The sequence below is a fragment of the Carcharhinus amblyrhynchos genome, chromosome 16 (genome assembly GCF_965287045.1).
Source record: "Carcharhinus amblyrhynchos chromosome 16, sCarAmb.v2.hapA, whole genome shotgun sequence".
In the NCBI taxonomy this organism is placed as follows: Eukaryota; Metazoa; Chordata; class Chondrichthyes; order Carcharhiniformes; family Carcharhinidae; genus Carcharhinus; species Carcharhinus amblyrhynchos.
The window spans coordinates 42,761,822-42,833,910 of NC_137339.1; the positions used below are offsets into that span (position 1 = coordinate 42,761,822).

Below are 72,089 nucleotides of genomic sequence, written 5' to 3' on the forward strand. Positions count from 1 at the left end.
GCCTTGGTGATTATTTTCCAAACGTCGCTGGATTCCGGGGAAGTGCCGGAAGATTGGAAAACGGCTAATGTTACGCCGTTGTTTAAGAAGGGTGGCAGGCAAAAGGCAGGGAATTACAGGCCGGTTAGTTTAACGTCTGTTGTAGGAAAAATGTTAGAATCCATGATCAAGGAGAAAATAGCGAGGCATCTTGAGGAGAATTGTTTGATAGAGCAGACGCAGCATGGTTTCGTTAAGGGGAAGTCGTGTCTGACGAATTTATTGGAGCTCTATGAGGACATGTCTAGGGCGGTGGATAGAGGAGAGCCGGCGGATGTGGTGTTTCTTGATTTTCAGAAGGCGTTTGATAAGGTGCCTCACAAGAGGTTATTACAGAAGGTCAGGTGGCATGGAGTTGGGGGTAGGGTGTTAGCGTGGATAGGGGATTGGCTGTCAAATAGGAGGCAGAGAGTGGGGGTCAATGGGTGATATTTGGATTGGCGGTTGGTGACTAGTGGAGTGCCTCAGGGGTCAGTGCTGGGGCCTGAACTATTTACCATTTATATAGATGATCTGGAGGAGGGAACCGAGTGTACGGTGTCGAAATTTGCTGATGACACCAAGATTGGTGGAACGGCAAATTGTGCGGAGAGGGTGTGGAGAGTCTGCAGAAGGATCTAGATAGGCTGGGCGAATGGGCCAGGAACTGGCAAATGGAATTTAATGTTGACAAGTGTGAAGCTGTCCACTTTGGTAGGAATAATGGTAGGAAGGACTATTACTTACATGGCGAAAAACTGCAGCAGGCAACGGTGCAGAGGGACCTCGGGGTCCTTGTGCATGAGTCGCAAAAACCCAGCCTGCAGGTGCAGCAGGTGATCAGGATGGCGAATGGGATGCTGGCCTTCATAGCGAGGGGGATTGAATATAAGAATAGAGAGGTCTTGCTGCAACTGTGCAGGGCACTGGTGAGGCCGCAGCTGGAGTACTGTGTGCAGTTTTGGTCGCCGTACTTACGCAAGGATATTTTGGCCTTGGAGGGAGTGCAGAGGAGGTTTACTAGGCTGATACCGGAGTTGAGGGGGTTGAACTATGAGGAGAGGCTGAATAAGCTAGGCTTGTACTCATTAGAGTTCAGAAGAATGAGGGGAGATCTCATTGAGACATATAAGATGATGAATGGGATGGATAGGATAGAGGTGGAGAGGCTCTTCCCGCTCAGAAAAGACAGTAGGACTAGAGGGCACAGCCTCAAGATAAAGGGGGGAGCGGTTTAGAACGGAGTTGAGGAGGAACTTCTTCACTCAAAGGGTGGTGAATCTCTGGAATTCTCTGCCCGTTGAGGTGGTGGAGGCTGCCTCGCTAAATATTTTTAAGACGTGGGTTGATGGGTTTTTGATTGGCAAGGGGATTAAGGGTTATGGGGAGAGGGCGGGAATGTGGAACTGAGCCACGACAGATCAGCCATGATCTTATTGAATGGCGGGGCAGGCTCGAAGTGCTAGATGGCCTACTCCTGCTCCTATTTCTTATGTTCTTATTATTCAGTAGCCACATGGCAGCAGTTAATTCCCCACACGTCTTCTGCCTCGAAAGACTGTACCCAATGGAGTGTTTCCCTACTCTGAATCCCCATTTGCCCCAGAGGCCTGCTGACTCTTAATCTGTTGTGTTGCCCTTAAAAGGACAAACATCACAGAAACGCACGCATAGGTGCAGCTGATAGTGACCAGAAAAGTGACAGCTTCCATGTAACCAACTGAAAACATTACTAGGTCTGTATCATTGCAAGTATTGACCTGAATTGAATGTATTTTGATGTGGATGATTAAAGGACAGCTTTTACCACTGTTTTGTTTGCTTTAAAAAATGATTTTGAGGAGTTAACATTCATTTTTTAAAGGAGCATAGGAACAGAATCACAGAATCTTTACAGTTCTAAAAGAGGCCATTTGGCCCATCTAGACTGCACTGGTTCTCTGAACGAACATTCTAACTAGTCCCACTCCCCTTACTCATCGCCATAACCTTGTACATTATTTATTTGAGATACAATCCAGCAACCTTTGGAAAACCTTGATTAAACTTTCCTTCACCACTCTCTAAAGAAGTTTGATCCAGACTCCAACCATCCTCCAGCTGAATTTTTTCCCTTACATCACTTCTACTTACTTTGGCCATTATTTTGAATCTGTGTCTTCTAATTCCTAAGTGGGAACAGTTTCTCAATTTTTACCCTGTCCATACCCCTCAGGATCTTGATTACCTCTGCCAAGCCTCCTCTCAGCCTTCTTTTCACCAAGGTAAATAGTCTTCTTTTCCCCAACCTCTCCAATCTGTCCTCATAATTACAGTTGTTTATCCCTGGAATTATTTTTGTGAATTTCCTCTGAATTCTCTTGAATGTCTACACATCCTTCCTCAAGTATGGAGCCCAGGATGGGATGCAGGATTCCAGACCTAATGAGTGTCTAATGGAAGTTCAACATGACCTCCTTACTCTTGCATTTGAACAAGATTAGGCTATTTATCCTTTTGAACCTCCTTCCCCATTCAATGTGATTATGGCTGACCTGTGTTCTAACTCTATACACCCACTTTTTCCCCTTTCCCTTTAAACCTTTGTTCAACAAAAATGTATTGATTTCATTTTTAAAATTAACTATTGATCATCGCCAATTACGGAAGAGAGTTTCAAACTTCTACCAATGTTTGTAGAAGAGCTTTCTAATTTCACTCCTGAAAGATCTGTCCCTATTCAGATTATGTCCCTATTCTCGACTTGCCAACCTGTAGAAATAGGTTAGGATGCAGTGGGTTTCACAGGGTCTCTAGTCCATTGGTTAGAGAATTTGTGGGGAACACACTTAACTGGCCACCATCAGGTCTTGCTTGAGACTGAGGCTGCCGAAAACCCACCCATTGAGAGCTGGCTGGCCAATCAAAGGCCAACAGCTTCTCTTTGCTATTAGTGTCACTGAGAGTGGTGGCAGCTTCTGGTAATGTGCCTACCAGAAGCCTAGGATCTACAAGGGAGCCTCAGCCAAAGGTGAGTGATGGCAGAATGGAGTGGGCTGGGTGGGGAGGTCAGGAGCAAGGACAGAGTGCTGGCCTTCAGCACCCCTCCCTTTCTGATGCTGAATCCTGGGATCAAAAGATATTTTCTGGACAACATTTTGGGGGTCACTGGAGAACAGTGCAGCTCCTACTTAATTCCTGATCTCCATTAAATTGCAGTGGGCTCAGAGACAATTGGATCATTACTGAGCCTAACTAAGATACAACTGCTGGCAGGTATTATTCCCACATCAGTCCCTTTCTTGTTTTTGATGCTCAGAATCTGATGAGGGTACTTTTGTCCAATTCTCCCTGCAACCCCTACCATAATCCCACCATGCACCACCACCCCCTCCAACTCCACACCATTGTCATGTCCGTTCCAGTGGGCTCATTTAAAATTGACCATAAGTTTCTCTTGATCCACTCTGTCCATTCACCTTATTGTTATTTATTGTCATTTTCTGATTGATTTGTTTAAGCTATTGGCCACTCATGACATCAGTATGGTTTGATTTGGCAATGTTCCTAAGCCCTCATACAAAACTGGACTTGATGACTTTTCCCCACTTGATGAGAATTCTGCTCCCAGCCGTTTCACAGGATTAACTAGATATTGAGCTCAGCTGATGATGTCCAAAAAAAAATCAAAAATCAAACCAATTCAGTTGAGGCTGCAATTGACTTGAATGGAAACAGATAAGGAGCATTTCAATTTCAGTCATTGTGATAACCCCATGAGTTTCATGAGGAATCTAATTGATCTCTCTGTGGGGCTCATTGCATACAAGCTCCCTTGGCAACAGGTGATGGCCAGAATTCATCACCTGAGCCCTTTAAGAGGCTGACACTGGGAAGGATTTGCAATATTGTTGTCCTAATTGAGACTTGTGGGCTTCTGGAGTGATTCCTTTGTTGATTCACATTTTTTTTTGGAGGAAAGAAGAGAACAACTACTGTAGGGACGAGTCCATATTGCCTGCATGCAGGTCGCACTGTAGAGCGCAGTACATAATGAATTAGACCTGGAGTAGGGGGCCCAGTGCGCAGCGAATTAGACCTGGAGCAGGGGGCCCAGTGCGCAGCGAATTAGACCTGGAGCAGGGGGCCCAGTGCGCAGCGAATTAGACCTGGAGCAGGGGGCCCAGTGCGCAGCGAATTAGACCTGGAGCAGGGGGCCCAGTGCGCAGCGAATTAGACCTGGAGCAGGGGGCCCAGTGCGCAGCGAATTAGACCTGGAGCAGGGGGCCCAGTGCGCAGCGAATTAGACCTGGTACTGGCTTGTCACTTTGATCCCTCTGCCTAATTTTGTCCTAAACATCCAGTGAACGCTCATACAGTTCTTTTGGGACAAAAGACTGCACTGTTGCTGCTGAGGTTCTGAATCTCCCAGGTTGTAATGCCTTCCACCTTCAGACCCTACATTTTTACATTTAGCCCCCTCCTCCATGATGTGCCCTGGAGACATATTTCTTCTGCCAGAAGCAAGGCCTGAATTATGGTGTGCAATTCCTGTTCATCAATCCTGGAGGATCTTTGAAGCTCCTTGCAGGCATTGTCCATCTTTTACCAACACCACCTTAAAGCCTGGGTCTGGGTCATGGTCACTTTGCATCGCAGGTCTCTCCTGTCTGAAGGAGTGGCTTCATCTGGGGTCTGCTGTTCAGTTTTTGCTCCTCCACCAGTTCCAGTTCCATTTCCAGTGACTGGCAGAGAGGCGGGCTGGGGCTACAAGGGTGACCAGGGTTGGTGAATGTGGTGGAGAAGTGGGCTGAATGACACTGCACTTGTTGGCTGAGTGTGCAGTAATGGGCATTCAGTTTGCAACCAATACCATCCGTGACCTCAAGGTCATGTGCTGACCTGACATCACGTGCAGACTCGAGGAGGCACAGCTATGCAGTGGAATCCTGACTTTGCGTATCTCTGATCTGATGGAATTTCACATTGGCCCCAAGCCCAGACCCCTTCCCCTGTGGATGGAGTGCCACAGTTTGAACTCTCGTAGAAATGCTTTCCATGCCCTTTACCACTGCACAGAAGGAATTTCCTGTATGGGCTGCTGTACATCTTCCACTACGGTGCCCTAGATTGTTGCCCAGACATGGTTTGGCATACATTGTTGCATCCGGTGATGGCGATCCCTCTATGGAGGGATGCTCCCCTCCTACATCCGGGACCTGGGGTACAGGGTAGTGCATGTAGTAGTACCATACAGTAGTAAATTGCACCGATTCACATGCTCCCAAGAAACGTGTCCCTTTTACAATATTGTGGAGTCCATGGACTATGTCTGTGTTGAATGCTAGAGGATGCACTCCCTCTTTAGTTATCTCAAAAAACTTTTATTGATGTTCAATCCCATAATCCTGACAGTCTGTCCCTCTACCACAGCTATATTTGCAGCCAGGTCTCCCTAGAGAGGGAGAATTGAATGTCTACGGGCACTGTTGAGGCCTTCTGTGCCCATTGGGCACTGCAGGGACTGAGGTGTATAATCCACCACACCCTTCCCCCGCCAACCCTGCACCCCACCACACCACCCCATCAATCCCATTCACATTTTGATTTAATGTTTTAAGTTTCCTTTCTGTCTTTTTTTTGTTTGGGGGGGGTTCCTTTTTTTTGGAAGCTGCCCCTTTTGCTTTGTCCTTGAGTTTGTTTAATTTAGTTCATTTAATTTGCCAAAATAAAGTTGGGACTTGTGTATGTATGCCAAGGGGTAATGACTTTTCTTGGTGTTTAACAATAAATACCATTCCTTTTCAGCTGGGCTTCTTGAGTTATTACTATTACACTGCAAGAGGGTACCTAATTTTCCATTTCTGACAGGTCAGGGCGCAGGTGCACAAAGCTCTTCCTTAGAGCAAGTGGAAAGCTTTATAACATTTCCAGTCCTAGGAATGATGTCATATCACCTTCTAAATAATTTTACAACTATGACGCTGTTCCAATGCAAATCCACATGGAATGTGTCCTCTGTTGCTCAGGGACATTAGCTTCAAGTGAAATTCTGTTTAAAGAATATGAAGACTAAAGGTATGCACTTATTTAATAATATAAAACCAAGTTACTGCGGATGCTGGAATCTGAAACAAAAACAGAAAATGCTGGAAAATCTCAGAGATCTGACAGCATCTGTGGAGAGGACAGAGCTAATGTCGAGTCTGGGCTAGTCTTTGTCGCTGTGAATTTCCTCGGCACATTAGTGTTGTGAAAATGACTTTGGGCTTTTTTTTACATGGAACTAAGGTGTAAATGATTAACACCATTTGTACAACCCAGCTGTTCTTATGCATAAAATAAAGGATTATAAGACCGAAAATCAAGGCCTTAATGTGTTGTCGATAATTGGAGGTGTGTATAATAATACAAGTCTGCCATGTGAAAGTTGATTGCTAGCTCAACAATACAAACATTGTTTCATGACCAGTTGATGTCCAGGTTGAGTTGAATTACATGTGTGAGAGTCACAGTTTTTGGATGGAAGGCATCTGCACTTGGATTCAGGGAGAAGAAAACCAATTGGGTAAAGGGGAGTCATTTTGATGGTGTTTATAGAGTTCTTAATCAGTGATTTGCACTTCGCATAAGAATAATCCCTATTAAAGATTTACCTATTTATACTCTTTATACTATTCATATTGCATCATATTTATATTCATAAAATAAATTGATGGGATATGGCCATCACTTGCCCATCATTTATTGCCCATCCCTAATTGTCCTTGCAAAAGAGGTTGCAGCGAGCTGTATCCCTGAACTGTCTCACATGCCCTGGAAGGGAGAGAGTTCCACGATCTTGATCCAACAACAATGAAGGAATGGTGATATATTTTCAAATCAGAATAGTGTGTGATTTGGAGCATAACTTCCAGGTGGTGGTGTTTCCATTCACCTGCTGCCTTGTCCTTCCAGATGGTAGAGGTTACAGGTTGGGAAGGTTCTTTTGAAGATGCCTTGGAGAACTGCTGCAATGCATCTTATAGATGGTACGTATTATAGTTGTATTGCATCAGTGGTGAAGGGATTGAAAAGTTATGACAGGGGATGGGGGTGCTGATCAAGCAGGCTGCTTTGTCTTTGATAGTGTCGAGCTTCCTGAGTATTTTTGGAGGTTTTTTCCAATCATTTCAAAGATGTTGCCACTGAACACAAAAACAACATTTTTTTCCCATATTGCCTGTAAGAGTACTAGCTAACTTCAGGAATTACTGTAGTCTTTATAGTGAATGTTCTCATATAATGAGTTAAGGACTTTGAGGATTTGACCCAAGGATGATGTAGGAATGTCAATATATTTCCACGAGCTGCATAACTTGGAGGGTTAATTGCAGGTGGTAGTGTTCCAAAGCACTTGGTGCCCTTTCGTTCTAGGAGGTAGAGATCATATGTTTGAGAGGTGCTGTTAAAGAAGTCTTGGTGCCTGTTGTAGTGCATCTTATAAATGGTGAGCAGTGTTTCCACAGTGCACCACTCATAAATAGTTAAGATGGTGAATGTTGATTCATTTTGGATATTATTGAGCTTGATGTTGTGCTCATTCAAGCGATTGGAGAGTAACTACTGACTTTGACAGGCTTTGGGATGGGGATAGTGGGAAAGTTAATGATAATAATGTCAAGGGAAGATCGTTAGATTCTCCATTGTTGGAGACATTCATTGCCTGGAACTTAAATGGGGTTGGGGAGCAGGTCGGGAAGGTGGGAGAAATGGTCTAATGGTATTGTCACTGGATTGGCAACCCAGAAACACAGGGTAATACTTTTATTGAATTCAAATTTTACATTGTCATTGTTTTAAAATTCATCTGGCCTACATGTGACTACATATCCAAAGCAATGTGGTTGACTCATAATTAAAATAATCCAGCAAGCCACTCAGTTGTATCAAACCCCTAAAGGAATGAAACAATATGGACCACCTGGCCTTGACCGAGGCACTGGTAATGCAGTGGCAATTTCAGCCCTGCAAAGCCCTCCATACTAAAATCTGGGGGCTAGTGCCAAAATTTGGAGAACTGTCTCAACATGCAGGACTTTCCATGCTCCTCGTGGCATGATTTAATGATGACTGGAAATGGCCTGTCATTGGTCAGTGATGGGCTTTCACATTGCTTGCATCTTCCCTTCCAGGTATATCCATGGATTTATACCTAACTGATGATGTCCCAGACACCACCATCACCATGTCTGGGTAGGTCCTGTCCCAGCCACAGGAGCTAAGATATAGCTGAGCCCAGAGACACATCACTTGACTGTGGCTCAACAGGATCCTGGGCTCCAGTAGTCTTCTGAATGCTGGATCCCTGGGACATCCATGCCACTGCCTGCTGTGGATCATCAGGAATGAGATGTTCACCAGTGATTGACCCAGAAGCCTGTCTACTTAGTGATCCCACTGAGATGTGAGTATCTGCTGGTGGAGAGTACAGGTAACAGTTATGAGGCCTCTTGTTGGGAACGTTTGAGAATGCATCGGAGCTGCTCTCCTGGCTGTTGAACAATGCAATATTGTTGGGCAGATGGGGCTTTTCCTGCAATGGAAGGGGATTGGCATTACTGCATGGCAGGGGTATAAAGATGGGAGAGAGAAAACTCACATTAGATTGTTGAGTTGCATAAATGTGTTGTGGGTCTCACTCTTTCCTCTTGTGTCCACCTTGCTTTCAGCGCATGAGTGGTCCTCTGCTTCCCCGGCAAGATAAAGTATTCTGCCCTTGAATGGCGAGAGGATTTTTAGCTCGGGCATTCTTTCACCCATCTGTACATTTTTGTTTTTAATGAGAGCCAGCAAGGAGACAGAATGGGACGTTGTAAATAGGATGCATACTGGGTCAGATGGTGAGGATGCCTGCTGTGTGTGGTCGGTAATTGCAAGCTGAGATGTCACGAGGACAGAAGCCACAGGGGAGAAGAGGAAGTGTGTGGGAGGGTGAGTGGTGGAGTTGGCGATGAGTGAGTTCCTTGTGGGTATGTGGAGGCTCTATCAGTGGGTGAGGTACCCTTGCTGCACAAAGGGAGTCCGTCATCTTCCCACACTGGATGCACATCAGAATCAGTCCCCCACAGACACGGCATGAAACCTGGCAATTTTTTTTCGAAGTATCTAAAAATACAGCATGAAAACTTGCCAATGCCGCCAGTAAATTATTCACCATTTTTCCTGTTCAGAATGACATTTAACCAAAAAAAGGGGAAATTCTGCTCAAGACATAAGTGGAACTGTAAGCAGAATTCTGCCAAGGCCATATCAGCAGTTCTGATGGCAGGCATTGGGGGAGAATATGGCATGATGCTCAGAAATTGGTTTCACAGCAGCATAATTTGCAGTGAGATGTTCCGCTATGGTGGCTCAGTAAACCTGCCAGAGGCTGGTATGAATCTCATTCCCATTCCATTAATGGATTGGAGATGAAGGCCCACCACGCTTCACACCAGATTCTCCACAATGCCAACAGGAAAACACACTGGCGTGTAACATGTTTAGAACAATGTGGCATGCAGATGCCAGGACTCACCACAGCAATGCCTGGCACTGCCTCTGGAGTTCAAAATAGGACCCTGCAACACCACAGCAGTGCGAGCATTTACAGGTCGATGTTCCAGATTTAATGTCCTGGAGGTGGTCCATCTTCTAGCCTCAGAGTGGGAGATCCATCTTCTTCCTCAGAAGGTCTATGATCCGGTTGCAGAGTGCTCCCAGAGATGTCTCTTCATTTTCAGGAGGTCTGGCTTCTTTCTTCAATAGTGGGTCAGTGATGTGGGACACTTCTTTAATATGGCACTAATAAGGCACAGTGGTAGTACATGTGCCATCCAGGCCTGTCCCACCACTGAATGGGGTTTAAATCACCCAGTTGCATAGTTAATGAGGTCAGGGCCAGAGGATTTGGTGTGCTTTCCTGACGGCCTCCACAGAGGGAAAGAGTCCATAATCTCACCCCTCCATGGGACTTAGTCCCAGGTGGGAGAATTCTGTTCTGTGTCTTTAAATCATGTTAAAATGAAGGGGGTCATGTGATACTTCTGCAATCTGCCTGACGGAAAGCCTGTGTGGTTTGATTCTTTGAGATGTTAAAAAAAGCACTTCCTCAAAAGTAGTCTGGGCTGAAATTTTTTCTATGCTTTTATGTAGTCTCCTTTTTAATTTGTGAGTGGTTAAATTAAAAATAATCCAGCAACAACCTTTATTAATGAACAAGATTAGTTTATTACAAAACTTGCTAGAACTAAAGAAAAACATTGACGTTATTCACAGTAACACGGAGACAAAATTTAAAATGCAGACAATGGATTGACAATGAGATGTTGTTTCTGTGAGGTACCATGGCTGGCCCATTGCTTATAGCCCTTATTTCCAAGGTGACAGGATAGAAACCTGATGTTTGGTTAGTGGCTGTGATGGCTTGTGAATTCAAATAGTAAAAGGTTTACTTTGCAGGTGGACTCAATACGTAGAGCAGACAATGAGAGTATAAATCCCTTTGTTTACTGAAAACTGCAGATACTCGCAGTTAAACATTATCTATTTACTTCTCAGCAGACCTGAGATGAATTTTCTGGATGTTTTATTCTGTTACTCCTGTTGGCAGAGAACCCCAGCTATCAAATGTGGCCAAGGCTTATTCAGCTGCCAGTGGTAAGCTAATATTGTCTGTCACACTGCCAAATGAAATGGAGTCTTACAGCCTCCTTTATTCAGATCAAAAGTACAAAAATATGGCTGCCATCCCAAACGGCCGAACCATGCTTCCAAAGTAGGTTTTGGATTACCCTAGGTCTGGACGTTATGCTATCCACCGTCTTTTAAATTTAAGGCAATTAAGTTTTTCAACGTCTCAGCCATTAATGTGAATGTTGCCCATTCTTCCAGGTTTGGTGAGATAGGGAAAAAACAATGCACATTTCCAGGGAAACCACAATCAGCGTCTTTCTGTTTACTCCTATTGGAATGTGCATTGAATTTCAAACACATACATACATCTGGTAAGTCGACATGCAAACCACCTGTAATCTTGTAGAAACTTGCCAAACAAGCTTTGGGTGACTTTGGCAGCCATTTTAATGGCTCCAGCTGTCCATTTTAAAGAACAGATCAGCCTTTGTTTACAAAATCTATAATATCATAATTACATGTTCACGACAGGGACCTTGATGTGTGGGGAGTAACCTTTAAATTCCCCACATGATAAATCTGCTACGCTTCAAAAATACCTTGTTAGTTATAATTTTGGGAAAGTTTGGTTTGGGAAAGCTTGAGGTTGTGAAGGGATGTCTATTGTTTTTCCTTTGTTATTAGTTTTTATCGGTTGCTGCCAGCAGTAAGACAGGCAAACTGTATTTAAAGATAGGCTTATGCCTGTCAGAAGGCAAAGCTGCAATCCAATTTAGCTTAGAGTAACGCTATTGTAGTTGGAGGCGGCAGTTTAGTTTGTCAACAAATTCAAATGGCAGCAGGACATATCACAAAGCACATCATCCAGCTTTATAAAGAGCAGTCCCTAGAGGAAGAAGTACTCTTACAGCACATATATTTGTCAACAGTGGGAGGAACAGTGTATAATGACAGAAATATTGTGCAATGGAACTCCCATAAAGAACTTACACAACTGGATGACAGTCAATCAAATAAAAAAATTGCATTTTTAAACAAGACCATGCCCTTTTGATGCTGACAATTACTACAGAGGTGTGGTGACTGGCAACTACTGAGGCTACAAATAGACACCGACGCTTCCTGTGAATCAATGCTCTGCGTTTCTGAGCCGAAGCTGCAGTCTGCTCTCTCAGGATATTAGAGAAGTGGGGCTGAGAAAGGTTGAGAAAAATCATCTCACTGAAACAACTTGAACAACATGGCAACACGTAAGTTCTTCTAATTTCAAAGAATCCTTTTCTTTGATTTTCCCTTTCTATCAATCTGTTTGTTATTTCAAATAAGTTTTCCTTTCTTCCCTCTATGTGCTATTTGAGGTTTTGTGGAACAGTTGAAGGAAGGTGTTTTGGAGGGGTTAAGGGTAGAGTCCGCCAGTGTTAGTTTTTGATTGTACAATGTTGGTTTTCATCCTGAGGACTCTTTCCTCTCTCCCTCTCTCTCTCTCTCTCGTATCATTTAGATTATGGATAATCATTTAGATTATGGATAAGGCTCTGTTTTAAGCCTTGTTTTTGTGAGTGAATATTCAGATTCTGCTGTGATAGTTAACACACATGTTTAAACATGGACTTGTAGGAAAACCCCAGCAAAATATGCCAATCTGATTTTATTAAATGTTAGCAGGAAGTGAGCAAAGGTATTACTTCTTTTTGGTACTCAATAATCTCAGAGATGGCAGCAGAAACATTTTTATAGTCCAGATTCTCCATACAATCAGATTATGTATTCCATAGGGCATATAGGTCAAGTGGTCTTTAAAAGTTTTACTGGAACGGGTTTTGCACTGTTTGCTCTAAAGTCATATTTTGGGGTCCTGCTAACATTTCTGCATTGATGCACATCTGAAATTTATTGTACGAAACAAAGTAAAGGGAGCCATGAATGTTTTCAACATCAGCCTCAACTTAGTTGCCGCATTTGTATGTGGCTGCAACAAGTTTTGCATATGCCAGAAATTTTCAATCTTGTCCATGGCTGGAATTCTCCAGTGCTGCTGCAGTGAATGGAGTTTTGGCTGAGCATCAAATTCTCTATTCCCGTTGGTAGTAAGGTGGAAATGAACGAGATTGGAGAATCCCGCCATATTCTCTTGGTATACAAACACGAAACATGCTGTGGTTCTATCTGACCCCATGTTGCTTAGGATGGGTCTGATCACATCACCACAGAATGCTCCCATCTGTTGGACAGTGATGTACCACCTGTCTGTCCAAAAAAGTGCCTTTGATCTGACATCCATCAGGTCTGCCCCTAATATCTCTGAGACCCAATTGCAAAAGACGATGGTAGGTCCTATTGGATGGCTCCTAAGCAGATTGTCAAAATCATTTGGCTGCACACCTCATCGCCAGAACTTTCAAACAAGCAGTAAGATGTTTCTGATGCTGGTGGTGAGAAGGGCACTACCCTCCAGATCCTTCATGAACAATCTAAGTCACAGCATCACCGGAGAGGTGGCAGCAGCAGGGAACAGACGGTCCTCCACCTCCTTCTGGAATGTGCCTTTGCAAAACAGGTTTAGAAAGGATTGGTATTTTTTTTGCCAAGGTATAACTTTACTAGCTCTGTAAAGTAAGACTCTTTGCTGCTCCAACGCTGTAACATTTAAAAAATTAATACTTCCTTCAATTCCCAATTACACACTTGGCACCATTGTTCAATCGTATTAACTTGGCGAGATTCCCTATATGCAGCAACTAGGGAATTTTCACAGTAGTTTCATTGCAACGTTAATGTAAGCCTACTTGTGACTAATAAACTTTTGTCATCTTGACCTGCAGTAACCACTTTGTCAGTGTTTTTGCAATAAATTCTAGTCACGTTGCAGACTGCAGTTAATTTCTAAAGCCCAAGGGCTTTTTACAGATGCGGCAAAGGGTAAGTCGAAGCTTAGGTATATTTTCCACACTCTTTGATACTCACCCTGACAGAAGGCTGCACCAACAACCAATTGCAAACAGAACTATTGTTGCATAGTCACCACCCCCAAATAAAGGCAAGACTTGCATTTATATAGTGGGTGCAATCTTTCCTGCCTCTCTCCTCATGAGATCATAGAATTTGGCACCCAGCCAAATTGCCGTTCACTGTGGCAGGATTGAAAAATCTCGCCAGTGTGGACAATGGTAAGATTCCAGCCAGTGTCTTTAACAACATCATATGTTCCAACCCTTTGCAGACACTGAACTGTTTCTGAAGTGCTGATGTTCAGTTGTTTAGATTGCTAACCAATGTTGACAAGCTAAGGTGGACAAACTTTGGTGTTAAGGACAAAGAAAAGCTCTGAAACGAGTCACACAGACTGTTAATTCCTTTTCTCTCTCCGTTGATTCTACCAGACTGCTGGGTTATCCAGCATTTTCCTGTTTTCACTTCATATTTCCAGCATCTGAAATATTTTTCTTTTATTATTACGGACAAGCAGTCTATTCTAATAAACTGTTAAAGAGCATTGCAAATGATGAGGATTAAATAGCCAATTAGTATTGAATCCATCATCAGGTTCTTTGTACTGTGGGAGAACTTGTGACAAATAGGAAGCTCCCAGGATTGATTTTTTTTTGCTGAATTTGATAATCATGGCCAAAGGAATGAGTGAGGACATCATTACTGACTTTAGTGTTGAGAAAGGGGAAAGAGGAAGAAATCATACAATTCATACTGTGGATTGCCATTCAGAGGCCTCTGTTGGAAGAGCCTGTTTTTTTTTTAGGTATCATGGGTAGAAGGTTTGAAGCTGATTAGGGAATATGGAATTCTCAACTGTAGTGTAAACCATGGGTTAATAAAGGACAAAGAAAAGTACAGTACAGAAACAGGCCCTAAGGCCCTCCAAGTCTGGATCAATCGTGATGCATGCCTAAACTAAAACCGTGTGTATTTACTGAGTCCATATCCTTCCATTCCCATGTATTCATATAGTTGCCCCTTAAATGTCATGACCGTACCTATTCCCACCAGTTCCCTGGGCAGCACTTTCCAGAGATAAGGGTTAATAGCCTACTTCATGGGTTAAAAAACGTCACTCTCAGATCAAATTGCACTTCAGGTTGCGTTTACAACTTCAGAAAGGGAGGGGTGAGGAGTGATTTTAAAAAACTAGAATAACTGGAATGTTTAGGAAACTATCGAAAGGGATTTAATCTGAACAGATACTTCTTGTAAATTTTAGAATTTGATGGCCTGTAAGTTGCTGGCTCCCCAGCATTGGATTTCATGGTTACTCCAGTAATACAAAGAGGAATGATTCTCAGATGTTCCCAGGTACAGGTTTACCTGGCAATTGTCCAAATGGACTAACTTCCCCGGGGCAATTGCACAGGGCTGGGAACCATCTGGCAAAGCGGTTTAAAAATCGTTAAATTCAAATGGCTTCCCTGACCTGACCCCACCCAGCCCCCAAATATCTCCTCACCTGACACACAACCTGTCCCCACCCATCACCTCCCAATCCAACCCAGTCTCCTGATCTGACCCAACCCCCACTTCCCTTACCAAACCTCCCCCCGACCTAACCTCCAGATTCCTGATATCCAACCCATCCCCAATATCCAACTTTTTTCTCCCTCCCGATGCCCAATGCCTGTCCGACTGCTACCTGCCTGCCCCTTGTCTGAATCCCCTTGACAATTGACCCAATGTTTTGATGTCCAACAGCCTGTCCCTGTCTGAACCTCCACCCCATCCAAATTCAATCCACCTATCTTAGACATTTACCTTCTCCCTGGTCTGTTATTTTCAATGGGACATCTAAACTCAACTGCTTCACATCAGATAGAACATAGAACATTACAGCGCAGAACAGGCCCTTCGGCCCACGATGTTGCACCGACCAATTAAAAAAGCAATGACCCCCTAACCTAAACCAATCCCTTTCCATCCATAAACCTATCCACGGATCTCTTAAATGCCCCCAAACTAGGCGCATCTACAACTGCAGCAGGCAGGGCATTCCAATCCCTCACCACCCTCTGGGTAAAGAACCTACCTCTGACAACCTCCTTCTTCACTCCACTTATTTTACACTTGCCTGCTGGAGCCAGGAGCTCACTGTGCTGTCTGAATCTCACTCTGTCTGAGTCAGGAAGGGCAAGTAAGACAGACGCTTAATAATTTTATCGCAGTTCAGTTGGTACGGAGTGGCAATCCAATGCTGAATACCATTCCGAGAAATTATGGCCCAATGTTTCATTAGGGCGTATAACATAGAAACATTTCATTTGAGCCTCATCTTATTTTTTTCTCATCTCAATCTACCATTATAACCCTCTATTCTCTTCCTCCTCCGATACTTGTCTAACTTCCCCTAAAATGTACCTATAATTGACCAAAGAAAAGTACATCACACGAACAGACCCTTCGGTCCTCCAGACATGTGCTGATCATGATGCCCTAAAAAAAACTTTCTCCTCTTACTTTGTCTGTATCCCTCTATTCCCTCCCTATTCATATACCCATCCAAATGCCTCCGAAATGTTACTAATGTGCATGCTTATACTAGATCCACTGACAGACTGTTCCAGGCACTCATGATTCTCTGTGAAAAACCTTCCCCGTTCATCTCCCTTAAACTTTCCCCCTCTCACTGTGACCCTGTGCTCCTTGTAATTGACATTTCCACCCTGGGAAAAAGCCTCTGACTATCCACCCTGTCTATGCCTCTCATAATTTTTTAGCCCTCTATCAGGTCTCCCCTCAGCCTCCGTCTTTCTAGTGAAAACAATGCTATTTATTCAACCTCTCCTCATAGCAACTTGATTTGATTTGTTAGTGTCACTTGTACTGGGATTCAGTGAAAAGTATTTTTTCTTCTGTGCTATACAGACAAAACATACCATTCATAAAGTACATAAGTGAGAAAGAAAGGAGAGGGTGCAGAATCAAATTTTTCACTTGTCCCTGTTCTTTTCATTGTAACTACTCCCCATGGTATTGATTCCAACACTCCTGTTACTGTAACTATTGCCCATGGTAATGATTCCAACACTCTTACAGCTCTTTCTCTGAATTCCCTACTGGATTTCTTGGTGACTATTTTATATCAATTGTCTCTTTTTATGGTCTGACCCCTCAGGCACTGAGGCAACCAGTAGGGGGAACTCAGCAACATCAGTGAAATTTAACTGCTATTGGTAATAATGGTGTAAAAGTTTCAGACTTTATAAATGTCCTTTTTTTTAAACAGCTGAGGATTTTATTCCGCCTGTTGCACAGTGCCCAGTTGACTTTCAATTTGAGAAGAATAACAAGGAACACAAGACTGATAAGATCAGCATTAAGCGACTGATTGTCAGAAGGGGCCAAAGTTTTACCGTTAAGGTGAACTTCAATGATGGATTCAATCCAGCTGAAGCCAAATTGAAAATGGTCTTTGAGACAGGTAACAAGTCAGAATATGTAAAAAAATTACTTTTTAACATGATGTAAAAGTGATATACGTGCAAATGTTCTTTTGGAGCTTTTTCATACTCTTGCACTGTCAGAACTGCTGTTACCACACACTCTGCAACAAATTGTACCTTCGCCACTAACTCCATTCCTCTCCCCAGTTACTGATTGGCTCAGGCTGTTCATAATATTAGTACCCTGTCAATCCTAGACTGAGTTTGTGACCCACATGTGGTCATCATCACTAACTCTGTCCATTTCAGCTTCATTCCATATCTCAATACAACCGCTAATGAAACACATGTTTGTGACATTGTTACTTTTTGTCTCTATTAACCCAATGCTCTTGTAGCCATGTCCCAAACACCACTCCCTCTGTGAACTTCTGCTATTGTACACCAAGTTCTCCTTAACCATCAAGTGTCACATATCAGACACGTACAATATAAGAGCGTATAGTGTTAGCCGTTACATGTTAGCATGGTTAGTGGATTAGTTATCTAACAGAAACACGAGAGTTGGGATATGCTGCTCATTTTCAAAGGCAGAGTTCATTGCTGCCTCAATTATTTATCATCGATATTAATGACTTATATGGTGGGATTCTATATTGAATTACAGAATAGAATCATAGAATCCATACAGTGCTGAAAGAGGTTTATCAAGCCTGCACCGACTACAATGTCACCCAGGCCCTGTCCCCGTAACCCCATGTATTTGCCCTTCCAGGCCCCCTAACACCCGGCTGGTCTGGGGCATGGCTGGACAGTGCCAGCCTTGCAGTGCCCACCTGGCCCCCTGAAACTGCACACCAGCCACCATGGCACTGCCCACCTGCCATCCTAGTACCGCCAGAAGAGGGTTCTTGGAGGCCAGGGCCTAATGGGGCAGGTCCTTAGAAGAGGTGGACCAAAGATGGAGGAGGTAGGTTGTGGTGGGAAGATCTTTAGGGGTGGAGGAGTTGGGGAGAAGCATAGGGGATGGGAGGGTTGTGGGGAGATGTTCAACTAGGGCAGCGATCGGGGGTCTGGGTTGATGTTTGTGGTGGGTTGGTGGGAGTGGGGGAAGGGGCATTTGGAAAATCAGCGCAGGAAGTAATTGGTGGCAGATCCTTCTGTTGGGAGACAAAGGGGTGATAGGAGATCTCCTGGTATATCCGGAGATTGGGGCAGCTGTGTAATAGCACCCCTAGACCTCACCTCATTGGTGAGATTAGGCTCAGCCATGCCCCTTACTGAAGAAACGCACCCTGGCACATTTTTTGACTAAGTGTTATAAAATGAGTCTGATACTTTCCCATTTTCTCGTTCCTTCAGCACTTAGAATTTTTTCATAAAATTCTAACCCTTGGATTCTGAGGGGGCTTCTGAGAGGATGTTTCACCTCCTGGAGGAATCTAATACTCAAAAGTTCAAAATAAGAAACCTTCCATTTAAAATGGAGATGAGGAGGAATTTCATTTCTCAGAGGATCGTCAATCTTTAGCATTCTCTTTGCCAGAGGACAATGAAGATAGGTCATTGAACGTATAAAAATTAAATTAGACCGATTTATGAATGACCAGTTAGTTAAGGGTCATGGGAGACTGGCAGGAAAGTAAAGTTAAGACCACATCAGATCAGCCTTGATCTAATTGAATAATAGAGCAGGCTTGAGGGACTGAATAACCTACTCTGCTCCAATATGTATGTTTTTATCCCTGCCCTTACTGACTTATTCCATCTACAATTTAAAACGCATCCCTCTATTTAATCCCCTCCATGGCTGTAAATCTTATCTCCATCCTACATTTCCTTTCTCCAGTGATCTGATTGTGGCCTTTCGTATATCTTCCCCACCTTTTCCCCCATCCTTGATAGATGTATTTCAATTCCTTGACCCAGTGCTTTGGAATTCCTTCCTTGAATCGTTCCATCTCCCTTCTTTCATTAATCTCTTTCAAGTTATTTTGTGTCCATAATTTGGTTGACTGCTGAAATGTTGAAAGGCAAAATGTTTTAATTTTCTTCACTGTTGATGCTTTTACACAACAGCTAGCATTCTGAGACTGGTATCTGCACTTGAATCTTGAATAGCCCTATCTCATCTCATTTATTCAAAGCTGTTTGGTGTATAAACCCAAAGCAATATCAAAGCCTCAATCCTCCCAGACACTTCCTACTCACATCATCAACTAGTTTTAAATACTTAGGCAGTGCAGACAAGACATGGACCCTCATATGGTGCAAGCATTTACATGTTAACTGCAGGCAGATTCAGAGATTGTCTAGCAGAGTTATGCATATTTGTGTTTATAGCATTATACAAAGGACCTCTGCCTGCAGTTAACATGTAAATGCTTGCACCATATGAGGGTCCATGTCTTGTCTGCACTGTCTAAATATTTATAACTAGTTGGTGATGTGAGTAGGAAGTGTCTGGGAGTTTTGAGGCTTTGATATTGCTTTGGGTTTATCCACTAAACAGCTCTGAATAAATGAGATGAGATAGGGCTATTCAAGATTCAAGCAAAATGGCTTTAGAAAAGTGTTGAACAACTCATGAAATGTGGCAAATTAGGGATCCAGATTTGCTGATTTCTGATTCGTAAATCAATACTGAATAACACACTGGTTTTGAACACCACTGTTCATACTCAAAAGATGAATGCTTATGAATTTTAATATTCTATTGGTAAAATAAGAAGTGGATGTGTACTTCAATTTCCCAAATGATTTGTTAAGTAAATAAGCACACACAAAATGCATTTGCTTGTATTTTGTTTATATTTTTGGTGCTTCCAAATAAAACGTCACTAACTGCCAAAACTATGCAGAAGTTAATCAATAGTTTACATTGAACAACCTTGGAGTAAGGTCAGAGACATGACTCCGGGCTTATACTGAAGGGTTCATGCAAGCTGGGCAGCTCTTTACATTGATGCTAAAGTTGTATTGTAGTTGCATTGTCCAGTTTATATTAATTAGACATAAGGAGACTATTAACTTGCACTAAGTTGTAGATAAGTAACCATAATGTCCCAACCTCTGAAGCAACATGATTTTACATCTATGAAAGCAAAAAGACCATTTTTATTTATTCCACACATTTCACATAAACATTTCAAGGCACTTCACAAAGCATTATGAGGCAATATTTGACAGTGAGCCACATAAAAGATACTGGAGCAAATGATCAGCGCTTGGTCTGTCAGGTAGCCTTTAAGGAGCACCTTAAAGGATAGAAGTGAGATAAATAGACAGGGGGACTCGGAGGAAATTTCAGAACAAAGGACCAATCTTGGAGGATTGTGGGGCTGGAGAAAACTACAGCGATAAGGAGTGAGGCCATAGAGCTAACTAAAACCAAGGATGAAAATTTAGGTTCATCATCATGAACTATGAAAGCTTAGTAAAACCTTTTCTATTGTTACTCATTTAACTATATCTGCTTTACTTTAGGTCCAGAGCCTAAGAAATCAAATGGAACTAAAACAGAGGTTCCATTCACAAAGTCACTAAATCTAAAAAGATGGAGTGGAATCATCACCTCTTCCACCAGCAGTGAATTGTGCATAGCCATCTCACCATCACCAAAAGCCAAGATTGGTTACCATCGCTTAAGTCTGCAGCATGCTTATGATACAAAAGTGCAGTACTATCTTGGAAATTTTGTCGTGCTTTTCAATCCATGGTGCTCAGGTACAGTTTCTTTTATCTAACATTTCTACAATCAGCAAGTTATTGCATTTGCTTTGTTAATTTGCAGGATTTGAACATTCTTGGAAAAGTGAGCTGTGGTTGCACATTGTTAATTGTCATCATGAAAATGGTGGTGACTCTGCATTTTGAACCACTGCAGTCCTTGTGGTGAAGGTAGACCCACAATGTGGTTACTGAGTCCCAGAATTTTGACTCAATGTCAGTGAAGGAATGGCAATATATTACCAAGACTGGATGGTGTGTGTTCCCATGTACTGCTATGTAGTAGGCATCACGCGTTTGGCAGGAGTGGCCAAAGAAATCTTGTTGACTTGATACAGTATATCTTGCAAATGTCACAAACTGCAGACATGGTGTGCAGGCAATGGAGTGAGAGAATGTTTAAGGTGATGGATAAGTGCCAATTACGCTGATTTATACGTTGTTAATAGTGGACAGAAGTCAGGAGTCAGGAGGTAAATCATTCATTCCAGACCACCCAACTTTGACCTACTTTCTTGCCATGGTATTAATGTGGCTGGTTCAGTTATATTTCTGATGACCCCAAGATTATAGATGGTGGGGATCAAATGATCACAATGAATAGAAAGGCAAATTATTACCTAACTGGAAAGCAGATTCAAAATGTGTCCAGGCAGAGGGATTTGGGAGTCTATGTTCATGAATCACAGAAAGTCAGCCTGCATCTGCAGCATGTAATGAAAAAGGCAAATGGGTTGTTGGCATTTATTGCAAGAGGAAACCACAACAGCTCAGTGACTATCACTGCTGACTGTGCAGATACATGGATTTGGGCCAGTGTCTGTGGGAGTTTGCGCATTCTCCCTGTGGTTGCATGGGTTTCCTCCGGGTGCTCTGGTTTCCTCCCACACCCCAAAGATGTGCTCTTAGGCTGATTGGTGTACCAAATTGACCCTACACTATTCTCCCCTGAATCTGGCTACATTAGGGGTACCATTCACATACACACGGGGCAGGGTAGGTGCAGGAAAAGGCTTTGTTGAAATGGCGGCGCAGGCTCGTTGGGCCGAAGGGCCTGTTTCCCGTGCTGGGGTTGCTCTTTGCTCTTTGTTAGGACTGGAGTATAAGAGCAGAAAAATGCTGTTGCAATTGTATAGAGTGTTGGTGAGACCACATCTGGAATATTTTGTCCAGTTTTGGTCTCCTTATTTGAAGATTGATGTGATGGCGTTAGAGGCAGTTCAGAGGAGGTTCACCAGATTGACTCCAGGGATGAAAGGGTTGACATATGAGGAGAGATTAAACAGTTTTTATACACGCTGGAGTTTAGAAGGATGAGAGGGGATCTATTGAGGAATATAAAATTTTAAAAGGAGTTCATGAAATAAATGTAGACTAAATGTTTCCTCTTATGGGGCAATCTCAAGTAAGAGATCACAGGTATAGGTTGAGAGGCAGTAGATTTAAAACTGAGATGAGGAGGAACTACTTCTCGCAGAGAGTGGTGAGTTTGTGGAACTCATTCCCCATAGTGTGGTGGAGTCTGGTTCATTGAATGGTTTCAAGAAGGAGATAGATATATTTCTAATAAAAAAAAGAGAGAAAAGGAAGCATGTGTCAAGGCTAGGAGGCTGGGAACACACAAAGCAAGTGTGGAATACAACAAAAGTAGGAAAAAACTTAAGCAAGGAGTAAGAAGGGCTAAAAGGGGTCATGATAAAGCATTGGCCAGCAGGATTAAGGAAAATCTGAAGGCTTTTATACATATATAAAGAGCCAAGGAGAGGATTGGCCCAGATTCAAGGACAAGGGAGAGAATCTACGTGTGGAGCCAGAGGAAATGGGTGAGATGGTAAATGAGTACTTTGCATCAGTATTCACCAAAGAAAAGGTCTTGAGGATGATGAGTCTGGGAAAGGATGTGTAGATAGTTTGAGTCATGTTGAGATCAGAAAGGAGGAGATATTGAGGTTCTTGAGAAACATTAAGGTAGACAAGTCTCCAGGGCCTGATGGGATTTACCCCAGAATACTGAGAGAGGCAAGGGAGGAAATTGCTGGGTCTTTCAGAGCAATCTTTGTATCCTCACTGGCTACAGAGGGTTCCCAGAGGATTGGAGAATAGCCAACATTTTTCCTTTGTTTAAGAAGGGTAGCAAGAATAATCCAGGTAATTACAGGCCAGTGAGTCTTACATCAGTGGTAGGGAAATTATTGGAGAGGATTCTTCGAGACAGGATTTATTCCCAGTTGTAAGTGGACGTATTAGAGAGTGGCAACATGATTTTGTGGAAGGGAGATCATTTCTCATGAACTTGATTGAGTTTTTCGAGGAAGTGATGAAGATGATTGCTGCTGGTAGGGCAGTGGATGTTGTCTACATGGACTTCACCAGGAAGGCCTTTGACAAGGTCCCTCATGGCAGATGGTGCAGAGGTGAATTTGCATGGGATCAGAGGTGAATTCGCAAGGAATCAGAGGTGAGCTGGCAAGGTGGATACAAAACTGGGTCAGTCAAAGAAGACAGAGGGTAGCAGTGGAAAGGTGCATTTCTGAATGGAGGGCTATGACGAGTGGTGTTCCTCAGGGATCAGTGCTGGGACCTTTGCTGTTTGTAATATATATAAAAGATTTGGAGGAAAATGTAACTGGATTGATTAGTAAATTTGCGGACGACACAAAGGGTTGGTGGATTTGCAGATGGCAATGAGGAACATCAGAGGATACAGCAGGATATAGATCAGTTGGAGACTTGGACAGAGAGATGGCAGATGGACTTTAATCTGGACAAATGTGAGGTAATGCAGTTTGGAAGATCTAATACAGTTAGGAAATATACAGTAAATGGCAGAACCCTTAAGGGTATTGATAGGCAAAGAGTTCTGGGTGTACAGGTACACAGGCCACTGAAAGTGGCCTTGCAGGTGGAGAAGGTATTCAAGAAGGCATACGACATGCCTGCCTTCATCGGCTGGGGTACTGAGTTTAAAATTGGCAAGTCATGTTGTCGCTTTATAGAACCTTAGTGAGGCCGCACTTGGAATATCGTGTTCAATTCTGATCGCCACACTACCAGAAAGATGTGGTGGCTTTGGAGAGGGTACAGAAAAGATTTACCAGGATGTTGCCTGGAATGGAGGGCATTAGCTATGATAGGTTGGAGAAACTTGGTTTGTTCTCACTGGAGCGACGGAGGTTGAGGGGAGACCTGATAGAAGTCTAAAGGTTATGAGAGGCATGGACAGAATGGATAGTCAGAAGCTTTTTCCCCTAGGATGGAAGAGTCAACTACTAGGGGTATAGGTTTAAGGTGCGAGGGGCAAGTTTTAAAAGAGATGTACGAGGCGGATCTTTTACACAGAAAGTGGTGGATGCCTGGAAATCGTTGCCAGGGAAGGTAGTGGAAGCTGATACGGTAGTGACTTTTAACGGGCATCCTGAGAAGTACATGAATAAGATGGAAATAGAGGGATATGGCCCCCGGAAGCAGAGGGGGTTTTAATTAAGTCAGGCACCATGGTCAGTGCAGGCTTGGAGGGTCGAAGGGCTTGTTCCTGTGCTGTAATTTTCTTTGTTCTTTGATATGGGGAACAGGTGGGGAGGTGGATTTGAGACTAAGGAGAGATCAGCCTGATCTGACTGAGTGGCAGAGAAAGCTCAAAGGGCTGAATTTGCCTACTTCTCCTAATTCCTATGTTCCTAATGCCATTGAGTGTCAAGACAGGGAAGTTAAATCTTCTCTTGTTGGAGACAGTCATTGCTTGGCATTTGTGTGGCACAGTTATTACTTTATCAGTCCAAGACATTGAATGCTTCGTTATCTGAGAAGTTGCAAATGGCACTGAACATTACAATCATCAGCAAACATCTCCACTTCTGACTTTATGATGGAAGGTAGATAATTGAAGAGGCAGTTGAAGATTGTTGGGCCAAAGTTACTATTTCAATCCCAAGCCAATTACACTAAATAGGTAATAGGATTATTCACAGAATACAGTATTATTTTTATCTCCTCCTTATCTCCCAACTCCAGAGTCCTAGAAATCTCTCTTTATACTCATTTAAGTATACCAATAACCAAGTAAAAGATGACATATTTTAAAAATTAGCAAATTGTCAAATAAGCTAATAAAAGTAGATACTGCTTAAAGAGATACCATAACCAAAGATCACAAACAGAAAGGCCAATCTCTCTTTATAAGTGCTCTAAGTACTTAAGTAAACAATCTTTCAACAGTGTGTCTTAACAATATATGCAATGTTCCATCAAAGTAAAATGTTCCTGAGGAACTCTTCCAGTGATGTCCCAGGGCTGAGACGATTGCCAACACCAGCCTCCTTTGTGTTCAGTATGACTCCAACCAATGAAGATTTTTCTCCTTTCATTCTCATTGACTTCCACTTTTCTAGAGTTCTTTGAGGCTATACAATGTCAGTAAAGGCAGTTACTGTTTCTTCACCTCTGGAATACAATTCTTTTCTCCATGGTTGCACTAAGGCAATAATAAGGTCCAGAAATTGGGATCCTGGTGGAACCCAAACTGAGCACTGGTGAGCAGATTATTGCTGAGTAGGTCTTGCTTGAAAGCTAGGTGCTGACACATTCTGTCTCTTTACTCGTGATTGATTTGCCTGATGGGATAATAATGGTAATGGACTTGTTCTGCTTTGTGGACATGATGCATCTGGGTAATTTTACCGTGGGACGGCATGGTAGCACAGTGGTTAGCACCGCTGCTTCACAGCACCAGGGTCCCAGGTTCAATTCCTGGCTTGGGTCACTGTCAGTGTGAAGTTTGCATGTTCTCTCCATGTCTATGTGGGTTCTGCCCAGGTGCTCCAGTTTCCTCCCACATTCTGAAAGATGTGCTGGTTAGGTGCATTGACCCAAACAGGTGCCAGACTGTGGGGACTAGGGGAATTTCACAGTAACTTCATTGCCTTACTTGTGACTAATAAATAGATATAACTTAATTTTCCTCTTTTCAGGGTAGATCCCAGCGATGTAGCTATACTGAAACAATTTTGTGGAGGTCCAATTTGTTCCTGAGAGCAAGTCTTCAGCATGAAAACCAGATTGTTGTCAGGGCTCATGGCTTTTGCTCTATCCAGTATTATCAACCATTTTCACATGGAATGAATCGAATTTGCTAAAGAACGATAGTGATGATGCCTGGGACCTCCAGAGGAGACTGATATGGATCATGCCCTTAGTGCAACAGGCTGAAGAGTGTTGTCTAGACTTTGAGTCATAGAGGTTTATAGCATGGAAACAGGCCCTTCGGCCCAACTTGTCCACGCCATCTTTTTTTTAAAGCCCGAAGCTAGTCCCAATTGCTCTCACTTGGCCCATACCCCTCTTTACCCATCTTACCTATGTAACTGTCGAAATGCTTTTTAAAAGATAAAATTGTACCCGCCTTTACTACTACCTCTGGCAACTTGTTCCAGACATTCACCACCCTCTGTATGAAAGAATTGTCCCTCTTTTGTATCTCTCCCCTCTCATCTTAAACCTATGCTCTCTAGTTTTAAACTCCCCGACCAATGGGAAAAGCTATTGACTACCTAACTGATCTGTGCCCCTCGTTATTTTATAGATCTCTATAAGATCACCTCTCAGCCTTCTACTCTCGAGAGAAAAGGTCCCAGCCTCTCCTTATAACTCAAACCATCAAGTCCTGATAGCGTCCTTTCTTTTCTGCACTCTTTCGACTTTAATAATACCCTTTCTCTAATAGGGTGACCAGAACTGTACACAGTATTCCCAGTGTGGTCTTACCAATGTCTTGTACATCTTCAACAAGACGTCCCAACTCCTTATTCAATATTCTGACCAATGAAACCAAGCATTCTGAATGCCTTCTTCACCACTCTGTCCACCTGTGACTCCACTTTCAAGGAACTATGAACATGTACCCCTAGATCCCTTTGTTCTGTAACTCTCCTCAACTCTCTACCATTGACTGAGGTAAGTCCTGCCCTGGTTCAATCTACCAAAATGCATCACCTCGCATTTGTCTAAATTAAACTCCATCTGCCATTTGTCAGTCCACTGGCCCAATTGATCAAGATCCCGTTGCAATCCGAGATAACTTTCTTCACTGTCCACTTTGCCACCTACCTTGGTGTCATGTAACTGTCTAAATGTTTTTTAAAAAAACAAAACTGTACCCGCCTCTACTATGACCTCTGGCAACTTGTTCCAGACGCTCACCACCCTCAACGTGAAAAAATTGCCCCTCTGGATTTTTTTGTATTTCTCCCCTCTCACCTGAAACCTATGCCCTCTAGTTTTAGATTCCCCTACCTTTGGGAAAATATATTGACTATCTAGCTGATCTGTGCCCCTCATTATTTTATAGATCTCTGTAAGATCACTCCTAAGCCTCCTACGCTCCAGAGAACAAAATCCCAGACTATAGAGCCTCTCCTTATACTCAAAACATCAAGACCCGGTAGCATCCTAGTAAATCTTTTCTGCACTCTTTCTAGTTTAGTAATATTCTTTCTATAATAGGTTGACTAAAACTGTACACAATATTCCAAGTGTGACCTTACCAATGTCTTGTACAACTTCAACAAGGCGTCCCAACTCCTGTATTCAATGTTCTGACCAATGACTTACGGCCTAATTGTGCTGGAGTGATTGCCTCGCAATTTTTAGCTGATTTTTGACTGATTCTTGTAGCAGCAACACATCACCAGGTCCAGAATTCCAATTTTTTTTGTCTTTTCATCCCAAATGACTTAACGAATGCCTCATCTAATTTCAGAGGATGAGGTTTTTCTGAACAGCGATTCTCAGCGGGATGAATATGTGATGAATGAAACTGGAATTATTTACGTTGGCAGCAGTAATTACATACGTGGAGTTCCGTGGAACTTTGGACAGGTACTGTATGTGAAAACGAGGCAATATTCCTATTCATTCTCTTAATCTGCTAAAGTCCTGTAACATTTCACGCATTTACTTACATCATTTATTAGGAATGCTGTTTCAGATTACATTTTTGATACAAAGTCAAATTTGGATTCACAAAGTGTATACCAAATTTACAAAAGTGATAGAATTCCTAAAGGTGTACAGTGTTTTATTGTTTTGAGTAGAATGATTTCTGAAGTGATTTTCAAACAGGGCAGCTGTTAAACTGTATATTTTATAAGGCCAAATGGAGGTTTGAAAGCTGTTCATGGAGTGCTGTTGTGGAACATCTGACATTCCTCTATTGGTCATGTAGTCTGCAAATTGGCATTCCATGTGGGTTTAGGGACCACCCATAAGGATGTGTGCAGCACCTCTGAACTAGAACACTGGAACAATTATATTAATTGAACTATGCAGTTTAAGAGAATTGAACAGTTTCAAACCCGGGTTTGAAACCAACCATGACAGGTGGTGAGATTTTGGAATTCAATAAAAATCTGGAATTAAGTCTGATGATGGGGACCATGAAAACATTGCTAATTGTCATAAAACCCCGTCTGCCATCATTAGCTGATCAGGCCCACAGCAATGTGGTTGACTCTTAAATGTCCTCTGAAATGGCTTAGCAAGTCCCTCAGCTCAAGGGCAATCAGAGATGACCCAGCCAGCTAATCCTATGAATGAATAACAAAAATGTAAAATGCAATCAAATGGAGTACTGTAGCCTGAGAGAAACTTAAGTACTTAAAGTTAATTCATAATTTCTAATGATATTTACCAATTGATACATGTTAATATTTACAGTTTGAAGAGGATATTTTGGATATCTGCCTAAAGTTATTGGACAAAACGCCCAAATATTTGAAAAACCCAAACAAGGCACTTAGGAAGAGAGGTTTGCCTGTTTATATCGCAAGAATTGTCTCTGCCATGGTAAGTATTTACACCTCAAGGGTAAAATTACTGTTTTTCCCAATAGTTTTGGTTTTAAATTCACTATATGCTGAGCCAAGTAAACCTGAATGTCTCGAGTTAATTCCCAGTCTGTGATGATAACTGATCTCTGCCTCAATATTTGGGTCAAGGAACAAAGAATTTACTCAGGGTTATCTATGGATCTCTGCTGCATTCATGCAGATGTTTGCTGAGATTAGAACTGGGTTTGATGTTTTGCCCACGTTTGTTTGCTAACGCTCATTTGGCAGCATTTTCCATCCTCCCCCTCTCGTGCCTTGATTTGCAGCACAGAGGCGATTTGCCATTGGCTGGTGGTGGGATATTCTGTTCCCGCCGACATCAATGCGATTTTCCTTTGTTTGCATCCTCCACTGGTGAACCTGCGGAGGGTGTTACCATCAGCGGCAGGACCAGAAGATCCCCCCTATGGGAATGGCCAGAAAATGCAGCTCATTGAATAATCTTGTCCATAAAGAATAGCCAAGGATTGGAGGATGCCTGATATTCTAATCTAGAAAGTAAGTGGGTGAAGGATAGATCTGTTACATTTACAAGCAGACACCTAACTCAACCTCTCCACCAGTTCAATAAGTGTCACTTTATATGTAATCAAGTGAAATCCCAATAAATACCCACCACCCTCATACTATATAATTAACATCTGGCATGGATAGAATCACACAAATAACATCCTTAAGGACAAATCTAATACCAATAATGATGGATAACGTTAATGAATAATAAAATCACATTTTTAATTACAAAGCATCAAGAGTTGGTTATTTAATCCCTTAAGCCTGTTTTAATGGAAATGGGACTGATATGTGACCTAGCTCCATTAACCTGACTTTGTTCTACATCCCTAATTCCTTTGGATATCAAACACTCATCAGTCTCACCTTTGAAATTGATTATTAACACAGCATCAAATACTATTTGCAGAAGAGAACTGCAAATTTTGACTATCCCTTGTGTGAAGAAGTATTTGCCTACTTTCTACTTGATCAGTACCCTGATGCTTGCAAACTTCAGTCAAATCACCCCCCAAGTATCAAAATTCCAGGGAATGTAACCCTAATTTGAGCATGATGTGTCTTTTTAACTTAACTCTTGGAGTCAAGGATTCATTCTGATAAACATATGTATAATGACTCAGGAAGCACTGCTGGAAAGGAACATAGTTTATTACAGAATGCAAAGTAAAACCACTACCATGGTGTAAACACACTAGTCCCTGCCTGGGACTACAGTTCAGCAAGCCCATTCCTGGGCTTGCCTTATAAATGCTCAGACAATAAGTTCCAGCTGGGCGAGCCACTGTCTGTTACCATGGGAAATCATATTCAACAAGCCCCAAAGGGAGATCAATCAATGCCATCTCATGGGGGTTATGAAACCCTTCTGCCCCACTGAGTTTGAGGATTTCCCCTTGCTGCCATTGTGATGGGGCCTTCTCTGTCTCTTTGCCCATGGCCTCATCTCCATCACTTTAGGGTCTACTGGGGGGAGGGTGTGGGATATAATAGATATGTGAACATCTGGTCTACATTCTTTGGAAGACAGGATGTGGGTGATCAAAGGCACCATCCAGAAGCTAAGATCATTTTTGGGGCTGTAACCAATTACGGGAAATTTGTACCCACCATCTTGGCCTCATTACACCAACTACTAAAAAAGGATCAGCCTTGGGAGAGGATTCCCATGGCTTTCAGTAAAGTGAAGCCACTATTTTCCTTGTCAAATGTTTTGGCATATTATGACCCCAGGAAAAAACTGCTGCTGATCTGCAAAGCATCCCCACATGGAATCGGGGCAGAACTGGCATATGGGTAGCCAAACACAGGTGAACACCCAATTGCGTACACTTCCAGGTGCTTGGTTATCGTGGAATGCAAATACGCCCACATTGAAAAAGAAGGGTTGGCAGTAATATTTGGGATTAAGAAATTCCACCAGTACCTGTATAGACAAACATTCATCATTATCACGGACAAGACCATGCCACCCATACCATTAGCCCAAATCCAGCAATGGGCTTTATTACTGGCTTCCTAGAATTGTTGATTGGAACACAATGCAGGGCACCAGGTAGCCAATGCAGATTGAGTTGGTTACTGTTAGCAGATACCCCACTGGTGGCATTCCCAATGGAAGAGACCATTACACCAATGAACTTCTTGGAAACTCTTCCAGTGGCAGCAAATAATACATGGCTGTGAATTGAACAGTATCCAGTCCTCGTGAAATTGAAATGGCCAGTACTGATGGGGAAAACAAAAAGGCCATTACTGATTGCACCCCACCCATACTGGAGTCAGAAAAAGTAGCTAACTGTGGAAGATTGCATACTATTCCAGACCTGAGGTCCTGAGCTAGGCCACTATCCCATCCTGGCTGAACTTTACCATGGCCACCCAGGGGTGGCAAATATTAAAATGCTCATAAAGAGCTCTATCTGTTGGCCAGGAATGGATACGGACAGAGCCCCACTCTTGGGCCTATGTCAGCAATGCCAACAAGGGTGGAAGCTATCACCGGCAGCTTCTCTGTGCCCTTGGGATTGGCTGGGAAGGTCATGGACCTGGCTTCACATCAGCTATGCTGGTCCATTCATGGGTTCAATGTTCTTTGTAATGGTAGATGCTCATTCAGAATGGATGGATGTGTACAGAGTGAATTCATCAAACACAAGAACGACAGTGGGGAAACTTCCCACCTCTTTTGTGACACATGGGATCCTGGAAGTGCTGACAATGGATCATCATTTACTAGCCAGGAATTATTTTATGAAGTGGAATGGAATTCAACACATTAGTGTGATAACATATCCCTCATCACCTAACAACCTAGCAGTAAAAGTGGTCTAAACTCTAAAAGCATGTTTAAGGAAATATCCCACAGCCTCCTTGGATACCAAACTGTCCAAATTCCTCTTCAATTAGAGGAAGACTCCCCTCTGCATGCAACTACAAGAATAGCCCCAGCTGAGTTGTTCATGGGCAGATGGCTCTGCACCAGGTTGAACCTGGGGGGTGAGGGGTTAAGGGTGGAAAGGCATCAAGAAGTCCAGTGCCATGCCCACACAACACCAGCCAGGAGACGCAGCTAAAGGCAGGCAATAGGGTGTTATTACAGAATCATGGGAATGGCCCCGTATGTTTAGAATGCAGTCGACTCAAGGATAGGACCAATTTCTTGCAAAGTCCATATGAGTGATACTACCCTGCAAAAATCCCTAGACAATTTAAAAGTTATCAAACCCCAGCCCATGCTGGAATGTTCTATACCCAGCTCATTGGGAACCTGGGAATAAACTGTCTAAACTCAGATGGAATACAATGTTGGCAAGTGTGAGGTTATCCACTTTGGTAGGAATAATAATAGGAAGGACTACTACTTACAGGGCGAAAAGCTGCAGCATGCTACGGTGCAGAGGGACCTGGGGCTCCTTGTGCATGAGTCGCAAAAACCCAGCCTACAGGTGCAGCAGGTGGTCAGGAAAGCATTTGGGATGCTGGCCTTCATAGCGAGGGGGATTGAATATAAAAGTAGGGAGGTCTTGCTGCAACTGTACAGGGCACTGGTGAGGCCGCAGCTGGAGTACTGTGTGCAGTTTTGGTCGCCGCACTTACGCAAGGATATTTTGGCCTTGGAGGGAGTGCAGAGGAGGTTTACTAGGCTGATACCGGAGTTGAGGGGGTTGAGCTACGAAGAGAGGCTGAATAGACTGGGCTTGTAATCGTTAGATTTTAGAAGGATTGGGGGGGGGGGGGTCTTATTGAGACGTATAAGATGATGAAAGAGATGGATAGGGTAGAGGTGGAGAGGTTCTTCCCGCTCAGAAAGGACAGCAGGACTAGAGGGCACAGCCTCAAGATAAGTGGGGGGGACGGTTTAGAACAGAGTTGAGGAGGAACTTCTTCACTCAAAGGGTGGTGACTCTTTGGAATTCTCTGCCCGTTGAAGTGGTGGAGGCTACCTCGCTAAATATATTTAAGACGCGGGTAGATAGGTTTTTGGTAGGCAAGGGGATTAAGGGTTATGGGGAGAAAGCTGGAAAGTGGAACTGAGCCACTTCAGATCAGCCATGATCTTATTGAATGGCGGGGCAGGCTCGAAGGGCTAGATGGCCTACTCCTGCTCCCATTTCTTATGTTCTTAAATTCCGGGACCCGCCAGCTCCCGCTTTGTGTCTCTGGTCATTGGAAACTCTAAGTTCGAAATGGACATAGAAGACTTGACCGCATTGACTCCCTTGCTGCCTTATGAAGAGAGTGAACATGGGCCTCAACACCCGAGGTGAAAGAGGTGAAATCCAGCTGGCTACTTCTGAGGCAGAACTGGATCCAGCACTGAAATGCTGCAAGAGGCTTGTAAAGTGAACGACCTGCCAAGGTTTCCCGGACCAAGGTGGGGAGGAATGTAATGACTTCAACAAGATCCATGAGGTGAACCTGTTAGAACATGAACTCCCTGATTGAGGCAGTTTATGCTGTGCAATCTAGGAGCCCTGCAGAGGGAGTGTATGGGTTACAGGCACACAGTGTGTATACTCCCTTCTGGGAAGGATCTGCCTGAGCATAACTAACTATTATAAATAAAGCTGGATTTGGTAAAGGGACTCCAGCCTGATGGGAGTTATTTCATGGATCCTGTAATTTATTGCAGAGCGCTAGAAGCTAAATAGTACTAATGCCAGCAAAAGTGGATTCCATAGCGCTCCATTATATAAATTACCTAATGCCTTTAATTTCTTCAATGTATTTGTCTTCTTCATTGCTAGCATGGCTTCACAACAATGCCAATAAAAATTTGTGTACTCTTTTCAGGTAAATTGCAATGATGACAACGGAATACTTCTTGGCAGATGGAGTTCCCCATATACTGGTGGAGTATATCCAGGGAAATGGAACGGAAGTATTGCAATCCTTCGCAAATGGTCTAATAGTGGCTGCAAAGCAGTTCGCTATGGGCAGTGCTGGGTGTTTGCAGCAGTCACCTGCACAGGTAGAGAGACAATCTGTGTGACATCTCAAAAATAAGGGACTTATGAAATGGAATTGGTAAATGTGGAAATGTACTTACTTATTTACAAAGAAATTTGGACATTAAATTTTATTGCACATATTTTAATATGTGGGGGTGGGGGGGGGGTAGTGCAGTGGGTACGGGGTGGTGGGTGCACAATGGTGGTTCTCAAATGTATGAATAGCTGAATGAGTGGTGTGGGAGAAAGGAATTCTATATCAGACTGACCGAGTGGAGTGGGAAACTGGCACCAGAAAATAAAAGTACAATTATATCAAGAGAACTACATTGAAGGACTTGTACTACAACTAGTTAAATCACACCTGGAACACTGTGAGCGGTTCTGGGCACAACACCTTTGTAAGGATGTATTAACCTTGGAGGATGTATTGCAAATGTTTACTCGATCGATACCTGGTATATTATGGTTAAATAATAAGAAGAGATTACACAAGGCTAAGATTGCGTTCTCTCAAATTTAAAACATTATGGGATGATTTGATTGTTGGAGTCTAGCACCAGGGGATGTCGTGCTGGATTTACATGTGGTCCTATTTGGGTTGTGAGTAGCCCGTAAAATAGGGTGGATGCCAAATCCACCATTCATACATAAGATCATTGTCATATTAAGTGGCCGGGGGTTGTGCTCTGAAATACCGCCCCCCCCCACCATATTTAAATAAATAATTAAAAGTAATTTAACTTGTTAAGCTAATGGACCCTGATACTACGCTGCCCATGCCATAACATAGTCAAAGTGTCAGTGAGGTGGGAGTGGATAAGCCATTTTTATAAAAAATACATTTTTAAAGGCTGGAACGGAAAGTGGGGACTGACTTTTGCGGGGTGGGGGGTGTCCTTTGCACATCAGGAAGGGCAGCAGCCACCCTAACATTGTAGTTCCACCCCACCATCCCCCTGTTCTTCCTATAACTTGCTTTATTTAATACAGAACTATCCACTTCATCTCCGCTGCCCCCAGATGTCCCATCTCCCAGCTAGAAGTCACTTCACACGGGATTTCCATGTCAATATTTGGTTTCCTCTGATTGTTCCTGTTTCCTCCCATATTCTGAACAATATACTTGTTAGGTGCATTGACCATGCTAAATTCTGCCTCAGTATACCAGGCGACTAGGGGATTTTCACAGTAACTTCATTGCAGTGTTAATGTAAGCCTACTTGTGACACAAATAAATAAACTTTAAACTTTAAAAATAAACATTCCCTGCTCCTCTTTCCCTAAACTGCCCAAACACCGCCACTCAAGATCCCAAACTTACCTTGCCCTGGGATCTATGGGCCTTCTGCTTGGACCTGCTCACTGCCTCGTCAGCACCCACTAAATCTCTCAGAGCTCTTGGCACCGCTGAAACGGTTGGCCAATCTGACTGGGTGGTAGCCCCTGAGGGTGCGATGCAAGTTCCATGGGTTGCTTACTTAGCTCACCTGCAGTGCATTAGGCTGTAGGATAAGCTGGTGAGTCAGCTGTACACCAAATTGATTTGTTGCAATCGAGTGATACTCAGTCACCCATATCAATTGCCATTCACATCAAAGTAACAATTTATTTGTTTGGATCCAAAGATACCTAATAATTGAGGTCCACGTTGCACGCTGAATTGTTAGACTTGCATCCACTGGTTGAGAATTTACATTTTAAGAGCATTGGGATAGTTATTTTTCTATAGTTGGAAACACATGGAATTAAATTAATAACTCTTTCTTTAGTTTTAAGATGTTTAGGAATTCCTACCCGTGTGGTCACAAACTTTGATTCTGCTCACGATACTGATGCAAATTTAACCATTGACGCGTACTATGATATAGACGCGGAAAGCACAGGAGAATCATATGATAGCATTTGGTGAGTTCAACAATAGAATGAATATTCAAGCAGCATGCTAAATTAACAAATGCACTCGGAATAACATAATGCCACCAACGTAGTTATACTGGATGGAGAGAACTTTATGGTAACAATCTCTAATACCAGTGAGAAATGGAGTGAATGAATATTTTCCACATTTAAAAAAAAGTCTGACTGCCAGTATTTAAACAAGGAGCTAGAGAGAGACCCAACAGAAGGGAATTGGAAAGCAAATTGGACGGATTACTGGGTGGCATGAAATCAGAAGCATGGTCATGCCAAGGTGGTGTTGAGCTGGAGAATAAAGATAGAAGTAAAATCACCATGGTATCAGATGACAATTGGCTGCTCTCCTTTTGGAGGGGAAGAGCTGATTGCTGGCAAATTAACCTGAGATTACCACAACTCAAGCAGGGTGAATAACCTCAACCCGTGCTGGAGTTGAATCAAGTTGTTGGCACTTCTTTGCATCATGAGCCAGCTGCCCAGCCAAGTAAGGTAAACTGACTCCCTAAGCAGGAATGTCAATAGTGGGAATGTCAATGTCAGGCTGGGGAATACAATACAGCTTTCAAGCCTGTAAGACTGGGGACAGGTGTACATTTCAGTATATTAGAGAAGTGGATAGCAGCCAATATTTCAAGTATTTTAATGTACAATTGGAATAAATTGATGTAGTTGTGTTGGCAGCAGATCAGAGACAAAAGAGATTCTTAATCTGTAGTTATGACATAGGATAGCTGGAGAAGGTTCAAGGGTAAAGGGCCTGTAAGATCAGCCCAATGTTGTCATGAGCTTTGCCCATCATGACAGGTTTATTTAAGGTTTTGGACATTTTAAGAGTTGATATAAAGAGTGGGGATCAGGACAAAGCTCAATGTGGACAGGAAAAGTGTGCAACAATGCAAATTTTTGACTGTATTTATTTCCTAACAGCAGTGGATTGATCACACATGGGATAGTTCTTTGGAATACGCAATATTCAATTTATTAATCAAAATAGCAAACCATATTCATGGATGCTGATCATCAGCATTGGAAATTGGAGAATGAATTGCTCTTTATTTTCAACAATGATCAGAAATTCTGAATTTTGCAAGTGGCGGCTGAAATTATGATAGATGGTGAGAAAACTTCAGAATTAATAGGTGGTTTTCACCATGTCTCCCAATCTATCATAAAGACTCTCAAACTAAGACCTTGAGGGAACCTCAGCTGGTGCATAAAATCTTCAGATTTTTGCATTTGTTCATTTAGTCGTACAATCTGTCAGTTGCTGCACAACAATACATATTTCCTGCAATTATGTCCCTTTAGGTAATTGAAAGCTCCGATCTAGAAATTATTTTGCATAAGAATTCCATGTCAATATTTAGTGGTCACTGCTAAGAATCTATATTTTATTCTTTCATGGGATAAGGGCATCACTGGAAAGGCAATCATTTGATGCCCATTACTGATTTCCCTTGAACTGAGTGGATTAATAGGCCATTTTAGAGTCAACCACATTACTGTAGCCAGATGTATTCTAGACCAGGTAAGGATGACAAATTTGTTTTGCTGAAAGGTATTTGTGAATTAGATGGGATTTTAAAACTGATGATAGTTTCATGGTCACTGGATTTATATTCTAAATTAATTAATTGAATGTACATTCCCCCAGCTGCTGTATTGGGGTTTGAATCCATGTCCCCAGAGCATTAGCTTGAGTCTCTTGATTATTACCAGTGACATTAGCAGTACACCACCATATCTCCTGCCAGTATACCACCATGTCCTGACAGTATTTGTACCATTTCTGCCACCTTCAGTATAACTATTTAATATTTTATCTCTCTGAGAATTCCTGTGATCTGTGACTTTACTATTGTCCTTTTACTTCAGGAATTTCCACGTGTGGAATGAAACTTGGATGATGCGAAATGACTTAAGTCCAGGCTATGATGGATGGCAGGTAGTGGATGCAACACCACAGGAGGAAAGTGATGGTAATGAACAGGAATAGCATGAGGGAACCACTGTGCATTATGAATGAAACACTGACACATTGGCAATATAGAAACACGAACTGAAGATTTAGGCCCTGCAGCCTGTTTGATTAGATTCTCACTTAATCATACCTCCAACTGCCTGCCTAGATTCCAAAAGCCTAAACTTTTTAAAGAATGAAAGTCTAGCATTTGCAGTTTTAAATTATTCAATGGACACAAAAGGCTCAGAAGAATTTTTAGTGAAGGGAGTTCCAGATTTCAATACATGTATTTTATACATATATTAGGAACAAGTCGGTTGCTAGAGAAAGTGTTGCTCCACTCAAAAGAAAGAAGGAAAATTATGCTAGAGCCAAAGGAAGTGGTGAGATCCTTAATGTGGACTTTGCATTGTTATTCACAAAGGAGAGAGACACCTTGATCGATGGTATCTTGGAGGGGTATGTAAACCCTCTAGAGCAAGTCATTATTATGAGGGAGCAAGTATTAGGTGCATTAAAAGCAGTAAGATACATAAACCCCCAGGAGAAGATGGTATCGATTCCAGATTAGTGAGGGAGCTAAGAAGGGAAATTGCTGGGCCTCTAATAGAAACCTCTGTTTTCTCATTGGCCACAGATGAAGTCCCAGAGGATTGAAGGATAGTCAATGTTGTCCTGTTATTTAGGAAGGATAGCAAGGATAACCCGAGCAATTATAGACCAGTAAGCTTGACGTCAGTGATAGTGAAATTGTTGGAGAAGATTCTTAGGGATAGGACCTATACACATTTGGAACTGAATGGTCTTATTAGAGACTGACAGCAGGATTTTGCATGAGGGAAGTCACGTTTCACTTATTTGATTGAGTTTTTTGAGGAGGTGGCAAAATAATTGCTGAGGAAAGGACCATGGATGTTGTTTACATGGACTTTAGTAAAGCATTTGATAAGGTCCCTCCTGGCAGGCTGGTGCAAAAGGTTAAATCGCACAGGATCAAGGATGACTCAGTAATTACATTCAGAACTAGTTTGGTCTTGGAAGTCATGATGTGGAAATGCCAGCATTGGACTGGGGTAAATACAGTAAGAAGTCTCACAACACCAGGTTAAAGTCCAACAGGTTTATTTGGTAGCAAAAGCCACTAGCTTTTGGGCCTCTGGCCCTTCGTCAGGTGAGTGGAGAGTTCTGATCACAAACAGGGGATGTAAAGACACACAGTCAGTTTACAGAATACTGATTAGAATGTGAGTTTTTACAGTGAATCAAGTGAGACTTACTGTATTGGCCTTGGAAGACAGAGGGTAGTGGTGGAAGGGTGTTTTTCTGAATGGAGGTCTGCAACTTGTGGTGTTGCATAGCGATCAGTGCTGGGACCTCTGTTATTTGTAATATATATAAATAGGAAGAAATCTGATTAGCAAGTTAGTGGATGATACTAAGATTGCTGGAGTTACAGATAGTGATGAAGATTGTCAGAGAATGCAGCAGGATATAGATAGGCTGGAAAATTGGGCAGAGAAATAGCAGATCAAATTTAATACAGACAAATGTTAAGTGATGCATTTTGGTAGATCCAACTCTGATGGGAGGTATAAAATAAATGTCAGAACCATCAGGAGCATAAACACACAAGTCTGGGAGTTAAGCTCTACAGATCATTAAAAGTGGCAGCACCGGTGGAAAAAGCTGAAGAAAGCATATGACTTGCCTTCATTGGATGGGACATTGAGTATAAAAGTTGGCAAATTATGTTACAATTATGTAAAACATTGGTTAGGCCACATTTGGAATACTGTGTCAATTCTACCAAAAGGACATGGAGGCTTTGGAGGGAGTACAGAAAATGTTTACCAGGATGTTGCCTGGTATGGAGGGCATTAACTATGAGATTGAATAAACTGGGATTGTTTTCCCTAGAAAAATGGAGGCTGAGGGGCAACCTGACAGAAGTTTATAAAATTATGAAGGCATGGATAAGATGAACAGTTGGAAGCCTTTTCCCAGGACAGAAATGACAATTACAAGGAGGCACAAATTCAAGGTGGGGGGGGGGTGGGAAGGTTTAGTAGAGATGTGCAGAGGAGGCTTTTTACGCAGAGGATGGTGGGGTCTTGGAATGCACTGCCAAGTTAGATAGTTGACATAGACACATGCAGAGGTAGGAAGTAGAAGAATACAGGCAGTTGGTATAGATAGAGCAGAGATACAAAAGTGTCCACACAGAGTGGTGAGTGTCTGGAACAAGCTGCCAGAGGTACTAGTAGAGGCAGGTACAATTTTATGTTTTAAGCAGCATTTAGATATTTACATGGGTACGATGGGTATAGAGAGATATGGCTCCAATGTGGGCAATTGGGATTAGCTTAGGGGTTTATAAAAGAAGGGCAGCATGGACAAGTTGGGCCAAAAGGCCTGTTTCCATGCTATAAACCTCTATGACAACGTGATCAGCACATTGACGGGCCAAAGGGCCTGTTCCTATGCTTTACTGTTCTCTTTTCTTTGCTGTTTGTATTTGTCAAGTGAAGAAATGCTCCCTAACATTCCCCCTGAATGCCCTCACTTTAATATTAATGTCATGCCTCTCTTTGTGCAAGACTGTCCCTCCAACCAGAGGAAATAATTTCTCTTCATCTCCCCCATTTTAATTAGATTTGATGAGGCTGTGAGAATGCAAATGTCATTTAAACAACTGCCCTCATATCGCTTGGCCCTTTTAGGAATGCAATGCATTGATTATTAAAAGGGTAAATGATGAAGTGATTAAATATGAAGCAGTAATTGAAGTGAAGACTTCACCCAGTGTGAATGTGCATATGGTCGATAACCTATTTAAATACAGTACACAGACAAAACAAAAACCCTTTAAGTAGGTGTTCACTTCAATTGGCCATAATCCATTCGAATACGTGATTGTTTCCATATTATTTTTAGGAATTTACTGCTGTGGACCAGCTTCAGTAACTGCAATCAAAGAAGGGGAGACGGATTTGAAATATGACGTCCCATTTGTCTTTGCTGAAGTAAACGCCCATTGTGTGGATTGGTTGGTCTTTAAAAATGGAGAGAAAATGAAGATGGAAGTTGAGGAGTCACGTGTTGGCCACAACATCAGCACAAAGCGCTGTGGTGCCGAAGAACGTGAGGACGTTACCAGCAATTACAAATATCCTGACGGTAAGAACAGAGTTAATTAAGGCAAAGCAAGAAAGGCAAATTTATTTAATTTCTAAGCAGGAATTCAATAACTCTTTGCTGGGCATGACCACTGGGTTAGGGGTGGGGTAGTGGCAGGGAGAATTTCAAAAGGAGTTTTCTCCGGCACAAATCACATTTGGTTCCTTTCATAATATTCTCCAGATATGATGCAATTTGCACCAGGCTGCACAGGGCTGAGAATCGCACCCTCAGTTGCCTTTGAACTAGGTTTAATAAGTAAACTAGGTTAAATAAGTGAACTAGGTTTAATAAGTAAACTCATGATGAGGAATCCTTTGGGTAAGTGATCATAATAAGTTATGAATTTTACATTGAATTTGAAAGTGACTTGTTAAAGTCATTGATGGGCTCCCATAATCTGTACAAGAGAAAATATTGGAATCCATTATTAGGAAAATGATAACCTGGTTTTATGGAAAGGATAACATTCTTGAGAAATCTATTGGAGTTTTTCAAACAAGCAGCTAAACAGGGTGGATAATGGCAAACCAGTGGATGGAACATGTTTGGATTTTCAGAAAGCTGTTCAAAGATGCCACACAAGTGCTTGATGCACAAAATATAAATTCTTGAAAATGATTTTAGAGTGGTTACAAATTAACTAAGTTCTTTTAAAACAGGAACATAAACTGCATTGCAGTTAGTTTTGATGAAAACTGAGATCAGAATTTGGTCTGTGGGCAGACTACATTGGAAAGGATTCAGCTTTCAATCAGCTGTTTAATTCATGTTCAACAGTGCTGATGATAAAACTGTCAGAAACGCATGTTATCATAGAATCATTCAAACCAGCTAATATGCTTGTCTTGGATGCAATAACACTCATTTATTTTTGATTCCAAGGCTCTGTTCAGGAAGAAGATGTTTTTGAAAAGGCTAGCAGAATCCTTACTGTTCCAGTGCCAGCCAAGACACTAAATGTGTCTATGACCACTGACCTGCCTATCTACAATGGAAATCCATTTACCGTCTCAATGGTCATTTCCAACAAGACTTCAGAAAAAAAGGTCTGCGACCTCAAGTTTTGGGCGAAGAAAAGGAAATACAATGGAGTATCGGAGAAACAAGTCATCAAGAAGCATAAACAGGAGGTCACTATTCCACCCAATGAAGGTAATGAAAGTATTATGTCTAATCTGGAAATACTCAGCAGTCATGATGTGGATATGCCGGCGTTGGACTGGGGTAAACACAGTAAAAAGTCTGACAACACCAGGTTTAAGTCCAACCGATTTATTTGATAGTACACTCACTAGCTTTCGGGATTAGTCCCTTTGTCAGGTGATCAGGCAGCATGTATGGAGAGCAAAAACAAATTAATTGATTTTCAAAGTGGTGACAGGAACCTGCTGTCTAGTCAATTGGCAGGTTGGCAGTGTGGTGACCAATTATTGCCATTGAGCATCTCCAGGTAATGGAAGTTGCCTGCCTTGCACCAGCAGTAAAGACAGGCAGCAGCCATGATGGTTTTTGCCACTGCCTTGCTGAAGAGAGAAGGCAGCTGTTCAGAGGGCCAGCAGCATAAAGGCATGAGACTGACTGGGAATGTACAAAACTGGTGTGGGGTGTGTGATCAAGTGCAGGATATTGTTATTCTATGGAACAGTCATCTGGTAAAGGAACAAGCTGGAGATGACCTCTCTTCAACATATGTTCATCCACAAAACCCAGTATGACATAAATGCAGGCTGTTTTTACATTCTACACTCTTTATCCCCCCACTAGTGGAAACTGTTTCTTATCTTTGTGTCCTAACCTTACCTCAACAGTTAGAACTGCTCTTAATCACTACTGGAGCCTGCACTCCATTATCCCAGTGCTTGTAGCATTAATATTCTGAAGAGTTGGGTTTTTTCAAAATCTCCATTACATATTTCAGTCCCTACCTGTCCAGCACATGAAAAGAGCTTAATGGTCTATTAATTGGAGGTAAGCAGTTTCCCATTCAGGATTCCCTCTGGGACCATGATTTTTTTTAATTGTGTCTTTGATGATCTTCCATCAGAACTAATGAAATGTCAGTGATATCTTAACTCTTTCTTTCCAAATTTGCTACCAGACCTGCTGAGTATTTTTGGGGCACTTTCTGTTCAAATGGGTTGAATTTAATGGAGCCCACCAAAGCAGGCATGGCGGTGATGGGGAGGGCGGGAGGGACGGGGATGGGGGGATTTGCAGCGGCGGACAGGACAATGGGAGCACTTGCTTCTGATTCCTAATATCAGGAAAACTATCTACAATTTCATGGAGGGCAGGATGGCTCACACACAGGAATCCCACCTCCGGATATGAAATGATATTTAAAAATTAAAACCGTGTCAATTTCATAACCTTTCTCCGTCCTGACATTTTGCAGATCTGAAAATCCCTTTGAAATTGGATTACAAAGAATATGGCTTGTTCCCTGACATGTACAACCTGATGAAGTTGATAACTGTTGTAACTGATGCGTCATCAAAAAGCAAAGCATTCGCAACAAAAGACATTTCTCTGGTCAACCCTCCTTTAATAATTAAGGTAATAGTGAAGAATATTGTTTTTTATTTATAAGTCACAAGTAGACTTACATTAACACTGCTAGGAAATCCCATAGTCACTACACTCTGGCGTCTGTTCGGGTACACTGAGGGAGAATTTAGCGTGACCAATGCACCCAACTAGCACATCTTTTAGACTGGAGGAAAGCCCTACAGACATGGGAAGAACATGCAGACTCCGCACAGACAATGATCCAAGCCAGGAATTGAACCCAGATCCCTGGCACTGAGAGGTAGCAATGCTAACCACTGTGTTGCTCACATTGCCCTACCTCATTCAGTCTCTACTGTGGAAGCTAACGATCTTTGTGCTATTCTCTATTGATGGATTTATTTTCCCTTTGTATTACGTTCAGGCAGATTGTACACAGCAGTGAAAAATGTGTGCACCAGAGTTGGGAAATCAGACTACCACTCAGTTTGTAATCCAAGAGTGACAATGTGAACATACAAGTGTCCAGTTACATTATAAAACAGCCCAAGGCTCTTTGCGAGATAATTAATTAGTAAGCAAATCATATACAGAGACAGTTTGCTGATGGGCGGCATAGTGGTTAGCAGTGCTGCCTCACAACGCCAGGGACAATGGATTCGATTCCTGGCTTGGGTCACTGTGTGGAGTTTGCACATTCTCCCTGTGTCTGCATGGATTCTCTCTGGGTTCTCTGGTTTCCCCGCGGAGTCCAAAGAAGTGCGGGTTAGGTGGATTGGCACTGTTAAATTGCCCCTTATGTCAGGGGAGATTAGCTACGGTAAATGCATGGGGTTATGGGACTAAGTGCTCGGTGGGCTTGTGGTCAGTGAGACTCGATGGGCCAAATGGCTTCCTTCTGCACTGAAGATTCTGTGATGTTAGGACAGATGGCCAAATGTTTGGTGACAGAGGTAGGGTTTTCGGAGTATCTTAAAATAAGCAGCGGTAGGAGGATTACGGAGCAAGAGGCAGTGCTACAGAGCCTTAGCAACTGAAGACATGGCTGTCAATGGTGGAGCAATTAAAATTGGAGATACTGGATTGGCCAGAATTAGAACTATGCAGATATCTTGGAGGGCGGTAGGCTTGAGGATATTGCAGAAATAAGGACAATATGGGACATGAAGCATTTTGAAATTAAGGATGAGGATTTTACAATTGAGATATTTCTTAACCAGGAATCAATGTAGATCAGCAAGCTCTAAGTTAATGGACAAACGGGGATTGATGCTAAGAAGTATTCAGGCAGCAGAGTTTTTTCTGACCTCCAATTTACAGCAGGCAGAATATGGATGGCCAGACAAGAGTGTTTGGAATAATCAATTTCAAAGATTAAAAAATACATTGGATAGAGGTTTCAATAATAGATGAACTGAGGCAGGAATGGAATCGGATGATATTTGATGCAATTTTTGAGGCAATCCATATACACAGATCTCTGAAGGTTGCCACTCAAGTGGATAGAGCCGTGAAGAAGGCTCGAGTGTTTTAGCATTTATTAACAGGGGGTTTGAGTTTAAGAGCCGTGGGGTTGTGCTGCAACTATATCAGACCTTGGTGAGACCACATTTGGAATATTGTGTGCAGTTCTGGTCACCTCACTATAAGAAGGATATGGAAGCATTGGAGAGAGTGCAGAGGAGATTTACCAGGATGCTGCCTGGTTTGGAGAGTAGGTCTTATGAGGAAAGGTTGAGGGAGCTGGGGCTTTTCTCTTTAGAGTGGTGGAGGATGAGAGGCGACTTAATAGAGGTTTATAAGATGATGAGGAGGACAGATAGTCTTTGCACGTCCACTCTATTTCCTTGGGTAGATATAGCTGTTACTAGGGGACATAACTATAAGGTTCATGGTGGGAGATATAGGAGGGATGTCTGAGGTAAATTCTTTACTGAGAGAGTGGGGTGTGGAATGCACTGTTTGCTGTGATAGTGGAGTCAGACACTTCAGGAACTTTCAAGCAGTTATTGTACTGGCACATGGAGCACACCAAAATGATAGGGAGTGGGATAGCTTGATCTTGGGTTTGGACATAGCTCGGCACAACATCGAGGGCCGAAGGGCCTGTACTGTGCTGTACTGTTCTATGTTCTATATTCTATGTTCTATTCTTGCATAAAATATATGACCACATTCATTAATACAATTAATGCTTTGAAAAATTGAGTGTTGATTATATTTGCCCAATTTCTCATGTTTATGATGGGACTAACCCATGTACTTATTGCATGAGATTTGCAGAAAAAGAAAGATCTGTTCATAAACAAAACACCTGATAGTTACAGATTTTCAAGTGTATGTAGTTCATTTTACTTCATCTACTAAGTTAAAACCCTGAATTCCTCTTCTTATGGGCAATATTACACATTTTTTCACAAGAAGAGTAGTGGGAATTTGGGAAGTTATCTCCCAAAAAGTTTTGATTCCTATGCTAATAGGAGCTTTCAAAACTGAGGTAGTTTATCGATTGTTAAGGATATCAAGTGGCCTGAAGCAAAGGTGGGAAAATGGAGCTGAGGTGAAAGGGAGCCTTGATTAAATGGCAAAACAGATTTATGAGGAATAAGCGGAATTCTCATTCCTTCTCCTCATGTCCCTATGTTTCAGCATTCTTACTAAGTTTTTAGTAGTTGAAATGCTATAAAACAAAACATAGCATACCAACCAAAACGAGACAATACTGGACAACTAACAGCTACTACGTTACCAACAATCCCTGGAGGCCTTAGCACACTTAACTGCCGATTACAGGTTGGTTGCCTATATAAATGAGTCACTGGAAAAGACATTACCCACCTGGGGTGGGCAGTGTGGTGGCAAAAATATTTTCTGCTTGTCAATTGCCAGCTGCCCTTTTCCAGCATGGTCTTTGATACTCAGGAAAATATCTAAACACAAATCCCCAGTATCTACACAAATATTGTGACCTGGATCTATAAGTCACTTTATTAGAAATTTCAATGTTTCTATGGTAATGAAGTTTCATTTTCAATATGTTATAAAATCTTATTTATTTCATCAGATGCTAAGTTACTCTGCTGTTCTGAATAATAAAGTTGTGGTAGAGATCAGCATTCAGAACTGCTTTCCTGAAGTTCTGAAGAATTGCGTCATGACTCTTGAGGGGGCAGGTCTGATTGAAGGTGAAAAGGAAATAAAGTAAGTATAGGTACTTTGAAAATGTACATTATCTCTGATTGACAATAAGCAAAACTATCTCCAGCAGCTGGCTACAGGTTATCATGCTATTGGCATAAGGTCAGAGAGGTGAATGTATAGCTCAGATTGATATGCAAACTTCCCTTCTCCCAGTTGGAACTCAAACATTTCCCTGCTGAAGGCTTAGTTCTTTGCAAGGGCTCATATTGGGAGTTTCAATAATCTTCAGGCTTTTTAAGATGTCTTGTTGGCTCTTCTGGTGCCACGCTCATTGTAATACCACCAGAGGTTCCTCAGTGATGCTGCTGGGCATCCTTTTGACAGCAAGGATCTCACTCGAAACCTACCATATGTATGAATGAGTTCCAACTCAGGAAGTAGCTTTGGTCCTGTGCAGACATAGAACATAGAACATTACAGCGCAGAACAGGCCCTTCGGCCCACGATGTTGCGCCGACCAGTTACAAAAACAATGACCCACTAGCCTATACCAATCCCTTTTCGTCCATAAACCTATCCAGAGATCTCTTAAACGCCCCCAAACTAGACGCATTTACAACTGCAGCAGGCAGGGCATTCCAATCCCTCACCACCCGCTGGGTAAAGAACCTACCCCTGACATCCGTCCTGTAGCTACCCCCCCTTAATTTAAAGCCATGCCCCCTCGTGCTAGCTTTCTCCATCCGAGGAAAAAGGCTATCACTATCCACCCTATCTAAACCTCTAATCATCTTATATGTTTCAATAAGATCCCCTCTTAGCCGCCTTCTTTCCAACGAAAACAACCCTAAATCCCTCAGTCTCTCCTCATAGGACCTCCCCACCATACCAGGCAACATCCTAGTAAACCTCCTCTGCACCCTCTCCAACGCCTTCACATCCTTCTTGTAATGCGGGGACCAGAACTGCACACAGTACTCCAAGTGCGGCCGCACTAGAGTAGTGTACAGTTGCAACATTACACTGCGACTCCTAAATTCAATCCCCCTACCAATAAACGCCAAGACACCGTACGCCTTCTTAACAACCTTATCTACTTGATTCCCAACTTTCAGGGATCTATGTACACACACACCTAGATCCCTCTGTTCATCCACACTATTCAAAGTCCTCCCGTTAGCCCTATACTCGACACATCTGTTGTTCCTACCAAAGTGAATTACCTCACACTTCTCCGCATTAAATTCCATCCGCCACCTCTCGGCCCAGCTCTGCAACCTATCTAAGTCTCCCTGCAGACTATGACACCCTTCCTCACAATCTACCACACCTCCAACTTTGGTGTCATCAGCAAATTTACTAATCCACCCAACTATACCCTCATCCAGATCATTAATAAAAATTACAAACAACAGTGGCCCCAAAACAGATCCCTGAGGCACACCACTCGTAACTGTACTCCATGATGAATATTTACCATCCACCACCACCCTCTGTCTCCTATCTGATAGCCAATTCCTGATCCAACTTCCTAGATTACCCACAATCCCATACATCTGCATTTTCTGCAGAAGCCTACCATGGTGAACCTTATCGAACGCCTTACTAAAATCCATGTATACCACGTCAACTGCCTTGCCCCCATCCACCTCTTTGGTCACCTTCTCAAAAAACTCAATAAGGTTAGTAAGGCACGACCTACCCGCTACAAAACCATGCTGACTATTTCTAATCAATTCATTACACTCCAAATAGCTATAAATCCTATCCCTAATAATTTTTTCTAAAACCTTGCCCACAACAGAAGTAAGACTCACCGGTCTATAATTCCCGGCAAAGTCTCTGTTCCCCTTCTTAAACAATGGGACAACATTCGCTATCCTCCAATCCTCCGGGACTACACCAGAGACCAATGACGACCTGAAGATCTGAGCCAGAGGCTCTGCAATCACCTCTCTAGCCTCCCAGAGAATCCTAGGGTAGATCCCATCCGGACCAGGGGACTTATCTATTTTCAGCCCCTCAAGAATTTCCAGCACATCCCCTTTATCAACCGTAATACTGTCTATTTTACACCCCTGCAACCCAATGTCCTCCTCAGCTATATTCATGTCCCCCTGCGTGAACACCGAAGAGAAATATTGGTTCAATACTTCTCCAATCTCCTCCGGTTCCACACACAACTTCCCCCTGCTGTCTGTAACTGGCCCTAATCTTGCCCTGACCAACCTTCTGTTCTTGACATACCTATAGAACGCCTTAGGATTCTCCTTAATCCTATCAGCCAAATTCTTCTCATGTCCTCTTTTAGCCCTTCTCAACTCACTCTTCAACTCCCTCCTAGCCAATCTAAAGCTTTCTAGTGCACTATCTGAGCCCTCCAATCTCATCCGAACATAAGCCTCCTTTTTCTTTTTAACCATCGACTCAACTCTTTTAGTGCACCACGGTTCCCTAGATCTACCAAATCCACCATGCCTGACAGGGACATACCTATCAAGGACTCGCAGTAGCTGCTCCTTGAAAAAACTCCACATTTCAGACGTTCCCAGTCCCTGTAATCCCCTAATCCAATCCGTGCTTCCTAATTCACTCCTGATAGCCTCATAATCGCCCTTACCCCAGCTAAAATTGCTGACCCGAGGTTCATGCCTATCTCTTCCCATCACTAAGGTGAACGTAACCGAATTGTGGTCACTATCACCAAAATGCACACCAACTTCCAAGTCTAGCACCTGGTCTGGCTCATTTCCCAGCACCAAATCCAATATAGCCTCTCCTCTAGTTGGCCTGTCTACATACTGAGACAAAAAACCTTCCTGCACGCTTTGTACAAACACTGACCCCTCTAGCGAGCTAGAACTATAGCAACTCCAATCAATATTCGTAAAGTTAAAGTCCCCCATAACAATTACCCTATTACTTTCACTCCTAACCAGGATTGTCTCCGCAATCCTTTCCTCAACCTCTCTAGAACTTTTAGGAGGTCTATAAAAGACTCCCAACAGGGTGACCTCCCCTCTCCTATTTCTAATCTCCGCCCATACTACCTCAACTGACAAGTCCTCATCAAACTTTCTCTCCGACACTGTGATACAGTCCTTGACTAGCAATGCTACCCCACCCCCCCTTCTACCTTCTTCTCTACTCCGACTAAAGCATTTGTACCCCGGAACCTGCAACATCCATTCCTGACCCTGCTCTATCCATGCCTCAGAAATGGCCACAACATCAAAGTCCCAGGTACTGATCCACGCTGCAAGTTCATCCACTTTATTGCGAATACTCCTCGCATTAAAGTACACGCATTTCAAACCCTGCTCCGCCCCACCCCCACTATGCCGTGCCTTGCATTCCCCAACTATGCCCCCCTCACTTTCACCCCCTTTCCTCACTATCCCTCCCCCCCTCCGAATCAGTTTAAACCTTCCTGCATCGCTTTTGCAAATTTACCCCCCAGGATATTGATTCCCCTCTGGTTCAGGTGTAGACCATCCCTCTTATAGAGGTCCCACCTTCCCCAGAATGAGCCCCAATTGCTCAAGTACCTGAACCCCTCCCTCCTGCACCATCCCCTCAGCCACGAGTTCAAACTTTCCCTCTCCCTATTCCTCTCTAAACTATCCCGTGGCACAGGCAAGAGTCCAGATATAACTACTCTTTCTGACTTCGCCTTTAGTTTCCACCCCAACTCCATAAATCTTTGCTTAATATCCCCTTCCCTTAATCTCCCTATGTCATGTGTCCCCACATGAACTATAACTTGGGGTTGATCTCCCTCTCCCCTAAGAGTCCTGAATACTCTGTCCGATACATCCTGGACCCCAGCCCCTGGTAGGCAACACACCAGCCCAGAGTCCCTACCCTTACCTCCAACTCTCCTATCCGTCCCCATAACTGTGGAGTCCCCAATCACGAGGCCCAATCTCTTACCCCTAACCACCTGAGGCTTGCCAATAGGCTCACCCCCAGAGACCTGCTCCCTTTGGCTATCCCCAGTTGATTTCTCCTCAACTGTAGCCTCCAGGACCGAAAACCTATTTTGGAGGGGAACAGCCCCAGGGGATTGTCCCCCCAACTGCTTTTTGCCCCTCTTCCTGGCAGTGACCCAAGACTTATTCCTAGGAGTGACTATCTCCTTATAACTCCTTTCTATGTCCTGCTCCACTTCCCGAATTATACGGAGCTCCTCTAATTCCCCTTCCAGCTCCTTTACACGCTCCTCCAGAAACTGCAATCTAACACACTTCCCACAAGTAAAATCACCTGAAACACTGTGGGAGTCCCTCACTACATACATCCCACAGGAGATGCAGCTTACAGCCTGAACTGCCATCCCTGAATCAATTACCAGCAGAAAAGTAAAAATATAAAAAAAAACTTCCCTCACACTTATAATTAGGTTAGAGGAGGTGGAAGGGTAGGATTCTCTACCAGTGTAGAGAATCGGGAATCCTCTCTGCACTAATTTATAGTGTTAGGGGCACGAGAAAAAAAAACTACAACTACCGGACATGGTGAGATGGACAAAATTCCTGCCCCATTTGATCTCCAAAGGAATTTATTGTCCCTTAATTCTAACGACAAATTCCAAACCAGGAGAGCTCTTGGATAAGAGAAGCGGATGTAGGTGGGGACCCTGTCTCCCACGTCTCCAGTTAAGTCTAGTTTGGGAAGGTCCAAGATGACCTTTGCACTTGAATGCCAAATGCAGTCCTCAAATGGACAATTAATGCTCCCTCCATTCATGGGCAATCAACATGCCCCAAATACATTTTAATCCATTTTATCTGGTCCCATCATTTCCATCATTCTTTGGGCTAAACTCCTGTGATTGCGGGAGTGTGGTCAAATGGCCAGAGGAATATTTGACTAGGCGAGTAGTGTTTAATAATATTACTCTACTGACCTCATTAAAGGTTGATACAATAACTTGGTTTATTCAGCAATGGAAAAGATGTAGCTGCAGTAATTTTCAGTGTTGTTGGAGATTCCTGTCTTTGAGACACAGACTGGAATCTGATAAGGGTGGCTGTGAGGTGGGGGGGATTGAGAGAATGCTGACCCCCACCAAACCAATCTTCAGAAGTCCCGAGGGAGTTAATTCCCAAATTGGAAGTGGGGAACCTGTCTTCTGTGAAAGTGATTGCCTGCGAATAGAGAGAGCCCTTTACCCTCCTCCAGGAGGCTAATCATGTCAGGACTGTGAACTATTTTAACACTTTGGCGTTAGCTCAAGCTGACGTTCAGAAGAGCTTTGTTGTAAAGTGAGAGTTTTAAGAAAAGCATGGAATCTGCAGAAAGCAGTGCTGAACTCAACGTTAGGAGTTGAGACATATGAATTGAATGGTTAAAAGTTAGTAATTACTTTCTTTTCTATGTCCATCTTTTTCACATTCTCCCTTATCTTAATTGTATGGAAGCATCAGCTAAGCTGTGCAGTGAATTTTCTTCATTAGTAAAGAAAACATTAGAAATTACCAACCCTTCCTCTCTGCTGTTCCAGTTCAGTGTTGAAGTTGATAAAATGTGACAACACAAAACAGCAGGGCTAAGGGATTTGGCATTGTTTTCTCTTGGGAAAGTATTGGAAAATGTTTTGTATATTGTTGTCTTTCATGGGATGTGGGCATCGCTGGTAAAGCCAGCACTTGTTGCTTATCCCTAATTGCCCAGAACAGAATGTTTCCGAGGCCAGTTAAGAGTCAACACATTGAGTAAATTGGAGTCGCATGTAGGCCAGACCAGGTAAAGATGTCAGATTTCCTTCCTGAGAGGGCATTAGTCAAGATGATGGGTCTTTAACACAATTGATAGTCTCATGGTCACCACGAGACCAGATTTATGGGCCTGAATTTTCAGCATTGAGAGCACCCGGCACCTGCCAGGCTGAAAGCCAGCATGTAGCCCATCCTTGCCAACTCCAATAGGCCCAATGCCATTTTATACTCAATCAAATATTAATTGGCAGCAGATGGACCATGTGCCTCGGCCTACATCCTGGGTCTGCATTTCAAGTAAGTATTATGATCCAGGAGGCAGAAGGGTAGGGAAAGATATGGGGTTGGAAAGGGGGGGCGATCTCAGTGTTGGCAGGTAGCCCGACAGGTATGGGAGAGTGAGGGCAGTGGGAAGATCCAGAGCTCCTGACTGGCATCTACCAGCTTAACAATTGAGGCTGGGCACAGCAATCATTAATTGGGACATGGCCAGGTTTCCCATTCGAGGTCCTGCCTGTTCCACTGTGAAATTGAATCTGAGTCAGACCAAGCAGGATCCTGAAGACAATCCCGCTTATGTAATTTTACGTCCCTTTTCCTCCCTCCGCCTCTCCCCCCTCATCCCCCCAACCCCTCTCTCCACCACAGTTCTGCTCATGCATGCACGCGCACACACACACAGGTGGAATAAAATCTGGCCATAATTTCATATTTATTAACTGTATTAACAATTTTATAACCTTTGTCTTAGAATTCTAAGGATGTTTTTTCTCCTTTGTTTCTTCCCCTAAGGGTTCCCAATGTAGCACCTAACGAATTAGCAAAAGTGAAGTGTGACTTTGTTCCTTACAAGTCAGGCTTAAAGAAACTACTGGTGGATTTTGACTGTGACAAACTACAAGATGTAAAAGGATCCTTGGATATCCAAGTCCAAGAAAAATAGAGAGCAGGAGAAGCCTGAAGAAGAGCTTAAAACCCTATTTCTGAATCGACGAGATAGTCATTAAAGGTTGCATTAACTACTTACATTTTCACATTGTCATTACATATTGCAGTCAGTGTGCTTGTTTAAATATACTGTTTCTGTTGGTTACAAATTTTAGTTAACTTTAACATTAAACTGTTTTAATGTAACACAATTATAAGGTTGTTACATTTTTGACCTGTAACTTTACACCTAGGGTAAATAAAGAGGGCCATATAATCTGTTCTGGCATCTGTCTGACAGTAAGTTTGGGTGATTTGATTGCTTGAAATTAAAGAAGTGGACTGTTTCATTGGGAGATAGTGCTCGGTATTTAAAGCTGCAGACAGTAGCAGAGTCTGCTAGAGCTCAAGCTTAAACTGAAGAGACCAAGTTTGTGAAAATTCAAGGGAGGCTGCCAACTTCACCTAGCTTGGGTAAGAGGGAAGGAATCTGCAGAGTAACCCTCACAGTGAAACTCTGTATTGGGATTACTAGTTAATTAGCTGGGAAAGTGAAAAGGAAACTCAAGGAAGCTGGGAGCAACAATATTTACAAAAACAACTGTAATTTTATGGAGAGCGCGAGGGATGATAAGGAGAAACATCACTTTCTGTAATTTAAAGTGTAAGTTTTCAAAAAATGTTTTCTTCATCATTTATTGCAATAAACATTTTAAAAATGTGAAATCTCGTAGTGTTGTTCTTTCAGCTCACAACTAGAAGCCTGCATCTCTTTTTCAAAGTTATTGGTCTCTGCGGAGATTGTAACAGGTGAATGTTCCTCCCTGTGAGGATCCTGAATGGGGAGGAGTGAGTGATTGAAGCTTCTAAAACAGTACAAATGATGGATGAGTTTTCAGATAAGACATTGTATTGAGGTTGGTCTGCCTTCGGTGGATACAAAATATTCCAAGTTATTCTGGAAAGAAAAGCAGTGACTTTTGCCCTGGTGACAAATATATGCCTCATACAAAATTCAAACAGATATCTGGGATGGAATTTTTCACCCGACCCCCTACAAACCCACACCCCAGCTCCCCCTCTATCCCCTGTCAACCCCACCCCAGAATCTCCCCTGTTCCTAATATTCCCACTCGAGTTCCACACATACCACACCTCATCACCATCTCAACTGGTAGCTTGCCTGCCTGCACTCTCCCCGTCTGTCTTAATGCAGGAAAAACTCAAGCACGATCACCATGAGCGGGCTCAGGAATTCAGAAAAATTCCCGATGTGAGAACCCAGATGCTTTTCAAGGAGTGATCCTTTGAGCTGGCCAGGGAGGAACAGGACTGTGCCTACGTGAAGGGTGCTGTGGAGGCAGCAGACAGAAGTGAGAACCCTTAATATATGCAGTCATTCTTCAAGCTTCTTCCTTAATCCCTCGTGATGTACTCAGGCCATCTCCCATCCCTTGCATGAAAATCAGTTGAGCAGCCAGGACTGGTGGCACAGTGGTTAGCACTGCTGCCTCCCTGCGCCAGGGAACCAGATTCAATTCCAGCCTTGGGTCACTGTCTGTGTGAAGTTTGCACGTACGCTCCATGTCTGTGTGGGTTTCCTCCGGAAAGATGTGTGGGTCAGGTTGATTGGTCATGCTAAATTAACCCTAGTGTCAGGGGGATTAGCTGTGTAAGTGTACGGGGTTACAGGAATAGGGCCTGGGTGGGATTGTGGTCGGTACAGACTCGATAGGCCGAATGTGCTCTTGTTCTGTCGGGATTCCATGACCATCTTTGCACCCTTTGGAGAACACAGACATAAACAGTTCAGAGGGAGGCATCTCGGACACTACCATGATGTGGTATTTACATGTGTATTCTCAATATATTAATGGTAAAAGGTTAGTTAAGGAAAAGGTGAGATCTATCAGAGATGAAGAAGGGAACTTGTGTGCAGATGCCGAGGCTGTGGGCAGGATTTTAAATGAATACTTTATCTCTGTGTTTACAAGGGAAATGCATGATGCCGATATAATATTCCAGGAGGAACATATTGAATGGGGTAATCATAAAGAGAGACGAGATACTCAAAGGATTGGAATCCTTGGAAGTTGCTAAGCCACTGGGGCCAAATAGATTGTTTCCGAGGCTGCTGAAGGAGGTCAGGGAGGAGATTGTAGATGCTTTGTGGATGATTTCCAATCCTCGTTAGATACAGGGGAGGTACCAGAGGACTGGAGAAACGCAAACAAAGTTCTGTTGTTTAAAAAGGGATCGAGGGAAATATCAAATAATTATAGACCATGGGGTTTGGGAGCAAGAAGGCCTTGTGATGGGGTTGCCAACACCTATAGTTGACAGGCTGAGGGGTCATCTTGGAGGTGTGAGGGGTGGGTAAGGCTGTGCAGCGGGAGATTGGATGAGGCAGACTTATCCTGGCCATGTGAAGAAGCTTCTTCATCTTCTTGCAGCACTCTTCTGCTGAAAGCTGGCACTGAAGTGGGCTGCCACTGCCTCACAAGCAGGAGCGATCATCTCGTTGGATGGATGAATGTGTGGTAATGGCTAGGGGACATTGCATGTCTGCTGCACACCATCCAGGTGTCTGGCCCAGGCTCCCTCAAAAAAATGTGGTGCAGATTTCCTGGCAGCGATCCCCTCGAAAGGATCAGAAATAAGTGCTAGGGTGTGTTGTGAGGTGTTTATATGTGGTTCCCCATTGATTTAAAAGGTTAAGTTGCCCTGGAGAGAATGATTCAGCGGAAGGCCATCACGAGCCTTCAAATGGGGAGAAGATATGTTAAAAAAGCTCAACATGCCATCAAATTTCTCATCATTGGTGTCCATGGGATTTGTACTGGTTTTCTCACCAGAGCTGACATTTTGCTAAATTTGGGAAAATTCTGTCCAGTATGAAGAGGCTCAGTTTCTATTTGATTGTGAAGGAAGATAAACATAGAGATATCTGAATGAGCATGTGTGAAAGCCAGATGAATAGTCTTATCAGAAACATAACTGCTCAAAATGCACCCATACTAAGTCATACAATGAATTGGTGGAGCTTATGTAGTCACATTTTCAGCCAAAGTCATCAGTAATTATACCGCTTTTCAAGGACAACATAAGAGTTTGTGGTCCAGATTGCTACCTTTGTGATGAACCTGAAACAGAGTGCTCTGAGATTGCGGATGTTTTGAATGATACGCTGCATGACAGTTTGATTTGTGGCATGAACGGCCAAACCATACAGCATCATTTGCAGGCTGAATTGGATATGGATTTGAAATGTGGATTGGAAATTTCTCTTGCTATGGAGAGGGATGCAAGATATCCTCAGAATCTGTAACATATAAACAATGGAGCACTGCAACATGTTAGACAGAGCTTGTTGCTAAACATAGTGTAAAGCGTGGCACAACAGATTTACTGCATAATATCGTGTCTAGCAAGACATTATGGAGGGAATCACAGAATAGATGCAAGCAGATTTAGAGAGGCAGAGAGTTACTATTGCCACAAGAGGGGATACCTGGCTAGACTGTGCAGGACAAAAAAATAAGCAAACAGCAGTGTAGGGAACAAACCTGATTTAGTCAACTGACACTGAGGAAGCTGGTGTCCCTGCGGCTTGCTCTCTGTATTCAGTGACTGTTGTTTATTCTGGGCTCATTGCAGTCACAGTACAGGTTAATGGCAAGTAATTGCTTCAACTACTGTTGTTGGGGGGGCGCACATTCAGTACCTCAGTGAAGGGAGTAAGTCATTGACACTGGAGCACACACCCACAGAACTGAAAACCTACACTAGAGAATCCATTCGCGTCAAAGTCCCTGTCTGCCACAAACAGCAGGTTACCCACTTTCCTGTGACAGTTGCAGAAGAGTAGAGGCCCAGCTTTTGGGTTGAGATTGGCTGCAAGAAATAAAACTAGATAGGTCAGCAACATTCCATTTGAAGTTCAGTTGAATCCTGGAGTTTTTGAAGAAATACGACAGTGTTTTTCAGAATGAATTGGGAAAACTGAAGGACATGCATGGAGCATCCGAATTGGACTTACATAGAGCATGTCTGTTTTGCTCCCATTCTGGATGGGCAAATGCAGTAGTAAAAGGGGAAGTGTTGGTAAAGTTGGCTGTGCAGCCCATTAAGTCAATTTAAATGCATGCAGATGCATTTGAATGGCCATCACACCTGTTCTGTCCGCGGTCCCGATCGTGGCCATTTTTTGGACCTTGATAAAAGGGGAACCAGCGTGGAGGTGGGGAAGGATCGCGCTACTCACCTCATGCCCAACTTTACCAAGATTTCACGCCCGAAAACGGGCACAACACAATGGTAAAATCGGGCCCTTTATCTCTTTTCAAACCGAAGATGCTGTGGGGGTTGGATAGTCACAGAGTGGTTTCACTCAGGCATATCATAAGCCTAAAGGCTGCAGGAGATGGTTGAGAATCAGATTTTCAACCAATCTCTCTTACACAAATCTCTGTGGACTCTGCATTCAGCTTTATCTGCCTGCTGTCAATGTGTTCCTTCTCTTCAGAAGGTGAATTTATATCCCCAACATCCTCTGGATCCAAGGCACCTCGCTCTCTTAGAAACCTAAGATCATGACAAGTGCTGCAGACCTTGCTGGCAAACCACCAGTTACAGTTCATCGTGAATCTGATGGCCCGTGATTCGCGTGTACCAGTGACTTAATCCCAAAACATGAACTTAATTCCATCTCTGGTATGCTAATATGCTTAAGTGCTTCTTTAACTATTTGATTGTCTTCCTACTGCATGCATGTAGCTTTGCTGCCTCACTGTCTCCCCGGCACCTGTGAAATGTTTGCAAAGCTGTTGTAAAATGGCTGCAGTTGGAAAGAAGTCACTTAACCTTTTATTCAGGTCACAATGATCTGCAGTGAACAATGCATTTGTGGGTGAGTTGTTATTTCTTGGACATTACTGGTGCACTGCTCCTTGTATTGTGTTTACTAAATGCATGGCTGAGGGATTGGTGCAAGGTAGAGGGCTTCACTTTTGTCGATCGCTGGGAAGTATTTGTGAGAGAAGGGCACCCGTACAGGAGGGATGGGGAACATTTGAATGGGAGGGGGACAAATATCTTAGCTGGGAGGTTAGCTGGGGCGGAGGGGGGGTGGGTGGTAGGTTTAGTTGAGAGGAAAATTGTCCGGGGGAAGGAGGATCTGAGTGGGCCTGTAGGTCTGCAGTGCATCTGTTTTAATGCGAGGAGCTCCAGAGACACAGCCCTTGCTGGTTCCCTCCGGTAGGCTGTCCCCACAGCAGTACTCAGATAGGAGTACTTATTGTGAAGGGGCACATCCACTGGGGTACTCTCTATCACCCGAGCTTTCTCCTTCCTGACCATTACTCACTTGTCTGCCTCCCGTGACCCCAGTGTGACCACCTGCCAGTAGCTCCTGTCTATCTCCTCCTCATCTTCCCTAACCAAGCGAAGATCCTCGAGCTGCAGCTCCAGTTCTCTATCACGGTCCCTTAGGAACCGCAGCTCGGCACACCCAGCACAGATATGGACGTCCGGGAGGCCAGGAGCCTCCAGGACCTCCCACATCCTACACTGGGAACAACGTACCGGCCTCACACTCATAATTTCCCTTTTTTTTAAGGAACACAGAAAAAAGTAATTAAGAATAAAACTTAATTAAGAATTAAGGTCTGTTTGAGGTTGTGCGGTTGTTTGAAGTCAAGTAGTGGGGGTGTGGGGATGGCCCTGGTGAGATTTTCGTCTTCATCAATGATGTGTTGAAGATTCCGGAGAAGATGTCGTAGCTTCTCCGCTCTGGGGAAGTACTGGATGACAAAGGGTACTCTGTCCACTGTGTCCCGTGTTTCTCCTCTGAGGAGGTAGGTGCGGTTTTTCGTTGTGGCACGTTGGAACTGTCGATCTGTGAGTCGAGCGCCATATCCTGTTCTTGTGAGGGCATCTTTCAGCGTCTGGAGGTATCTGTCGCATCCTCCTCACCTGAGCTGATCCTGTGTATACGAAGGGCTTGTCCGTAGGGGATGGCTTCTTTCATATGTTTAGAGTGGAAGCTGGAGAAGTGAAACATCGTGACGTTATCTGTGGGCTTGTGGTACAGTGAGGTGCTGAGGTGATCATTCTTGATGGTGATACATGCGTCCAAGAATGCCACCGATTCCAGAGGCTAGTCCATGGTGAGTTTGATGATGGGATGGAACTTGTTGATGTCATCATATAGTTATTTCAATGACTGTTCACCATGAGTTCAAAGGAGGAAAGTGTCATTGATGTATCTGGTGTATAGCATCGGTTAAAGGTCCTGTGTGGTGAAGAAATCTTGTTCCCTGTGCATGAAGATGTTGGCATATTGAGGTGCGAATTTGGTTCCCATGGCTGTTCCGTGTGTCTGGATGAAAAGCTGGCTGTTGAAGGTGAAGACATTGTGGTCCAGGATAAAGCGGATGAGTTGTAAAATTGCATCTGGAAACTGGCAGTTATCGGCATTGAGTACTGAGGCAGTTGGAGCAATGCCATCATCGTGGGGAATATTGGTGTACAGCGCCGAGACATCCATTGTGAGGAGTGTCCCTGGTTCAACTGCTCCATGTGTGCTGAGGTTCCGTAGGAAATCCATAGTGTCGCGACAAAAGCTGGGGGTTCTTTGTACAATGGGTTTCAGGATGCCCTCAACCTAGACGGAGAGGTTCTCGCACAGGGTCCCATTACCCAAAACGATGGGACGGCCAGGTGTGTTTGCCTTGTGTATCTTTGGGAGGCAGTAGAGATCTCCAACACGGGGAGTAGGTGGGATGAGAGCACGGAGAGTGCTCTGAAGGTCCTGATCAAAGGTCTTGATCAGAGTGTTGAGTTGATGGGTGTGTTCTTTGGTCAGATCTGTGAGTAACTGTCCATAGTGTTCCTCATTGTTTAGTTGTTGGTACACTTCTTTGCAGTAATCCTTCTCCAGAGTCTTCAACACATCATTGATGAAGATGAACATCTCGCCAGGGCCATCCCCACACCCCCACTTCTTGCCTTCAAACAACCGCACAACCTCAAACAGACCGTTATTCACAGCAAACTACCCTTCAGGAGAACAGTGACCACAACACCAAACAATCCTGCCACAGCAACCTCTGCAAGACATGCCAGATCATCGACATGGATGACATCATCTTGCGTGACAACACCATCCGCCAGGTACACAGCACATACTCTTGCAAGTCGGCCAACGTTGTCTACCCAATACGCTGCAGGAAAGGATGTCCCAAAGCATGATACATTGGGGAGACCATGCAGATGCTATGACAACGGATGAATGAACATCGCTCAACAATCACCAGGCAAGATGGTTCCCTTTCTGTTGGCGAACACTTCAGTGGTCACAGGCATCCGGCCTCTCATCTTCGGGTAAGCATTCTCCAAGGCAGCCTTCACAACATACGACAGCGCAGAGCCGATGAGCAGAGACTGATAGTCAAGTTCCGCACGCATGAGGATGGCCTCAACCGGGATCTTGGGTTCATATCGCACTATCTGTAACCCCACAACTTTCCTGGGCTTGTAAAATCTCACTTACTGTCCTGTCTGGAGACAATACACATCTCTTTAACCTATGCTGATGCTATCTCCACTCACATTGTCTGCATCTTTAAGACTTGAATAGCAGGTTAGCTGTAAAGACTCGAATTCTAATCAGTATTCTGTAAACTATGTGTGTCTTTATATGCCCTTCTCTGATCAGAATCTTCCATAAACCTGATGAAGGAACAGCATTTCTGAAAGCTTGTGGGATTACTATCAAATAAACTGGTTTGACTTTAACTGGTATTGTCAGCCTTCCTACCATGATTTACATACACAGCTCAAGCGGACTTTCAGCACAGCTTTGTTGTAAAATGAGAGTTTTAAGAAAAGCATAGAACCTGCAGAAGGCAATGCTGAGCTCAACGTTAGGAGTTGAGACGGGTGAAAGGAATAGTTCAAAATTAGTATTTATTTTCTTTTCCGTAGATGTCCGTTTTTTCACAGTCTCCTTTGTCGTATTTGTATGAAAGCTTCTGCTAAGTTGTTCAGTGAATTTTCTTCATTAGAAAACATTAGAAATTACCACCCCTTCCTCTCTGTTGTTTCAGTTCGATATTGAATTTGATAAAATGTGACAACACAAAACATCAGAGCAAAGGGACACTTTGGCATTGCTTACCGTAGGGAACGTATTGGTAGATGCTTTGTACACTGTTTTCTTTCATGGAATGTGGGCATCGCTGGCAAAGCCAGCACTTGTTACCCATCCCTAATTGTCTTGGGCATACAGTCATAGTTATAGAGGTTTACAGTATGGAAATAGGCCCTTTGACCAAACTTGTTCATGCCGCCCTTTTTTTTAAACCCCGAAGCTAGTCCCAATTGTCCCAATTTGGCCCATATCCCTCTTTACCCATCCTACCCATATAACTGTTTAAATGCTTTTTAAAAGACAAAATTGAATCTGTCTCTATTATTATCTCTGGCAGTTTGTTCCATCACCACCCTCTGTGTGAAAAGATTGCCCCTCTGGAGACTTTTGTATTTCTTCCCACTCATGTTAAAGCTATACCCTCTAGTTTTAGACTCCCCTAGCTTTGGGAAAAGATATTGACTATATAGCTGATCTATGCCCCTCATTATTTTATAGATATCTATAAGATCACTCCTCAGCATTCTACGCTCCAGAGAAAAAAGTCCCAATCTATCTAACCTCTCCTTGTAACTCAAATCCCGATAGCATCCTAGTAAATATTTTCTGCACTCTTTCTAGTTTAATAATATCCTTTCTATAATAGGGGACCAGAACTGCACACAGTATTCCAAGTGTGGCCTTACCAATGTCTTGTACAACATCAACAAGACATCCCAACTCCTGTATTCAATGTTCTGACCAATGAAACCAAGCATGCTGAATGCCTTCTTCACCACTCTGTCCACCTGTGACTACACTTTCAAGGAGCTATGAAAATGTACTCCTGGATCTCTTTGTTCTGTAACTCTCCCCAACGCCCTACCATTAACTGAATAAGTCCTGTCCTGGTTCAATCTACCAAAATGCATCACCTCGTATTTATCTAAATTAAACTCCATCTGCCATTCGTCAGCCCACTGGCCCAATTGATCAATATCCCATTGCAATTCGAGACAATTTTCTTCACTGTCCACTATGCCACCAATGTTGGTGCCATCTGCAAACAGACAAACCATGCCTCCTATATTCTCATCCAAATCATTAATATAAATGACAAATAACAGTGGACCCAGCACTGATCCCTAAGGCACATCACTGGTCACAGACCTCCAGTTTGTAAAACAATCCTCTACAAATCACCCTCTGGATTCTATCATCAACTGTTGGACTTTAACCTGGTGTTGTGAGACTTCTTACTGTGCTTAATGCAGTCCAACGCCGGCATCTCCACATTTTGTCATCAAGCCAATTTTGTATCCTTTTAGATATCTCATCCTGAATCCCGTGAAATTTAATTTTATGCAACAACCTACCATGCAGTACCTTGTCAAAGGCCTTGCTAAAGTCCATGTAGACAATATCAACTGCACTGCCCTCATCTACCTTCTTGGTTACCCCTTCAAAAAACTCAATCAAATTTGTGAGACATGATTTTCCACTCACAAAGCCATGCTGACTGTTCCTAACAAGTCCTTGCATCTTTAAATGCCGGTAGATCCTGTCTCGCAAATTACCTTCCAACAATTTATCCACCACAGATGTGAGGCTCACTTGCCTATAGTTCCCAAGCTTTTCCCCGCAGCCCTTTTTAAACAAAGGCACAACATCTGCCACCCTCCAATCTTCAGGTACCTCACCTGTGACTATCAATGATTCAAATATCTCTGCTAGGGGACCCACAATTTCCTCCCTAGCCTCCCACAATGTCCTGGGACACACTGCATTAGGTCCTGGGGATTTATCTATCTTGATGTGCTTTAAGACTTCCAGTACCTCCTTCTCTGTAGTATATACACTCCACAAGACATCACTATTTATTTCCCCAAGTTCCCTAACATACATGCTTTTCTCAACAGTAAATACTAATGAGAAATATTCATTTAGATTTCACCCATCTGTGGATCCACACATAGATGACCTTGTTGATCCTTAAGAAGCCCTACTCTCTCCCTTGTTACTCTTTTGTCCTTTATGTACTTGTAGAAGCTCTTTGGATTTGGCCAATTAAGAGTCAACCACATTGCAGTAAGTTGGAGTCACATGAAGGCCAGGCCAGGTAAGGATGCCAGATTTCCTTCTCGTTAGTGAAGATGTTGGGTCTTTATGACAATTGATGACAGTTTCACTGTCACCCTGAGACTAGATTTATAGACCTGAATTTTCAGCATTGTAAGCACCCAGCATCCACCAGCCTGCCAGTTGGCATCTAACTTATCCTTGCCTACTCCAACTGACCCGCTGCCATTTTATGCTCAATTGAGTGGGTTTCCTCCAGGTGCTCCGGTTTCCTCCCAGTCCAAAGATGTGTGGGTTAGGTTGATTGGCCATGCTAAAAATTGCCCCTTAGTGTCCTGAGATGCATAGGCTAGAGGGATTAGCGTGTAAATATGTAGCGATATGGGGGTAGGGCGTGGGTGGGATTGTAGTTGGTGCAGACTCGATGGGCCAAATGGCCTCTGTCTGCACTGTAGGGTTTCTATGATTCTATGTTTCTATGAGTATTCATCAGCAGCAGGCGGGCCTTGTGCCTGAGGCTAAGTCCTGGGGCTGCACTTCAGAGAAGTACTTGTGATCCAGGTACAGCGGGGTAGGGGAAGCTCTAGGGATTAGGAAGACGGACAATCTCAGGCTCAGGAAGTAGGCTGACAGGGGCGAGAGGGGTGGGGGAGAGGGGGAGGGCTGGAGCTCCCGACCAGCATCCGCCAGCCTAAAAATTGAGGCTGGGAAGGGTTATCATTAATTGAGACTTAGGCAGGCTTCCCATCTGAGGCTCAGCCCGCTCCACTGGTTGGAGAGAGCAGAATCCTGGAGAGAATCCCATCCATCCAATTTTACATCTCCTTTACTCTCCCTCCACCCTCCCCTGAGCCTCGATCACATCATCTCAGAAACCATTCTGGGGAAGGGGGCGCGTAAAAGTCTGGCCATAATTCCAGATTTATTAGTTGCATGAATAATTTTATAATCTTTGTCTTAGAATTTTAAAGATGTTTTTCTCCTTTATTTCTTTTGCAAGAGTTCCTGTTGTAGCATCTAACAAATTAGCAAAACTGAAGTGTGACTTTGTTCCTTACAAGTCGGGTTTGAAGAAACTACTGGTGGATTTTGACTGTGACAAAGTACAAAATGTAAAAGGATCCTTGAACATCTCAGTCCAAAAAAAAATAGAGAGCAGGAGAAACCTGAAAAAGAGGTTAAAACCCTATTTCTGAATCTATGAGATAGTCAATAAAGATGAATTAACTACTTACCTTTTCACATCATCATTACATATTGTAGTCAGTGTGCATGTTTAAATATACTTTTTCTTTTAGTTACAAATTATAGGCAACTTTAACATTGCACTGATTTGTTGTGTCAAAATTATGAGGTTTATAAGATTGTTACATTTTTAGCCTGTGGTTTTAAACTTAGGATAAATAAAAGGGGGTTATATAATTTGTTCTAGCATCTACCTGACAGTAATTTTGGGTGAATTGATTGTTCAAAATAAGGAAGTGGACTGTCTTATTAGGAGGAAGGTGCTCGGTATTTATAGCTGTGGACAATAGCAGAGTTTCTGTGCTCACAATGGATAGAGCCTGAGCCTCTCAAAGTTGTGGCAGCAGAAACTATTGTTTATTTCTATGATGAAAAGAAGCTGGGATCAAAGTTGCCTCATTGGCATTTCTACTTGGATGCCAGGTTGCCACCAGGAAGAGAGCAGGGAAATCATTTTTGTGATTAGCTTACAGACAAATCCATGAATCTCACAGACAGACAACAGTTTTGTGTTGGGGTGGTCTGCAGCAACCCGTTACGCAAACAACAGAAGATAAAGGCAACCAGTCCTGCACCTGAAGCAGAGGAAATACTGACTCTATTGTTAGTCACACAGAATGCAGGTGGAGCACAAGTTCAAGTTAAAGAAACCAAGTTTGTTAGCGTTCAAGGGAGGCTGCCAACTTCACGAAGTTTGAGTTAGAAGAAAGGAATCACAACAAATGCTCACAGTGAAAGCCAGTTTTGGGATTAGAAATACTTAGCTGGGAAAAGAAAGTCCATGGAAGCTGGGAGAAACTATGATTTGTTAACAAAAATAACTAACTTTGTGGACAGCATGAAGGGTGATAAGGAGAAACATCACTTTCTGTACGTTAAACTGCAAGCTGCCAAAGAAATGTATAATCAATGGTATTTTCTTAGTCATGTATTACAATAAACATCTTTAAAATGTGAAATCTTGTAGTGTTGTTCTTTCAGTTATTGGTCTCCGCGGAGATTGTAACAGGTGAGGACTCCTATGAGGACTTAGTTCAACTTTTGAATTTACTTGGAAAAATCAGTCAATCTTCAAATCACTTGGGGATCAGTGAATGATTGAAGCCTCATGAAACAATGCAAATGATAGGTGAGTTTTGAGATAAGACATTATATTAAGGTTGGTCTGCCTTAAATGGATAAAAGATATTTCATGACACTCTGGAAAGTAAAGCGGTGACTTTCATCCTGGTGACCAATCTATGCCTCATACAATTTTAAAACAGATTACCTGGGCTGGGATTTTCCACCACTTACCCACCCCCCCCCACCCCCCACCTGCAACCTGCACTCCTCCTCCCACTGCCCCTTCCCAACCACAATCCTTTCCCACCCTCCCACACTTTCCCAACCCACCCCAACTCCCTCCCTGGCCCCATGGTCCACCACCATCATCGCCACTCCTCCCAACCCCTCCCTGCCCCCCAGTACCAGAAAACCTGCTGCGAATGGGGAAATGGGTCAGAAAGTCCCAGCCCAGGTCATTAATATCACTGCTTATGTAACATTGCTGTGTCCACATTTTCGAGCATAATTTCCCTACAATGTTTCAAAGGTACCTCACTGACTATGGAATTCTTGAAGTTATATGTATGTACGGAAGTTTTTTTTTCTTTCTGTTTGAGCTATGACAATACCATGAGGAGATAGTTTACCAATTGCAGGTGTAGTGGCTTCAATCACTGTTCCTGTGTCCTCAACCTCTTTGCCTCCACTTCACCATCAGAACTTATAGTATCAATCTCCTGTCCTGCCAGCTTCCTTTCCTGAGCCAAGTATCATCATTAGATTGAACACCAACTGACACCTCTTAAACACTTTAGTTCGTCAGATAATGTTGTAACTGGATGAATATGGCATTTTAGTGACTTTGAGATAGAAGTATTTTGCAGGAATTGGGAATGGATATTAAGAACATCAATTAAATATACTGTAATTTTGGAAAGAGATTTTTCTCATTATTGATTATTTATGCTACCTCTGCATTTAAATTCAATGCCTTTTTAATGTAATAGAACATCAAACCTTAGAAAAGTTACAGCATAGAAGGAGGTCATTTGGCACATCTTGTCCATGCCAGCCCAAGAACACACACATACCTTTTCTATCTAATTTTCTTGATCCTGTCCCATAGCCTTGTAGCTTACAGCACTTAAGGTGCTGTTCTAGATACCTTTAATAAGCGTTTAGAGCCTCTGCTTCCACCACCAACTTGGGCAGTGAATTTCAGACATCCACTACCTTCTGCATAAAAACATTCTTTTGTATATCCCCTCTACATCTTCCACTACTTACCTTGAATCTATGTCCCCTGGTTCTAGAATTCTCCACCAAATGAAACAATTTTATCCTGTTCACTCTGTCTCTTCCCCTCATAATTTTGTACACCTCTTCAAGTCACCTCACAATCTTCTTTGTTCCAAGGAAAATAACTCTAATCTACCCAATCTCTCATCGTAGCTACAATTTGCAAACACGAGCAACATTTTTGTAAATCTTGCCTGCACTCTCTCCAAAACACTTACATCCTTCCTGTATTGTGACCAGAACTCACACAATATTTCACTTGTGGCCACACCAGTGTTTTATACAATTTCAATATTATATTCTTACTTTTATATTCTATATCTCTAACCATGAAAGAGAGCATTCCACATGCCTTATTAACAAACGTGTCCACTTAAACTACTCCCTTTAGGGACTTGTGTAATTGTAAGCAAAGATTTCTCACTTCCTCTACCACTTTTATTATATTCTCATTTATTGTGTATTCCCTATACTTGTTTGACCTCCCTAAATGCATGACCCTCACATTTCTTTTATGTTGAAATCCATTTGCCACTTTACTGCCCACTCCACTAATCCACCTAAATTGTTGTGGAGATTATAGCTATCCTCTACATTATCCACTATTCGGTCAATTATTGTATTATCTGCAAATTTCCCAATTATGTCCCCCCCATGTTCACAACCAAACTGTTAATGTATAACACAAACAGTAAGGGTGTCAACAGTGAGCCCTGTTGAACAACACTTGAAACAACTTTTCATTCACAATAGCATCCATTACCCTTTGCCTCCTGTTACTAAACCAACTTTTTATCCAGTTTGTCGCATTACTCTGTGTCCCGTGGACTTTTTTGACTAACCTGCCACGTGACACCTTGTCAAACACCTTGCAATAATCCATGCACACAACATCCATTACATCACCTTCATCGACCTTCTTGTCACTTCCTCAAAGAATTCAATCAATTTGTGAGCAAAACCTTTGTTTAACAAATCCATGCTGACCATCTCTGACTAGTCTATGTCTTCTACGTGACAGTTAATCCTGTCTCTCAGGATTGATTCAACGTATTTTCCCACCACTGATGTAAGACAAACTGGCCTATAATTATTTTACGTTTCTTTCAATCCCTTTTTAAACAATAGAAACACATTTGCATTAGCCTAGTCTTCTGGTATCTCCCCTGTATCTAGTGACGATTGGCAAATTATCTTCAGAGCATCTGCTACTTTCTCCCTGACCTCTTCAGCAGCCTCAGAAACAATCCATCTGGCCCTGAAGCTTATCAACTTTCAAGGCTTCCAACCTTCCGAGCACTTTGTCTCTCTTTATGATTATCCCATCCAACATTTCAGTGTTCTTCTTGGAATACTATCTGCATCATCCCTTTCCCTTGTAAACACGGAGACAAAACATTCATTTAGAATCCTTCCCACAGCCTCTTCACACAAGTTCCCTTCTTCATGTCTAATTAGTCCCTTTTTTTCTTAACTAACATTTTATCATTAATGTATTGGGAATACGTTCGTAAAACACCACAATTTCTTGAATGTTCTCAATTTTATCTGTTGTCTCCACAGCGCCCTTTGCACAGGCACAATCCCGCTTCTCCACAGCACCCTCTGCACAGGCGCAGTCCCTCTCCTCCCCGGCCAGCTCAAGGGCTTGGTCTTTGAAGAGCATCAGGTTTCTCAGTTTGAGCATTAATCCGAATGCCTGTGCCTGCTCACTGTGGTTATGCCCAAGTTTGACCTGCATTAAGACAGATAGGCTGAGTGTAGGCAGGAGTACTGCCAGTTCAGATGGTGATAAGTTGTGGCATACATGGAACTTGAGAGGGAATGGGAAAGTTAGGAGCAGAGGAGAGACCGGGGGAACATGGGGACTGGGGGGAAAGAGGGCCTTAAGACAGGTGGTTGGATGAGAGGTCAGCTTGGAGAAGCAAGGGGTGTGTAGCGGGAGATTGGCTGAAGCAGATTTACCTTGACCATATTGAGGTCATTCATCTTCTTGCAGCACTTAAGCTGACACTGGATCGGGCTGCCACTGCCTCACAGGCAGGGATGATCACCTTGTTAGATGGGCATCTGTGCTGCAGTGGATGGAGGGCAACCTGCCTCTGCTGCACACCATCCAGGTACCTGGTGAGGGCACCCTCGGAGAGCCATGGCACAAGTTTTTTTTTCATAGATTTCATAGAATCCGTACAATGCAGAAGGAGGCCATTTGGCCCATCAAGTCTGCATGAACTCTGAAAGAGCATCCCATCCAGGCCCCATCCTCTTAACCCCATGTATTTACCTGGCAGCGGTCTCCTTGAATGGATCTGGTACAAGTGCTTGGGAAACACTAATATGGTGCCCCTATTCAAAAAGGGAGCGAGACAAAAAAAAAGGAAATTATAGACTGGTTAGCTTGACCTCTGTGGTGGGGAAGTTGCTGGAATCAGTCACTAAGAAGAAGATGAATGAGCATTTCATTTAGAGAGACAAAGCTCAATCCACCATTGTCAGCATGGTTTTATGAAGATTAAGTCATGCTTGACAAACTTGCTCGAGTTCTTTCAGGACATAGCCAGCAAGATGGATAGTGGGGAACCTGTGGATGTGGTATATCTAGACATCCAGAAGACGATTGACAAGGTGTGGCATAAAAGACTGATCCAGAATGTGACATTGCAGGAGAATGGGGGTAGAATACTAGATTGGATTGAAAATTGGCTGACTGACAGAAAGCAGAGGATGTCAGGTCTGAGATTGTGCAGAACAGATTTACTAGAATAGCAGCAGGAATGAGGGAACTAGTTCAGTCAGTAGAGCATGGGACTCTTAATCCCAGGTCATGGGTTCATGCCCCATGTTAGGCACTCTCGTTTGGGGTGGCACAGTAGTTAGCACTGCTACCTCACAGTGCCAGGGACTTGGGTTTGATTCCCGTCTTGGGTCACTGTATGTGCCGAGTTTGCACATTCTTCCTGTGTCTGCGTGGGCTTCCTCTGGGTGCTCAAGTTTCCTTCCACACTATACCCTCTCAATATCCAGATGGAGGAGGTGCCTCAATTTGGCTCAATTGTTACTGAGTCATCGCCAGAACATTGCTAGCAATGTTTTCTCTTCCCATTGCAGCAATTGGGATTGCATGTCCAATATGCAGTGTTCAAAGGATATTGAATTTCTATCTGCTAAACATAGGAGAACCAAGCCCATGGTGTTCAGGCCCTGTGCACAAGTTCTCTACCTCAGCCATTGACTCAATACCCTCCCTGGTCATTGTCTCAGGCTGAAATTGATTATTTTTTAACATTATGTTTGACCCCACGTTCAATTTCCAGCCCAATGTACCCTCCATAAGGGACCACCAACTTTCACCAGTAGCTTCACCAGCCTCCACATCTAACCTAGTCCAACATCAGGATGGCACAGTAGCAGAGTGGTTAGCACTGCTGTCTTACAGCAGCAGGGACCTGGGTTCAATTCTGGTCTTGGTGACTGTGTAGAGTTTACATATTCTCCCCATGACTTCGTGGATTTCCTTCGGGTGCTCCAGTTTCATCCCACATTCCAAAAATGTGTATGTTATGTGGATTAGCCATACCAAATTTCACCTTAGTCCTCATACATGGGTAGGTTAGGTGGATTAACCATGGTAGATGTCCAGCGTTACAAGGATAGCGAGCTCCAGTTTTGTCTCTCACTCCAAAGATGTGCACATCAGGTGGATTGGCTATGCTAAATTGCCCCTTAGTGTCAGAGAGACTAGCTAGGGTAAATGCATGGGGTTATGGCGATAAGCCACCCAGGGAGGAGGTGGGCCTGGGTAAGATACTCTTTTGAAGAGTAGATGAAAACACGATGGGCCAAATGGCCTCCTTCTGTTTGGTTGGAATTTCTTGGTATTCTTCATTCCTCTGTCTCTGGCCTTGTGCATCCTGCTCCCTTTTTCCTACCACTGACTGTCGAGCCTTCAGGCAACTAGACCCCATGGTCTTTAGTTCCCCCCTGAATTGTGCTATTTCTTCATTTTGTTCTCTCCGAAAGACAGTCTTTAAAATCTATTGTATTTAGCTAAGGCTTTGGTCACCTAAGGTCACCTCTTTATCATTCCTCCTTTGGTTTTGCATTTGTTTTCTTAAGACTTCTTTAATATGCTCTGGTACTTCTCTATGTTGTGAAGTGTGTGAGATCTCTATGCCTATGTAATTTAGTCAATTGTTTTAGCAGCAGAATTAAAGACTCTGTTACAGGTAGAATTATTGTTGTCTAATGGTGATTCTTCTGTTCTACAGGAATACAAACAGAAACTGGCTCAAGTAACTCAAGTCCGGAAAGAGCTGAAATCACACATCCAGAATTTGCCAGATCTTTCATTGCTCCCAAATATTACAGGTGGTTTAGCACCATTGCCCTCTGCTGGTGATCTTTTCTCTAGTGACTGAACTGATACCCTTTTCTCAGGAGTCAAACCACAATACCTCTGTTGTGTGTGACAGCTTCTTAAAGACATGGTTCTGGAATATGATGGGGCCTAAAATAGCAGGGCTAAACCTTTGAGACACCTACATGCAAATTGCATTGGAGCTGTAGTAACCCTAATGTGATGGTTTACAGCAATTTGAAATATGGAGAAAAATAAACACTATTCAAGCCACTGCTATTAACCTGTAAATTCCAAATACACATCAATCCTAGGCCAGGAGTGATGGATGCTCTTTTGTCCAATCAGGATGTCAAGTGGCATCTGTTGTGACAGTGAGAACCAGATGAACAATATAAGCAGTGTGCATGAGTCCACAGTACAGACAATTGAATGAATCGAAGGACGGTGCTAGTAAACCGGTGGGTTTCCACCAGGTGCTCCGGTTTCTTCCCACAGTCCAAAGAAGTGCAGGTTAGGTTGATTGGCCACGCTAAAATTGCCTCTTAGTGTCCTGAGATGCATAGATTAGAGGGATTAGTGAGTAAAATATGTAGGGATATGGGAGTAAGGACTGGGTGGGATTGTGATCGGTGCAGACTCACTGGGCCAAATGGCCTCTTTCTGCACTGTAGGGTTTCTATGGTTCTAGTGTACACCAATCTACCTCCATGATTCTTCATTGGAGCTGTCATGCATTCAATAGCAAATTCATTCAAGTCTTATTTGATTTTTCTTCATTTTGCCTGACGTTTTCCCCATTTGTTCTCATAAACCATGGTCATGGAGACAGCGCTGTGTCTGTCTGCTGCGTACCTCCTTAACCTAATGCATGTTGGAATGTAAAGAATAGGTTTATTCAGCTCTAAGCTTGGCCACCCTCCTTAATTTACAGAATCATAGAACTGGTACAACAAA

General features: G+C 43.1%; 1 protein-coding gene across 1 annotated transcript; it reads left to right on the top strand.

Moving 5' to 3' along the window:
• Positions 1–11,774: 11,774 nt before the first annotated feature.
• Positions 11,775–53,700, top strand: LOC145353976 (protein-glutamine gamma-glutamyltransferase 2-like). Its single transcript, XM_080205028.1, has 13 exons — positions 11,775–11,903; positions 16,880–17,074; positions 20,523–20,762; positions 27,520–27,638; positions 28,476–28,604; positions 33,458–33,635; positions 35,388–35,523; positions 37,411–37,514; positions 40,433–40,675; positions 41,561–41,830; positions 43,074–43,234; positions 46,251–46,387; positions 52,840–53,700. The coding sequence occupies exons 1-13, from the start codon at positions 11,894–11,896 to the stop codon at positions 52,988–52,990; spliced, it is 2,073 nt and encodes a 690-aa protein (XP_080061154.1). The 5' UTR covers positions 11,775–11,893; the 3' UTR covers positions 52,991–53,700.
• The last annotated feature ends 18,389 nt before the right edge of the window (positions 53,701–72,089 follow it).

Bases quoted from the DNA above. Each gene is read 5' to 3' on its own strand.
- LOC145353976 (XM_080205028.1), top strand. The intron at 17,075-20,522 runs GTAACAAGTCAG...GCTTTACTTTAG, and splicing joins GAAAATGGTCTTTGAGACAG to GTCCAGAGCCTAAGAAATCA. The intron at 20,763-27,519 runs GTACAGTTTCTT...ATCTAATTTCAG, and splicing joins TTTCAATCCATGGTGCTCAG to AGGATGAGGTTTTTCTGAAC.